General features: G+C 40.2%; 3 protein-coding genes across 5 annotated transcripts; 1 reads left to right on the forward strand and 2 right to left on the reverse strand.

Annotated features, from left to right (window-relative positions):
- The first annotated feature begins 813 nt into the window (after window positions 1-813).
- mafk (v-maf avian musculoaponeurotic fibrosarcoma oncogene homolog K) lies at window positions 814-15,665 on the forward strand. Of its 3 annotated transcripts, none has more exons than XM_058377635.1 (3): window positions 814-1,042; window positions 10,629-10,675; window positions 11,893-15,665. In XM_058377635.1, exons 2-3 carry the CDS (start codon window positions 10,640-10,642, stop codon window positions 12,325-12,327), a joined length of 471 nt encoding a protein of 156 aa, XP_058233618.1. In that variant the 5' UTR covers window positions 814-1,042; window positions 10,629-10,639; the 3' UTR covers window positions 12,328-15,665. The 3 variants fall into 3 exon arrangements, with proteins under 3 accessions (XP_058233618.1, XP_058233619.1, XP_058233617.1); XM_058377636.1 differs by lacking the exon at window positions 814-1,042 and adding an exon at window positions 1,067-1,198; XM_058377634.1 differs by lacking the exon at window positions 814-1,042 and adding an exon at window positions 1,250-3,073.
- Window positions 15,666-16,681: 1,016 nt separating this feature from the next.
- Window positions 16,682-41,840, reverse strand: tmem184a (transmembrane protein 184a). The gene is made up of 9 exons (XM_058377633.1): window positions 41,360-41,840; window positions 37,801-38,034; window positions 28,516-28,681; window positions 27,439-27,529; window positions 25,560-25,635; window positions 22,302-22,393; window positions 22,001-22,170; window positions 20,537-20,734; window positions 16,682-18,090 (listed from the first exon to the last, which is right to left on the reverse strand). Exons 2-9 carry the CDS (start codon window positions 38,032-38,034, stop codon window positions 17,858-17,860), a joined length of 1,260 nt encoding a protein of 419 aa, XP_058233616.1. The 5' UTR covers window positions 41,360-41,840; the 3' UTR covers window positions 16,682-17,857.
- A 1,000-nt stretch (window positions 41,841-42,840) lies between these two features.
- On the reverse strand, window positions 42,841-46,198 carry psmg3 (proteasome (prosome, macropain) assembly chaperone 3). The gene is made up of 3 exons (XM_058377313.1): window positions 46,071-46,198; window positions 43,224-43,441; window positions 42,841-43,141 (listed from the first exon to the last, which is right to left on the reverse strand). The coding sequence occupies exons 1-3, from the start codon at window positions 46,117-46,119 to the stop codon at window positions 42,989-42,991; spliced, it is 420 nt and encodes a 139-aa protein (XP_058233296.1). The 5' UTR covers window positions 46,120-46,198; the 3' UTR covers window positions 42,841-42,988.
- Window positions 46,199-72,089: the final 25,891 nt, after the last annotated feature.

Genomic DNA, 72,089 nt, shown 5'->3' on the forward strand with positions numbered 1-72,089 from the left:
GTTTGTTAGGAATATGGTATGCTGAGCTAAGAGTTAGTCCATCCTGCACCTGCGCTTGACTGTAGACAGGGGGCGCTGTTGATGCCTTTTAGTGTCTCAACAATATGTACTAACTACACATGCTCTGAAGCTAATTAGGTGAAGAGGTTAATTGGAAAGTATTGTGCTCTTGATGATTCACAGCAGGATGACTGCATCGAGAGGGAAATATTTCAAAAGAAAGAAAAGTGGTGTAGTCTAAAGGCAATAAATATTTGATTATAATAATTTTTTAAAAAAAAGACTGATTAGAAAATTAGTGCAGTTTAAAGGTAAAAGGTGGCCAAAATAATAATAATAATAATAATAATAATAATAATAATAATAATAATAATAATAATAAAGACTTTGATTAGAAAATTAGTGCAGTTTAAAGACAATAATAATAATAATAATAATAATAATAATAATAATAATTAGTAAGAAATTTGGTCTAGGGAATAAATAGCTAAAGTAATAATTCAAATATATTTAAAATGTTAAAGGCAATAAGTGAGCAATAATAATCATTTTAAAAATACTTTGAGCATAGTTTACAGTCAATAAATGACAATTTTTTTGTTTGTTTTTTACATACATCATTCCCTCTCTCTTTTTTTTTATCTCTCTGTCTCTTTTATTTGAATAAAGACAGATATTTTACTCACTGCTCAGATTAATTTAGCTAGCACCATGAAAGAATTTGCCAGCTGCGTCTATTTCTGGCCTCCCCTAGCTAGTTTCCCGCCTGGCTGACGTCAGCAGAAAGTTATTTTCATGAATGGAGGGGGCGGTCACGAGGAGCCGGTGACGCGCGTGCTTGCGGAAGCACAGAGTGGAATGTCGATACATTGTTGTTGTTTTCGTGGCTGGCTGACTTAGTTCACGGTTACCGCTTCGGCTCGACGGCGGGACGCGCATCCCAACAAGTGCGACGAGGAGCCCGCTGACTCTTCAAGGCTACTGTCAGGATATTCCTTCTAGGCTCGCGCGAAAATCCCGGCGGAAATTCCGCGTCCACAAGGTAAGCCGAGGTGGTGTTGAGGAAGGGAGGGGGGAGATGTTTTGAAATTCCCGACGATATCGCTCCTGTTCTCCTGATGACGGATCTGAGAGTGAACCAGAACCGAGTCAGCCTGCTTCGGAAATCGCTTCAAATGTGTTGAATATGATTTGCTTAGTAAGTGTTTGGAAGTTTGATTTTTTTTTTTTTTTTTTTTTTTTTTTAAAAAAAGGATAGTAAAAGAGAAAACAAGTTTGCAAAATATTTGGACACGTGTGAAAGGTTAGGTAGACTTGACAACGGGACTGTAAACAGCAGTTACAACAGCTCGTGCGCTTTTTCCGTCGCTACAAGCTGTAAACATTGAGCGCGCGCGCTCCCTCTTAATATAAAATTACAAGTTTTTCCAAAAAGTAAGTAAATAAAATCTCTGAAAAACTTTAGTTGCTTAACCGATAGTATTCCGATGGCATTCTTAGTGCAAGCAGGGAATGGAGGGCGGAAAAGTCTTATTAAATATACTAATAAAACGTTTGTGCGTGTTCTGGACTTTTTTTCTGTGATATTGCTTATGGCACGAGGAAACACGTGGTCTGAATCGCAGCACAAAGGGCGCAACAGTCCAGTGGCGCGAGACCCGTGAGGTGGGGTTGGGGGTCTTTCTAACGTAAATACCCCCGAGTCACTAAACCCCCCTACTCTGCATGTCTGCGCCACGCACATCTCATAGACCGTGATTAATCCGTGTGATTTCTCCGCGTAGTTCATGGGATGAGTGCGACGTTGCGTCACGTCGCATGTGTGAGTTCACGCGGTCGTGGGCATGGACATTCTCATCCTCTCAAGCACCACCACCCTGTTTTAAGATCATGGGATTTGTTAATACGTTTCCATCATTGGCTCTCTGGGGGTTAAAATGCAGAACTTCACACTTGTCTCATGTCTTGAAATTTAGTGTCCTCTTTTACCTAAAAAGGTGCACCTTGAAGGTGTACTCTAATTACTGTTTCATTTGAAACCTGGATCCACAATTTCAGATGAAAGATACATTTCAAAGTTACAACAGACGCCAGTGACAAGGAAAGCTTTTTACTTTTCGAACACTTTTCCAAAAGATGCCTGCTGCAGGCTGCTTATAATCGGACACATTAATTGAATCGGGTCTATATGAAAGCATTTGCAATGATCCCGAACTGTCCACTTTAAAGAAACATTTCTACAATAGGTCATTCTGTGACTGGTGGTAGCCTACAGCTACGCCCTCACAGGGAAAGTGAGTCATAAGTGGATAATGTGATTCATTTCCACAATGGCTGATAAAGGAGCTGCCATTAGCCCATTCAGAGGCACCAAGCCATTCAAGGCCCCCTCAAGGCAAGCGGTGCACGTGATTTCTGATGAACATGCACTGTGCATGTTTCGTTCGAAGCTTTACCATTTACGGGAAATAATTTAACAGGGCTTTCAGTTTGTGTGTGTGAGAGAGTGCTCTCCTTTATCTTTGTTAGTGTTGAGACTGGTCTTTTCTTTGCTTGAATGTCAGCAGAGGGATAATATACTCACATACGCACTGGTGGATATAAACTTGCTGTAGTTATATTTGCTGAACTGGCCATGATGGCCATGAACAAAGCATTTCTGCTCTGAGATGATTTAAGGTGTGCCCGAAAGCACGAAGAGGCAACCGATATTGCTGTTGATTGCATGGCTGAGGTTTGCTAGCGTGTCTCTCATTAATGACCTTTGCCTTCTGATGTGGAAAATCTTGGAGGAGTCCCACCTCAGCATGTCTCTTTATGTCACATTGTACGCAAGCAGCGTGACCTCATCCGTGGCTTACTCTGACTCACAGAGTCTTAGGTGTCTGTGGTGTTGACCTCCCACACCTATTGCGTCGTCTGCCTGCTTCTTTTAGAATCCCAGAGGAAGTGCACACTCGGCTCTATCATAAGATCGACACGTGGGCTGAGCATCAGTGTGGGACGGGCTGTTACCACTGGCCTACACGCATGATGCTCGGATCATCAGTGATGGCTGCACGTCTCGCTGGAGGTTAGTTAGTTGTGTTTGTGTGTGTTTGTGAGTATGTGTGCGTGGAGTTTTGATATTTCTCAGCAAAAACTTTAAATATGACTGTGTGTGTGGCTTCACAAAGAGCTTGTGGTAAGAACTGCATGCTTGAGTGAACAGAACAGGATGGTTACTGTACTCATTGTGGTTTTTCAAAGCAGACATTGAAAGTGAACAAAACTGAGGTGGCGGGTGATTTAATCACTAAGATTGCAACACGGGGAACTCCAAACTGCTCTAAACCTTTCTGTCTGAGTAGGAACTCGACCATGGTTGCAATATTACCCTTAGTCATCATGATCCAAGCCTTAGCTATTCTGACTAATATCATCTCCAAGGCCAAGGGGTCACATTTTTGATGTGGAATCCTAGCAGCTGGTAATGATCAAAAATGGGACGGAGAGCACATGCAGTTGGTTAGATTGTAATCCAGTAGGAATTATTAGTGCTGCTGGATTTTGATTTGTGTGTGTCAGGCTTGTCGTAGCTCTTTCTAGGCCCCAGTGTGAGAGAGCCCTGTGGGGGTGTTTAAGCCATAATGCGCCAACTTTACCCTGCCCTTTTCCTGCTACTCTCACCAATTCCTGGATCTGACAGGAGTGACCACACCACACTGTGGTTTTGGGCTGCGGGTGAGCCGTCTGGAACTGAAAACCCATTTGGGCGATTCGGTGTTTATGCTTGTCGGAAGCCTCCCTGTCTCATTAGCTGTTGTCTGTAGACGTACACGAGTGCTTGAGCAGGGTATGAGATGTCTGGATGGTCTATAGCTCTGACTTCTGAGCACCTGCCTCAGTGTAGAGCAGGTTGGGATTATTATCATGGCTTCAAATGATGTGCACATGTTCTTTCTGTGGAATCGGTGTTGGTTTCTCTGTTACCCATGGGCTTGTCTTTGTTTTGTGCATACTTTGCATTCCTTCGAATCCCTGCGTCCCAAGATGAGGAGGGGGGGAAAGTTGCCTTGCTTGGATATCCACCTCTCCTCCTTATCCGCAGAAAGTTCCGGCAGTCATGCCAGCCCTTTTCCCTGTACTTTTCCTTCCGCTCTGTGAAACGGCGGGATTTTCCAGGAAATGTCAGTTCGGGAGGGTGTGATTCCCTGCTGCTCGTCCTAGCTCTTACCAGTAAACAGCATGACTCACTGCTCGGCTATGTGCTCCGTTTCCTTTACATAAGATCCTGCCGATTGTGCCGCCGCTGCACTACACGCCTTTTTTTGCCTCCTTGTGAAAAAAACGGAGCAGGGAGGAGCTCTTTCCCTCCAACTCCAACAAAACTAAGAGCTGAGAAATGTGCTCAATGCTGACTCTGAGTAGTGGAGAGGTAGAGAGACTGGAAACCAAACAGCAAGGTCACACCAGTGTTGTTTTGGCTTTCTGTGCGAAATAGCCAATTCATCTTCCACTACAGCAGATCAGGCTGATGGTTCAATGCTTGAAACACTGCAGATTCACGCTCTTCCTACAAAATCTGGATTCAATAGCTGCTCTGAGACTTTGCTTGTCTGAGTTAAGTCCCAAATTCTCAGAACTCTGAAACGGCGGTCATCCGACCGTATCGCTGTCTGGCCCCAGAGACGACCTTTGCGACAGTGAAATGTGAACCGTGTAATGCTTAGTAAATATTATTGCTCTTGGCTGGAGGATTAAAGATTTCTGGAAAAAAAAAAAATGCAGATTGTTTTATTGGTATCAAAACGGACCACAAGAAAAAAAAAAAAAAAAAGTAACGAGAGCTTGCAGCACTGTACGTCATCATCTGAGGTTAATGGAAAGAGCTCAGTATTTGGCAGAGCACTTTTTCAAAGATGCACATTTTCCTTGTTGTGAAACCCAGGGCTACATATAAAAGTTAAACATGTCTTCACAATAATATTATTGTCTGTATCCACCTCATGGGCTTTGGTAGAGTGACTAACATCCTCATGATACCACCTACATGCTGGAACACAGGGTTGATGACCAACTTTCCCTTGTGATCTTCTTCAAAGTTTTGGTTCTGTTTTGGCAACTTCCGCATGAATATTTGCATAACTGAACCCTGGGCTTGTCATAGAGCAGTGATTCTCAGCTGCTACAGCATGCTAGGTGTTGAATTACGCAATCACAATTACCTGACTGCTTAAATTATCGGCGTGATCTAACGGCCAGGGATATTTTGCTGAAAATGCCACAGCCTGTTCAAAGGTATATGAAGTAAGTTGAAAGATTTTCCATAACAGCAAGTGTTCTATTCCTTTTAAAAATTAGTCATCATATGTTTTAACTATTTATAGCTACGTTTAATATAAGTTCCTGTTATCACTTGCTTTATAGCATCTGCAGACAGACTGTTTCTTTAGCATTCTTCCTGATTTGATGTTAATAATATATAAAAATGCCATTTGTAATGTTACTAAGAACCTGAAAAAACACTAAGTGAGCTTGACTCAAGACTCAAGACTGGCACAGGAACAGCTTTTACCTTTATTAAAAACCTCTGACACTGGAGACTCGAAACAAAAAAAAGTTTTGTTTGTTGAATTATGACACGTTTTTTACTCTAATACTAATAAACATAATATTAGTAGATTATCTGAAGCCATGCAAGTTCCCATGAATGAGAACGAATTAGAACGAGCGCACGGATATGAACTGCTCTGTCAGAGCCATGCATGCTGTTTTAGTAAATTAATCGACACCTTCTGACCAGTCAGAACAGAGAACATCACATTCATACGTACGTATACGAATAAACATCTACTGAAACTGTATGCTGACACCTACATCATGCTGCGTTTTTTTTTTTATAACAACAAACACAATCACATGGTATATTAGTAATTTCTGGCTCACTGATGAGTCTTCCTCAGAATGACTGTAGATTATATACATTCTGAAAGGAATGTGGACGGAAAACGAAGGCTGGGGGATTTTTTTTTTTTTTCTTTTCTTTTTCTTTTTGTCAGTCTGAGAAGCTGAACATTTCTGAAGCGTGACCAAATTTCACTAACACTCTCCAAAAACAGCACATTTCTAACCTGCTAAATATTTAAAATGACAGCAGGTTTGGATCGCTGAAGCCCAGGCAAAATGTACGCCAAGTCTATGAACACAAGCTTAACACACACACACACACACACACACGCACACACCATTATCAGTGTACACATAGCAACATGCACATGGAATCTGTGGTCTGTAAAGCTCTCAGACGCTCACAGAATTCATTAGAGGATGGTTAATTAACTACATCAAGATCTTAAGCCATGAGGAGTCCAGTTGTTCTCTGTCTGAAACTTTTTAAGATGATCTGATTTGGCCAGTCTTTGAACCAGTGCGATCATTTTAGAAAATATTGTTGCAAATCAAATCTTAAAAAATTGTCTAAAGGAAACTGAAGTTGCTGTGAAGAAAAAGATTCTGGACCGGACAACGGTTTTGCTTGGCATTCGTACAGCCTTGTATTCTCCTTAATATATGAAATATTAGTTTTTAGTTTTGACCAAGTTCGATTTTGCTCTCAACTGTGTAGCTTAATGCACCAGCTTTTCTGACAGTATAAATCTTTCCAAATGGAAAATAGGACCCTTTCATTACTACATGTACGCATACGGTGAGAAAAGTTACCCCGTTATTCCTGCCTTTGCGCATTTCTCTATGGCTTCCCTCCCAGGGCCCTTCCCCTGTGACATGTTTTTCTGTTTTCCTAGCCTGGCTCTTGATAGCCTGAATAAGAGCTCCAATGTTTCGGCGGCCCGTTGATCGCACGTCGCCAAAGGCAGCACTGAGTTGGGCGGAGGGAAAAATGCGTCCGTTGTTCTGAGGAGAGCGATGATGAAAACACGGCCTTGGAATGCCAGGGCTTTTCCTTTTTAGCAAGACTGAGCAAGTGAAGTGGGGCCCCTCTCTCATCAAGTCCCCGCACTTCCCTGTGCACTGGGAAAAAGTGGACGACCACACGGCAAAGGAATGTGAAGGAAGTGTGTGTGTGTGTGTGCTTGATTGAAAGGGAGAACTCAAAGGCTAGAGCCCTATATGTAGATCTGGGAGGTGGGGGGTCTTTAAAAACTTGATTTGATGGTCTTCCATCAAAAAACAAAAAGCAGGAGCCCCTTCTCTCATGAAAGCTTGCTGTCTAGGAAAGCTTCTTTAATTTCTGCTAGCCTTGCATCACTTGCCTAATATTTCTGGCTGGACTTAACCCTTAGGGACTGCACTGTTTTTTTCCATGTTGAGAGAAAGAGAGAGAGAGAGAGAGAGAGAGAGAGAGAGAGAGATCATTTCTGGATTGCAAGTGTGGAGCCAAAATACAAGGCATGTTGTCATCTCTCGTGCATACCGCTGTTGTCTTCCCAAACCTTTAGCTATATATGGTTTCGAGAGCTGTCTTTTTTAGTTATATTTTCAGTATACCATTCTTACCATAATTAGTTTTGTGTGACGCTATTTTGATCTGAATAAAATGCACTCTGGGGCCCATTTAGGGACCTACCGTACGCTAGAGTTCCAGATGGTATGAATCAGGGCTTGAGCGTATTCTTATGTGGAGTTTCGTTTCAACTTTGCGGTTCATTATCTATGCCGAACCTGACCGAGGATGCCCAGGCTCCGTGTTTGATCCCGTCATGGCCAAACCATTTGGAGTGCTGTTTAATGCGTGGCAGGTGTGCAGCTTTACACAAACTCAACCAAAAGAATGACTAAGAACTTACTATATACCATCTGTGCAGGAATAGAATATCACTGGATTTTCCTTTCCCATCCTAAATCCAATCTTAAACATTACTTCTTAAACCATTTCACACTTCAGTCCAATATAGTCAAAAGGATAATGTGAACAAGCCCAAGGAAAGCAAAGACCTAAGCAGATAACATGCATTCCCAGGCAGGAAGTCATATGACACCAGACTGGAATAGATGTTTTTCTTTGGAATGAAGAATTAATAACACTTAGGGGGTGAGCGGGATAATCGCTCTTCTTTGATAATCACTGGACGAGAACGTTGCTGCCTTTGGTCTGAGCCCTGTCCTCACTAATGAGGTATCACTTATCACATTTCCACTTAAATCGCATTGTTGGCAGAACTGTCCGGTCAGCACACTGAGCTAAATATAACCAGGAGAGTTAAATAAGGGCATGAAGCGAGCCAGGAAAGCCCAGCGTAACAGAATCCTGTCAGCCTGTCAGCCGTGGCCCTAAACCTGATAAAGCACATTGTGTAAAAACAAAAATATAACAGTGACTGTGTAAGGGAAACTATTCGTAATGACACAGTGCCTTCTGGAATGTTCAACATATCTCGTAGACAAGGAGACTGTAGTCTGTACGGCTTAGCGAAAGCAAATCCCAACATGCTCCAAAACAACAACAACAAAAAAATTTTTTACAGTTGCATGACCGTTGTCCGGTGACATGCGGTGTTCTCTTTTCAATCTGACGTAATGTATATGCATTAAAATAAGCTCATCAGGGACTTTCTGTTGTCATTTGACTTTTTCACTTCATGCTATCATGGAACTAAGTTGCTAAATTAGAGAGATAGTGAGGAGTCATGTGAGCTAATGTACTGTTATATTGTGCGGCTCTATCAGGTGTCATACAGCATGTTTTTTCAACATTTCAACTTCGGGGAAAAAATGCATTTTGCAATTTGAAAAATGTGAGGTCTCTTTGTTGAAGGGCTTTTAAATGAGTTACAGGGTTGAGAGAGGTTTTTTTTGGCATAGAGAGTTAGCAAATACTTTTCTTCTTCTCATGATCCTTAGAAAAAATTCAGATGACTTCTGACAGAAGAAAATGTTACATGGATTCAGGATTCAGGCACACACTTAACACAAGAAATAATATGATTATTGATATGATTTTCAATGATGCTCGTATTTCATGATAAAATGTAGTTATAGTGGAACTTTAACGCTCTTTTTTAAAATTGCTATAACGAGTTAATTCATGTTGGAAGTTATTTATCTGAAGCGTGTACAAAGGTTGTTGTGAAGGACACTTTAACAGTGTATCTTTTTTACTTTACCTAGACATTTGGCAATAGACGATCCTTGGAACACAAACACCCCAATCATCTATACTCAATGGCCTTTTCATTACTGACCTGTAGATGTTATTTGTTGCTGTGCACATTTAGTTGGCCCCCTTCTGCCTGGACCCTGTCTATTAGTGGAAAGTGTGTGTGTGTGTGTGTGTGTGTGTGTGCGTGTGGCTTAGCACCGCTGAGCTGTTCAAAAACCCCAAGCAATGTCACTCCTGGGTTAAGAATAGTTTGCCAAACAAATATATCCAGCCAACAATGACCTAGTGGTCAGAATCCGACCGCTGATTAAGAGCCATATGATGACTAATGCAATTGTGCGTGGGGGAAAAAGCTGATCTGTAACTGTCTACAAAGTTGAGCCTAAAAAGTGAAATAATGTTCATGGTTTGGTTTTTTGCTGAAGTGACTTGGCTAATGATGAGCTGCCTGTAGTTAGAGGTTGTGTTTTTGAGGTTGCTCAGCATTTTCTGGCATGGTTATGAATGAACATTGTTTATTATAGGCCTAGTCATGTGACACACACACACACACACACACACACACACACACACACACACAGATTAGAAGAGAGTCTCTACAGCAGCCAGAGTTCTGGTGAATTCGGATGCTGGCTCACACACACACACACACACACACACACACACAGAAATGGAGCCTGTCTGCTTTTCTACATGCTTTCTCTTATTTTGTCTCCAGCCACAATGTCTAGACGGTAGACTTGATGCTGTAAAATTCTTTTCAACACTTTGCAGACACGGATTGCTGAGCAGACAGATCAATCAAAGCTCAATGCTAAAGGGTTGACCTGCTGCTATTCCTGCACTTGTAATGGTCCAGTAAACTATCTTGTCATAGCGCTTCCTCAGCTTGTAAACAGCGTTGCCCTTGGTTGCTACTCGATTTGTTAAGCATTGCTGACCCCTGCTGGCCAAAGTGGGGAATTTATTATTGTTATTTTATGTCTCAGGGAGCACTACAGGCCCAGTTCCTGTGCTTGCTCAATGCGCTTGACTCATAAGTTAATGATTATATCCTTCAGGAAGGCAAATAAAAGAAAATGCAGGCTTTCAGGGCCATGAAGCTGTGCCGGTTAGTGCTTATGAAAGCCTTTTATTAACGTGAATTGTAGTATTTGTCCAAATTCTTATTAGACAAATTGATGGTGTACCTTAAAGCCACTTGACCACACGGCACAGCTGTTTATTCAAGGTCGGAATTTCACAGCAAATCTAACTTTGTACATAAAAGTAAATTGAAGTGTTTAATATTGAAGTGATACATTTAATTCCCCCCAAATGAAATGTTTAGAATATTACACATAATGTAGTGTTTCCGGTTTGGCCGATTATTTTGTTTATATGACGTCAGGTCACCTTATACTGAATACTCACTTTCTAAGCAATTACAAATAAAACACATGCCCTTTAATATTTTCTGTTCCACGCAGTATTATTCATTCCCCCCCCTTCTTTCACACAGTAATCATGTCTGGTCTTCTCTCCACAGACTTTCAGGGTATGACGACTCATTTTAAACCAAGCAAAGCAGTAAAGGTAAGACCTGTTAATCATCTCATTTCAAATATATCACAGGAAATCTTTATTTATTTAACATGCAGAACACGTTTAGCCCCACCCTCCGACATTCTTAACTCCGCCCCTTTCACGTTAAAGGCATTTCAGTTTGAGAAATACTTCTTAACTACGAACGTTCCATCAGGATTTGAATGCTCAGCAAAATATACAGGGCTATGTAAAAACAAAAGTATGATAAAAAAAATATGATTAAAAATACACTATATTGCCAAAAGTTTTAGGACACGCCCCCACATCATTGAATTCAGGTGTTGTTTTTCAGAGGCTGCGCATCCATAAAGACATGGATCAGCGAGTTCGGTGTGGAGGAACTTCACAGAGTCCTGACCTCGACCTGATAGAACACCTTTGGGATGAATTAGAGCAGAGACTGAGATCCAGGCCAAATCTGGGACATCTGCCTTTACATGCACATGAATGTAATATGGAGTTGTTCTGCCCTTTACAGCTATAACAGCTTCAACTCTTCTGGGAAGGCTTTCCACAAGGTTTAGGAGTGTGTTAATGGGGATTTTTGACCATTACTCTAGAAGCACATTTGTGAGATCAGGCACTGATGCTGGAGAGAGTCTGGCTCCCAGTCTCTACTCTAATTCATCCCAAAGGTGTTCTATCAGGTTGAGGTCAGAACTCTGTGCAGGCCAGTCAAGTTCCTCCACACCAAACTTGCTCATCCATGTCTTTATGGACCTTGCTTTGGTCACTGGTGTGCAGTCATGTTGGAACAGGAAGGGGACATCCCCAAACTGTTCCCACAAAGTTGGGAGCATGAAATTGTCCAAAATGTCTTGGTATGCTGAAGCATTAAGAGTTCCTTTCATTAGAACTAAGGGGTCGAGCCCAACCCCTGAAAAACAACACCTGAACTCAGTGATTTGGAGGAGTGTCCCAAAACAGTGAATGTGGGGCTTCTAACATACAATTTGTTACTATAGAAACGGTAATATATTAGAACGGTTGCATTCATATAATCGTGTGATTTGCCTGGAGCTGTGCTATTATAGAAAATTAAGCAACACTGACCACTCAGGTTCAGGTTCAGCAGCACTCTTTGTAGGTATTTATTTAACACTTCCAGACCAGAGCCCTAATGTTATGTCCTTATACTATGACACATCATGATTAGACTAAAAGTTTAGCCCGAGATTTGAATTGTTCTGCTGCCCCTGATGCAGGTGAAGAAGGAGGTGGGTGAGAATGCGCCAGCACTGAGTGATGATGAGCTGGTGGCCATGTCAGTGCGCGAGCTGAACCAGCACCTGCGCGGCCTCACCAAGGAGGATGTGGTGCGGCTGAAGCAGCGACGGCGCACGCTGAAGAACCGTGGCTATGCCGCGAGCTGCCGTATCAAGCGTGTCACGCAAAAGGAGGAGCTCGAGCGGCAGAAGTCGCAGCTGCAGCAGGAAGTGGAGAAGCTTGCCCGTGAGAATGCCAGCATGCGCCTGGAGCTGGACGCGCTGCGTGCCAAGTACGAGGCGCTGCAATGCTTTGCCCGTACCGTGGCATGCGGCCCGCTCACACCTGCCAAGGTGGCCACCACCTCCGTCATCACCATTGTCAAGTCCGCCAATCATGGCGCTTCGTCTCCGCCGTGCTCCGCTCCGTCATAGATGGAGGAAAGGAGTGAGGAATTTTTCCGTCTGGTCCAAACTGGTTCCAAACCTTCCCAGCCTAATTCTCCACTGAGAAGACATAGACTGAAGGGGTGGGATGGGGAGACTGCCATTTTTACCATAACTTCTCTTTGTCTTTTTTATTTTTATTTCTCTGTTTGTCCCATACACTCAAGCTTACACCCCCCCCACACACACACCCGTCCACGTTGTCTGTGCACTGTGCTCTAAAGCTCCGGCACCGGCAGCGCTCACTGACCTTCTCGCCTTCTTCTCTGACCCAGACTGAGACTTAGCAGAGATGCGACTTGCAGACTTGGAGCTTTAAGTACTTGAGATTGAACCTGCCATGGCAGTGTGTGAATGCGCTGATGCCTGTGGTATCTTCATTTACATCAGAGAATGAAAACGTATATATATCATCAATATGTAGAAACACCATTTGCAGTATATTCTTGTTACTGTGCTTTTTTTTTTTTTTTTATTATTTAATTTTATTTTTTTTAAATAGAAGTCAAAAAAACAAAAACAAAAGTTGCTTATACTTGCAACACGTTGACGTACAACACATTCTTGTTTTGTTTCGTTGGCCATTATGCTCATGCATAGAGGATTTCAGGGCTGAAATGAAGGGCCATGAGGTTAAACTCCTCATTAACTGCCTGCGAGAAACTTGTGGTAGACCAACGTAGTCCTTAAAGCCATGTTTTAGGATAGTTTTACACAAATACACATTCTTTTTCACATGAGACAATGAGGAAACAAATGGAACAAGCTGTAAAAGGAAAGAAAACAAAACAAAACAACAGCGCGTGACTCTTTACTCAGCAACTTATCAAGGATATTTCGAACAGCACTTATATTTGTTTACGGTCTGAATCTAATGTTATAAAAGCACTTGCTAATTAGAACGACACACAGGACTATTCAGGACGAAGAAATAATAGGATTTAAAGGCACTTGTCAGTTACATTGACTACTACTATAGTAATAATAATAATAATAATCCTGTCATAAGTATACCCCCTTTCACTAACCTCTTATCCCTTAATAATATCAGCTAAAATGGCACATTTTTGTCACTTATCTTTAAAAATAACATAGATATGCACCTGCTTTCCCATATGTTTTATATATATATATATACATACATATATGTATTTTCCTCGTCAGCGCTATAACGAATGGAAGGTAATCCATATTGGATATAGAGACGTGAGCTGTCTTGGCAGAAGTAACGCAAGTCCATTATTACCTGTATATTACAGATTCGCTATCGCCTCACGAATGAAAAAAAAAAAAAAAGAGAGAGTGATGTTGAAGATATCGACTTCAGTTTCACATGGAGAAAAAATAAAATTCCGTCCGTTTAGAAAGCATTCCTACTGTTAGATCACAGGAGGTGGCACTGCCGGTGTTGGGAACCCTGATTTAAGTGTTTCTGAAATCATCAATACTTTGAGACAGGCTCTTGGGTGAAGAGACAATCCTGGTGTTTTATTTAAGACGTGACTCAACGTGCAGCATATTTTTATTATTAGTTTTCAACGTGAAGCCTATGTGTGTAAATGCTTGTTCTGTTGATTGATTTCTTAGAGAAATGACCCCACGTGCAAAATCAGGATTCTCTCTCTCTCTCTCTCTCTCTCTCTCTCTCTCTCTCTCACCCAAGTGACCATGACTGTTCCTTCTTCCCTGGCGAGGCAATTAGGGGGAAAATAAACTGTGCTGCTGTGTAGGTCGCTGATAGCAGACCTACTGCTGTGCTTTTGGCATACTTATTATTTTGTATCTCTTCTAAATGTTTTATATGTCCTTTTTCATATCCGAATGGTATTTAGGTTTATTTTACTGTTGATCCAGATTCTGATTTTCTTTATATTTTATACAGTTTTTTATTTTTATTTTTTTTCCGGTCATGATCATGCATAGCTTGGGATGTTAAGTTCAGAGATTTTACACTTCTGCTCTGTGATCATTTCTATTTTTTTTTTTATTTTTATTTTTTGACAATAGCCATCATGCTTACAAACCCCTTCTTGCACACGTCTAATCAGTGCGCGTGTCAGTGTTTATGGTGATCCAGTGCGCGTGCTTCTTGGACGCTTTGGTGGATGTAGTCGGTCACGTTGTTTCTGTGTAAAGCGCGAAGGTGTAATTTCAGTGTTTTTTCTGCAAGGCATTGTTGTTGTGATGACATTTCAAACTGGCTCTAGACACGTGTGCTTACATCTGACTTACAGTGTAAAATAGATGACATTTTCAACCCACAACATCTTTGGATCATAAAAACTCATCATGGGGGGGGGAATAGAAAAAAAAAAATTACCAAAGCCTAGAAATTCCCCCCCTCCAGTCCCATACCTACGCCTTTTTTCACTTCCTATTCCATAGAAGGAGCTAATTTCCCCCCATTCACTCCCATCCTACTATCAGTTCCTCTTTATGAATTCCAGTTTAATTGGATCTTTTCCATTTTTCAAAAAAACAAAAAACAAAACAAAAACAAAAAATACCCCAACCCCTTTTCTGTGACATGTACTGACCTCTAGTGGTGAGCTCTCAAAATGCTGTGAACAAATGCTGAGGAATCCAAGATGCTGCATATCTTCTTGGATGAACGAGGCATTGTTTCTTTTTATGGACCAAGAAATGAAATGAACGTATTTTGTATTTTGTTCAAAACATTAACCACATCCATGAGATCTTCTTACAGGCAGATTATAAGGCTGAGGTTTTTCTATTGAGGCCATGTTACAGTCAGAAGAGGAGACAGGAGACTCTCTGACTCAGTTGCCAGTGTTTAGATGGCCAGTTTGGATAAAGAGTGTAATTTACGGTGGCCGAGAAGCGCAAAACAAAATAACAAATCCAGAAACAAAATAAATTTAAAAACAAAATAACATCCAAAAACACAATAACATTCACTCGTGTACAAGAAATGGTTAGATACACATTTTCATACAGCTTGTATATCTTCAGTGACAGATGACAGAATTCCATTCGCAAGCTATGTCTACCTTTTCTGGATTGTCTAAATTGTTGTGTTTTTGGATTTCGTTTTGGATTTATTATTGTGTTTTTTGTTATTTTGTCTTTAAATTTGTTTTATTTTTAATTTTGTTATTGGACTTATTTTGTGTTTAAATGTTATTTTTAAAATTTATTTATTTATTTATTTTTTCTGATTTATTTTGTTTTTGGATTTATTTTTTGTTCTTAAATTTGTTTTTGTTTTCTGATTTGTAATTTTGTTTTCTAATTTATTTTGTTTTTAAATGTTTTTTTCTGATTTATTTTGTTTTTGGATTTGTTTTGCACTTCTTGGCCACCATAGTAATTAGAAAAAGGACATTAATTAAAGGCGTAATTATCTGCTGGACAAAGCGAACTCGTCTGTACCAGGTTCTCCGTATAGTTCCCTTTTTCATTTCTCTCTTCTAGCATACTTGAGATGCTGTTCTCACTAAGTGGGTACTTTTTTTTCCCCCCTTTCTCATATTCTGTGTATGCTGTATGTGGCCTTTTTCTGGCTGAACAGGTTAAATTATTCTCTATTTTACATATATCTATTTTTTTGAAAGTATATATTCTATACACGCTCAGTCAGTCCTTAAAGCTATTTACCATGAACGCACATAACTTTTAACCAGTGCTCTTGAACACACTTGCCTATAAACTCAAACACACACAGAAAAACTCCTTAAGATTAACTCTGCTGCTCCAGACGATGACCCTATAGTTGTCCATGTTAAGGTTGAACTAAAAGGTAACAGGAAGAAACTGATATTGGCTAACAACAGTTAGCTATAGTGTATAAGGAGCTTGAGCTTGTTTATGTACTGTAGGAAAGGATGACGCGGCGGTCGGGGTAAACATCCGACTGCAGACAAAAGTTTTGGAAAGTTTCACGAACAGAGATTGTAAACGAGGACAAGAAAGGCAGCAAACCTAGGCTTAGATGAATCGTATCATGATTTACACCATTACAGTAATCTGTGTATATCTTACACTTGAAATGTTTATTTATTTTGTTTTTTTTGTTTTTTGTTTTCAACCTCTAAATTATTGTATTTCCATTCATTTATTTACTTTCTGTCAATGAACTACCCTCATGTACAAATAAACGTGCGCTTTTTTTCCACTCTGGCTGCATATAAGAAAGTAAATTATTCCTGTACATAGTATGCAGTGTCCATTTTGTACTTTTAAATAAAGCTTCTTCAATTAAATAGTCTCAGTGCCTTATCACGAAGTAAGAATCGACGACATGAAAGAAAAGAAAACCCAAAAACCACCATTCATTTTTTATGCGTCGTTTATCCTTCACTTTCATTTCAGATCGATGAGCTTTGAAAGAGCTTTCTTTATTCAGATCCAGAAGTGATCCACATGAACAGCAGCTTAACTTAACGAAAGGATGTTTAAGTGTACACCTATACATGTATATAAGCCCAGCTAAAACATGACTGGAAACATCGCAAATACTTTCTGAACAGTGAGTATGAGAACAGATCGCTTTTAGAACTGCAGAAGCTTCATAATCTGCATGGAGCTCATTAAAAAAAAGAACCGTATTGATCGCTTGTCCTGTTTAACCTGTGAATAATAAACTATGTGCCATATTTAACATTCATAAATCAGTTCAAAGTTTGACACTCGATATAGATTATATATATACTGCTCATTTAAAAAAAAAAAAAAACAGATCATCTTTTTAAAAGGATTGTAAAAAGTGAATGTGAAGCAAAACCAGTGAATAGCATCAAGTACAACACATTAACTAAATATTTCTTTACACTAACATTATATTAACCTTTCATTTCCCATCACCTGTGCAACTAAATAATTATATACAAATTATTTACAATTAAAAACATAGCTTCCTTCAATGTGTATAGTGTAAATCTGCTGAGCTGTTCAGAAAGGATTAGACGTGCTCGAGATGAAAAATTCAGACAGGAGAAGTTCCTAAGCCGTTGCTTGCGTCCTTGATGCAGGAGATGGGAAGTGTTTCAAAGAGCCGAGGTGAACGGTTTGAAGTGCAGCGCTCCGCAACCACGGTGTCTTTGAGAGACATTTCTGAGAGACCGAAACCGAGGGCCGTTGAGAAAAAGAGTTCAAAAGAGGCGCTCTGTGAAGTGTCTGCTCGGCCCGGATGAGCTTTCTGAACACCTCCTTTACCGTTAGGTCATGCTGTAACACAGCCAGGAGTCACGCGGGATCCCGGCAGCAGCGGCATCGTTCTGTCAGCAGGACAAAGCAGGAGCAAGGTGATGAAGCAACGACGACGTGCGAGAACTGAAGAAAAATACCCCACTGTTTTCCCTTGACAGAAGAAAGAACACCGTGCTTGTTAATTTCCTCGAATCCTTTTCTAGACGTTCGTTATTTATGATCAATCTGGGATTATGTAGCCTTCAACAAAGCGCACGCTACATGGTCTGGAATTTGGAATCTGGATGATGTTCTGTGTTTCCGTGGATCCCCTTTTCCCTATACACACACACACACACACACGCGCTCTTTAGAACTCATCGTCCGTGTCGATCAGCGTGATTTTGTCAGACTTCTTGGGGTTCTTGCCGGCGGCGGGGCCCGGCTTGCCGTTCTGGCTCGGCTGCACCACCTCCTGCGTGGACTGCTGTGTGTACTGCTGGTAGGCTGGAGAGAAGTTGTGGATGGCATCCTGCACCATGTCCCCAGGGTTGATGGTCTCTTTCAGTCCGCTGGAGATGCTGTGCATGGGGGCCACGTTATCTACAAAGAAAAATGATCATTAAATACAATTAGGCATCACTGATTCTGAGCTAATTCATCACTAACACTGAGCTCTGAGCATGTTCAAAATGTCTGAGCTCATCTTAGAATTTTACTTTATCAAAACAAAAGGGTGCCTATGCCGTCCCTAGGCACAGGTACACTATATTGCCAAAGGTTTTGGGACACCCCTCCAAATCACTGAATTCAGGTGTTGTTTTTCAGGCATTGGGATCGGCCCCTTAGTTCCAGTGAAAGGAACTCTTAATGCCAAGACATTTTGGACAATTTCATGCTTCCAACTTTGTGGGAACAATTTGGGGATGGCTCCTTCCTGTTCCAAAGCAAGGTCCATAAAGACATGGATGAGTGAGTTTGGTGTGGAGGAACTTGAGTGGCCTGGACTGAGTCCTGACCTCAACCTGATAGAACACTTTTGGGATGAATTAGAGAAATACGATGCTATGAATCGGCCCCGCTGGGATTTTTTGATTTTGCAATCGCAAAAATAAACTCCAAGAAACTCCAAGATATTCTGAGAAGTTTGTAATGTTCCAGAATAATCATAGATTTTCCTCTGATATGGTGACGTGTCGGCGTGTCATATGACATCACCACAACAGCCAAATCCCCCTCGAATGCAAGTGTGTGGAACATGAGTACAGCTCTCATAAAAGTCACTACATGTGTGTCTTCACTGGAAGAAGTTTAAAATTCTGAAGAATCCTGTACTTGCAGTTTTGCCAAATTTGCAATGCAAATTCCGAACCAGCAGCTGGAAAAAAATCAAGCATTTTTGACTGCAACAACCACAAAAAAACTTCACAAAACCCTGTAGGGACTGATAAACTTGAATATATTTTCAACTATTAAACCTACAACAGACTTGATTTATGTCTGTGTTTAATACGACCTTTCCAAAACATACAATCTGTCCTCACGGTCACATGAGATTCTGCCACGCCTGAGTTACAAAGCATTATTTTCACTTTTGTGAGCAAGTTCTGCCAGGAGCACTGCCACACACACACACACACACACACACAAACACACTGACCGGGCTGCTCTCAAAACAGAAGCTTAAATATAAAAATAAGAAAATAAAAATTGAACCATGTCCCAGTGCTCCCTGATGTGGATTCTCCTGCTTCACTTCTCTAGTGCTAGAGATGTTCAGTGAGGAGAGAAAAGGAAAATAAAAACACCTTGCTGCTTCTGTGGCTTTATAAAAGGATGTTACTCGGATCTTAAATGAAGAGCACCGTCTAAGCACATTTTACTCTTGCTACTGTCATCATAAGAGATCAGACGAGGGGCAAAAAAAAAAACCCAAGGTGATCCCTGCTTTCTCCTCTTCTGCCCTCTAGTGACCACAAGGAGTCCCTACAGTCCTGAGATTAGAGTACAGGAATGCTCATTTTAGTGAAGTGTGTGTTTGAGGGAAAGGAAAAGGGGTGTGATGTGCCGTGGAGGGTCGTTAAGTCTGGGTCAGCACACTCGCTGTATGCTTCAGGAGAACAAGGACACACACACACACACCTCCGTTGAGACGTGCCTTCTTCTGCCCTTTTCCCCAGCAGCAAAAGGTCATTAGATCAGACGAAGCATTACCTCAAGCACGCGGATTTTATCCGGATTTTTAGTATCGAGTAAGTATGTGACATTACACAGGGTGCTAATTGAGGATCTTAAAAGCTTCAAAGTGAAGCTCCATCGACATGATCCTCCATTCCTTACTTTGTGTACTATATTTGTATAATACAGTACACAAAGTGACAAGGTTTCAATATTGGCATTCAAACCCACGCAGGCAGACCAGTGAGGTGAAGAATTTGAGTTTCCTGCAGAATGCACTGAATCATAATACAGGTCTAATGAAGTGCTTAACATTCAGGGGCCACAATGTCATTAGCGCTGAGATAGAAGAATATTAAACAGAAATTTTTTCGCACAACCTGAAACCCTCGCTCACTGCCAAACAAGACTGAGGGCTCAAACAAAGGTGCTTTTAAAACCTTTGGCAGAATGAAGGGGGAAAAAAAAAAAAAAAGACGACATGAAAAGACCCCGCTTTCTGAAAGCATTCAGCAATTTCTTCTTTGTCAGTTTCCTCACCCACACACTAAGACTGAATCTGAAGCTAACGGGGGGGAAAATCCCCACAACTCAGCATCTAAAACTCTATCTATTTATCTTCAGCTGAAATGTTTTATGCCACGTGCTGTGCCACAGATGTCTGGGGTTTTTTTTGTTGAGCACTCTCACTGCCTCAGAGGAGAGCTGAACTTTAGCGCGTTCGTCTGAACCCTGCTGACTCCAGCTGCCCCACAGAGGAACATTACTGTGTGCCCATCTCCGCTGAAGTAGCCTGGCAAGCCTTCTTTACAACAGCAAACGTCTCGACTCGAGGTAGTAAGGTAGTCAGATTGCTAGGCAGCATGCCAACCTGGAGCTTGGCTCGTCTTCTCCTGATATACGTCGTACGTGAAGGCGTAGCGGAGCGCGATAGCGGCGAAGAACATTTCGATGCAGGTGATGAAATTCTGCCAGCCGGCTGCTACCGTCCCTGCGCCCACCTCGTGCCCGTCTATGATTAATGCTTCTGGGATCACGCCACAGCGCTCCAGGATGGCCAGGATCATGCCTGGAAAAATGAGTGAGAAGCAGTGTGTTAGTATTTCTTCATCCTCCTCCTCCTCATCATGTCATATATCTGCTAAATACAAGGCTGCAGAAAGTTGAACACAAACATATGCATACATTAATGCATTCCTTCACTCCATTGTACAAATATTTTCCCTTGACCCCATAAAGAACCCCCCGAGGCATCGTAACACTTATAAATCATGTCTGTCTTCACGTACATGCTGGATAATCATTCTTACAATCTTAACATATCAGGTCTTTACAAAAAAAGAAGCAGAATTTCAGTAGTATCCATCCAATCGGGCATTTTAGCCGACTCTGGAGCTCCGTTTCTGCTACAGACCTCTTTATACTTCTTATAGTACTTCGAATATTCAGTGTGTTTAGTTTTATGACGACAAAAATGCACACTGTTTAGGATTCAGGAAAAAAAAAAAAGTCTGGAAAAAAAAATTTGTTTATTCAAATTGTGTCCAAAATATTTGGAGAATCGAATCAAAACAATCCGTGTATCTGCTAACTACAAATTTAAACACGGCTTACGAGAGCCTCACACAAAGGGTCTAATTATTTGTGGAAAAGCATTTAAACGCAATACAATTAAAGCATCTTTCATCTTTTGGCAGCAGACGATTTAATAAGTAACATCAAAAGAGAATATCATGATGCTACGGCTATTTCTAAGTGTATGTCTTTTGTTAACAGCGACACAAAATCTTCTGACGGAGTTCTTTTCAAAGGCAATGTAAACAAAAATCGGTCCACAGTTATGAATGCACGCTTTGTACTGAATGTTAAATTCTCGGAGATAAAGCCTGGATGGACTCCGCCGACAGCGTCACACAGCGAGCGATTATCCGAGATTGATTAGTCTTTTCAGCCACCGTGTTAAATGGCTTACAAATGAAGACTGCTGTGACTAATTACTTAACCAGCTGTTAACGCTACTAGCATCTCACCACATAAAGACACTCAAGAGCGAGCTCTAGGTGGAGTCAGTCTGCTTGTTCAGGTGCACGTGTTCAGATAATTAATATACAGGCTTTTGGAGAGAATATTTATTAAAAAAAGAAATGTTTTCCAGGTATATTATTCAGCACAAAACCTACTCTTCATAACTCTGACCGTGTTAACGTCGCCTTTCAGGAACAATCTGAAAAAGTGTCGCTTTTAACGAAAAGAGAAACTCTTCAGTCAAATCCGATTCGCATAGAAATCTATAACAAAACTTTTTTTTTCACCTGTGTTTTAAACTCTTACCCACCTTGCCAGAAGGAGAGGAAGATGACTGATTTGATGGTCAAGAATTTGAGCACAGGCTCAAAGGGCCTCAGGAGGTCACTGGTGGCAGAGTAGAAGAGGAACAGGGCGTAGAGGGCCAGACTCACAGAGACGTTGTAGATGATTGTGATGTAGAGGTAGCCTCCGTTCACGCTGTAGGAGGAGACGTGGATTAGAGGAATTTCTATATCTATAATATACCCAATATTATATTTTTGTTCACAATGTAATGCGAATCAGTAGCATCATACTGGATTATAATGTAAATAAAATGTAAAACTCACTTGAAATCTCCATCGTGATATTTGCCGAAAGCTTGTAAGAAAATGGTGATGATGGCCATGATGGGTTTCACCACACAGAACTGAAGTGTTGCCTAGACGACAATCAAAACCGAATGTTATCAATGCAAACAGTTTAAAGAATGTTTAAAACCTAATCCTAGCAATACACTGATATTTAGTCTCTCCAGGATTTTGAGTGGTTTTCTGGATTGTTGCAGCCGAAAACGTTTAATTTCGTGACTTGTTCTTGTGGAAAACGTGCCTGAAATTTCAAGTGCAGGATTCTGCTTTTAAACTCCTAGCAGTGAAATCACATATACTGATCAGGCATAACATTATGACCACCTGCCTAATTTTGGGCTTCTCCCCCTGAAGGTGTGCTGTGGTATCTGGCACCAAGATGTTAGCAGCAGATCCTTTAAGTCCAGTAAGTTGCAATAGATACTGACCACTGCAGACCAGGAACACCCCATAAGAGCTGCAGTTTTGGAGATGCTCTGATCCAGTGGTCTAGCCATCACAATTTGGCCCTTCGTCAAACTCGCTCAAATCCTTACGCTTGTCCATTTTTCCTGCTTCTAACACATCATCTTTGAGGACAAAATGTTCACTTGCTGCCTAATATATCCCACCCACTAACAGGTACCATGATGAGGAGATCATCAGTCTTATTCACTTCACCTCTCACAGCTCACAATGTTATACCTGATCGGTGTATGTAATGACTCTCTATGAGAGCTGTACTCATGTTCCACACACGTGAATGGAGTTTGGTAGAAGCAAAAATGAATAGCATTTATGTGTCACATATACATAACAGCAGTGTTATATCCCAACTTTGGAATTTGGGGTCAGATCTCAGTCAGCCATGATACAGCTCCCCTGGTCCACTGAGGGTTAAGAGCCTTAAATGCTTGATATTGCAATAATTTCTATAAAATCCTGGAGAGACTGATTAGGGGTGTAACTTGGCATCGTGACATGATGCATCATAACGCTAAAAACGTTGACGTGTGATCCAGATTGTGGAAATCTGCATTCATTCAGCATTCATTACTCATGTAATGCGGTTACACTGTCTGAACACCAGAGAGGTCCCAATCTCTGAACCCTATAAAGTTAAACACTGTATGGAGAGCGCATGCTGGTCACATGATTATGCTCTTTCGTGGAAAGCCTGTGAGAGCCGTGCTTGTGAAATCCGACAGCCTCCGATTGCAACCACAAACACACACGTAATACATTCTACAAATACCCAACCACGTCATTAGAGTTGAAAAAAGCTCGTCAGTAGCTTTCAAACACTAAAGGCTGTGGAAATTTAGCCGACTTTGGAGCTCTATTTTATTTCAGAGATTATTAGGCTTCAGTCGATCTTTGTTCATTCAAACAAAAGAAAATTTCATTTTAAGGTAAAAGGTGAACCATTTCGACCTTTTTAACATTTTGCAAATTTTGACAATATTAAATCACTGTATAAAACTAAATAAATCCAAAATTTCACGGAGAAAATTGTACACTGTTTATAATAAAGAAATAAAAAGTCTTTTTTATTCATTATTTTTCTTCATTCAAATTTTGTTCAGAGGTATACTAAGAATCAAATCGAATCAAAAAGCCAGAGTTATGAATCAAATCATGACAGGAGCATATCATTATTATTACTGTTGTTGTTATTATTATTATTAATATTATTCCTATAACTGATAGTACTAAAATGATCCAGGGTTTGTGGGTCTTTCTGGCACGATTTGAAAAACTGCACCGAGGGAAATAATTAGGCAGCTTTAACAGCTCAGGTCTCAGACATTCAGGCAGGTGTGCAATATCAAGTTAATTAAAAAGAACTCCTTAATCAAAGCAGTCTACTTGGTGAGAAACAGAAATAAAAATAAACCTCCTCACTCAGTGTGCTTGAACAGAGCTCTTGTCTGAACACACTGCAGGCAGCTGCTTTGAAAAACGGCCACGTAGACGGCCAGTCATAGAGAACCACGTGTTTAGCGGTTTCCATTTTTCTATCTAAAAAACTTCATTTCACATACTATTCACTGTTTTGAAGACGGGGCTCTCAAATCCAATTTCCATCAGCTTTATGCTCCGAGTGCTGGGAGTGTCTCCGCTCCCTTCTCAGACGGCTTCAGTCTGACAACTCCTATTATTTCTCTGTGTTTATTACCAAGTTGATCACACCAAGTCCTCATTGTTTTTCTTCTTGAGCTTTTTTTTTTTTTTTTTTGGCTGTATGTTATTTGAAGGAAAGCGGACCACCAAAAAATAAAATAAATAATAATAATAAAAAAAAAAAAAAGTTTAAAAAAAAAAAAGCTCCTTTATGATTTGGAAGAAAACAGGTTATGTGATGGTGTAGGTGACAGAACATCCTAAAGAAAACATTTCTGTACCGTGTTCTTTTTTCTTTCTGAGGAAAAACAAAATGAATGTCGCTGAATTCTAGCATTATATATATACACGCACACCGAACAGGCATAACATTATGACCACCTGCCTAATATTGTGTTGGTCCTCCATTTGCCACCAAAACAGCCCTGACCCGTCATGCACTGTGTATTCTGATCCCTTTCTATCAGAACCAGCATTAACTTCTTCAGCAGTTTGATCAACAGTAGCTCATCTGTTGGATCGGATCACATGGGCCAGCCTTCACTCCCCACGTGTATCAAGGAGCCTCGGCTGCCCATGACCCTGTCGCCGGTTCACCACTGTTCCTTCCTTGGACCACTTTTGATAGATACTGACCACTGCAGACCGGGAACACCCCCACAAGAGCTGCAGTTATGGAGATGCTCTGGTCCAGTGGTCTAGACATCATCAAATCCTTACACTTGTCCATTTTTCCTGCTTCTAACACATCAACTTTGAGGACAAAATGTTCACTTGCTGCCTAATATATCCCACCTACTAACAGGTGCCATGATGAGGAGACCATCAGTCTTACTCACTTCACCTGGCACTGCACATAATGTTATGCCTGATCGGCGTATACATATACATCGATTGCAACCACCGCTGAAGCTTACATATTAGCATTTACACTCAGCTATTGAACAATGCGCAAAAGTTCATTCAGCTCTTAGTGAATCATAGTACACACGCCACAAGCTGCTTAACCTCCGTCAGCTGTGACGTTATTATTACCAGCAAAGAGATTCAGCAAATGAAATGTCTAATCTTCGCAGTAGGATGCGCAGTATAATACCGCGTGCTGATGGCTGCTCGTCAATGAGAGAAACAAACCTGTTTGCAGAATCTTAAAAAGCCGATGGAGTAACTCATTCCAGCCAGACAGCAGGTGCCATACATGCAGCTCGACCTGCGGGGACACAAAGTGACACGCGCCGAAATAAGGGACATGTATACACTCGGCTACATCTTTGCGTTGTTTGTGGATGTGTTAACCTGCTTCATTTCAGGCACTGATTTTAGTCTTTCACAGCGAGTAAAGAAAAGAAAATCAATTTTACTTTACCTTCATGTGGGCGGACGAAAAAAAACAAAACAACAACATTAAAGTTACCTTACTTCCTCACTTTATATAACACAACAACATTCAAACTAAATGAAAAAGCAAAACGCATTATGATGCTGAACTTAAAAAGAAAAGAATTTAGCCTAGGCACAAATAAGCCGGGATGTCGGTCTGGGACATTTAGCACATCCCTTAACTGTAAATGAGCACGGATGTAGCCAATTTCCTTCCAAACAAAATGCTAATTAGTCCCCATCTGTGTGTAACTGTAGTGATTCTGATTAGAGCCGAATAAATCCAGCTGTTCCTTTAGCACTCCTTTGCTGGGTAGTGCTTCTTAAAGTAAAGAGGGCTACAGGGAGCTTTTAGAAGCCCTCAGTGTAATATTATTAGAAAGGCAAAAAACATAAGGGGGGAGAGGAAAAAAAAACATTAAAAGGCTTAAAGTAGGTTTCCCTAGAAATCTACCACCCTCCAGAGTACGAGGTTTAATCAGCGTCTTTGAGCAGCACCTGGATATTACAGCCAGGTGTGTTCGATTAGGCAGGTCGGTTTCACGACGGGACGAGGAGATTACGCTCGATATGATTCCGAGCTGCGCCTCAGGGCAAGGCGGTACCGCGTCGGTATTTAAAACCCACAAGGTCCGGTTTTAATCGTATCAAATGATGCGAAAGAGACTGTTGACACTATGGAGGGTAGAAGTAAAAATATGGTAAAATGCTATGCTTACACAATCAGTGATGAGGTAAATAAGCTAGTAGCCGGTGAAATTTCCAGAAGTTCAAGACTTTTTAATGAAAACACCGCTAATGTGAGTGCTTTATCGAAACAAACCGGCATTACATTAATCTTAAACTTATCTCTAAGCCACTTAAATCTTAAAAACCACATGTAGGCCGAGATAAAACGGTATGCTTACACAAACAGCCATGAAGATGATGAGGTAATAAGCTCGTAGCAGTCTCGAAATGTAAAATGTAAACACCACTAATGTGTGCGCTTTCTCTAAACAAAATGTCATTACATTCATCTAAAACTTATCTTAATAGCCGTACATTTGGCTGGTTGCTTCTCATTAGTGTGAAGTAGGAAACTTTTGAAAACTGCTAGGACGTGCAATCCACAGGCGGATTCCTGAAGAATCGTAGCGTAACCTGGCCGGAATCTGACCTCGAGCTCGGTGCTCAAACAGATAAAGGATTGAGAGAACATGCTGGAAACGGCACGGGACGATCCCAGACCTCTGATGGACAACCTGAGGTGCTGCCTGAAGTGCAACGTCCACCCGAGGCTCTTTCTCAGTCGGATTGAGTTTGATTAATCTGCTACGGGTGAAACACTCTGACGACATGAACCTACAGAATCAGAGTCAGAATTCAGCTCAAATCGAGATAACTAATCTAATCGAGATAACTAATCTAACCAAAATAACTAAACTGACTCTTATTTAGTGTTGATGTAATGTTTGATTGCTGCCAATCACTGTAATTGCAACATTCCTCACTTTTCAGGTCATGTCATCAAAAGTACAGCTATGTGATTAAACCTCACTAGGACGTGGCTCTGTTACTCCGGAGGAAAAAAATAACTTTACAAAATAATAATAATAATAACAAAAACCTGGTACACATTTAATAGACTTACGGAATCGGTTTTCCTCGGATTTCGGCCATGATGGCGCTCTCTCCTCCGAGATACTCAAAAGACAGGCTCAGGAAGTTGTAGATTACAAAAGCTGCAGAGAACAAAATATTTACATCATCATCAGTTTCATGGTTTTATTCAGAGAAAAAGGCAAAGAACTTTCTTCCTAAGGATGTGATCAGATGACATTAAAGAACAGGATTGTATATACATATATTTATTATAAACACTCTCTCTCCTTCTGTCTCTCTTCTTCTGTCTCCCTTTCTTCTCTCTCTCTCCTTCTGTGTCTCTCTCTCTCCTTCTTCTCTCTCACTTTCTTCTATCTCTCCTTTTGTCTCTCTTTCCCCTTGTGTCTCTCACTCTCCTTCTGTCTCCCCTTCTTCTCTCTCCTTTTGTCCCTCTTCTCTCTCTCTCCTTCTGTGTCTCTTCTCACTCTCTCCTTCAGTCTCACTTTCTTCTCTCTCTCTCTCTCTCTCTCTCTCTCTCTCTCACAGAGAATTAAGTGTATCTAAATAATCACTTTATATGAAATTACAATTAAAAGAGTAAATAATGCATTGAGAGCAAGTCATTAGCATGAACTCTTTCCACATCTGTGCACAGTGCTTTTATGTACCACAAACAACTACTAAGAAATTCAGATTACATGAATATTTAATTCTGTGGCAAAAAGAATAATAAAAATGTCTGTTTGATTTTACAAACTGCAGCACCCTTAAAAGACTGAACTCATTTACACACTACTGGTTTATTAAAAAAAAACAAAAAACAAAAATAAAACTAAAAGAGCAGCTACTAATTCCACTGATGGGTGTGTGTTTAGCTGGGAAAGCACTCGCTCTCGGTTCTGCTGTCTAACCCTGGAGAGGAAGGTGAAAAACAAACTGATGACGACAGACATGATGACACGGTGCTGAGGCTGGGTCTTTGTGCTATGAAGAGAATGAGAGGAACGAGTTTGGGCAGTTATACCTATGACCTAGTTTAGCTCAGTACAGGAGGCTCTATATCTAAAGCTCTGTCTATTAGCAGTCAGAGGAACATAAAATAAATCAATCAAATAAAGGTACTGACCTTCATAACAGTCACGGATGGAGTCGAAGTAGACGTAGTACTGGTCATTGCTGATGAAGAGGAGGCTGAGCCAGGAGTCGAAGGCGTAAATGGGCACGATGAAGAGGATGCGGATGATGTAGCGCTGCTCGTTTGGCACTGTGTATGACCTCAGGTGCGAGTAGATCTAACACACACAAACACACAAACATAAAAACAGTTAAACAAACAAACAAACAAACAAACAAGGGCACACACACACACACATATGTATATATATATATGTATATATATATATATATATATATATATATATATATATATATATATATATATATATATCCTCCTGAGACCCAGCCTATTCATTTATGTCATCTGTGATGGACATTAGTTTTTGATCTATATCTTTTGACTCATTTGAGCTACCCTACTAAGGCCTGATGTGCTCAATAGAGGACATCCTGGCCTTTCCAATGCTATCTCATATGTTTGGGTGGGATGAGGGGAAGTTTGTTTTCATGCTGAGACAAAATGGAGACTGCAGAAAAACGTGCCTGTCAGGAAAAATTAAAAGGTAAGTCATATATTGTTAAGATATAATTTTTCACCTATTATAATCATATATTTTCTTGTTTATGCACATGTCAGGAATTATAATATGGGGTCAGAGTTCAGTTAAACTTTTTGTCAGGAAAAATTAGCCCTTTTATAGATGTCAACTGTAATGGACATAAGAACAATTTAATGGGGTTAGCTAATAGCTAGCTAGCTTGCTAGTTTTCTGTTTACATTCAGTTTTCTGCCCCAAAACATGCATTTTCTATGTAAAGTAATTCATGTAATAAATAAATAGTTGTTTATAACTATGTTTCATTCAACCTCTTAAATTTTACACTATTATAGAAGGCAGAACCAAGGCAGAGAGAATTTTGTATTGAATGGTTGAGGGAGATTCAGATCTGGAACTGTCAGATGAGGAAAATGCTGAGGATGAGGTTGCTCCTGATGAAGAAGAGAGAGAAAGCTCAGAAGATGAGGCAGGAGGCTCATCAGATGAGCTGACAGACACAGATGAATAGGAAAACCGTCGTCCTCTGTGGGCCGAGGGAGGGAGGGAGGGACGGACGGACGGATGGATGGAATAAGATAAGAAGATAAGAAAAGACACTGTGTTCATTACCTCAATGATTGTTTGTGGGTTTTTTCCTCCCCATCATAGATTTAAACCTATGCTGCCCAGGCCTCCTGACTGTCAAGAGGACCCCACCATTCATAGAAACTGGAGTCCTATTCAGTACTTTTCACAGTACATTGACAAAGTCTTTGAAGACTTGGCAGCATTTACAAATCAGAGAGAGCTACAGACAAAGGGTATCTCCTTCAACACCACCGCTGAAGAAATGAGGATCTTCTTTGGCATTTCAATCCACATGGCCTGCCTTGGCTTTCCCAGAATCAAAATGTTTTGGGCCAGCAAAACCAAAGTGCCAATAATAAGCCAGAAAATGACAAGGAATAGGTTCTTCAAGTTAAGAAACTCACTGAAAATTGTCAATGACCTGGATGTAACAGAGGAAACAAAGAAGAAAGACATTCTTTGGAGAGTCAGGCCACTTCTGGACAGAGTAAGGCGAGGCTTACTTCACATCAGTTAACCTCATGGATAAATTGCTGGCCAAGGGCCTTCCAGCAACTGGAACCATAACAAAAACACGTCTCCCAAAGACGTGCCGGTTGCCTGATGACAAACAACTGAAAAGAGAAGGGAGGGGAGCGTCAGTGATGGTAGTCAGGAGAAGTCCTGAGTTGGCCATCACAAAATGGTATGACAACAAGCCTGTGCTGATGGCTTCTACTGCACATGGAAAAGATCCTGAAGATGTCTGCACCAGATGGTCGAATAAAGACAAAGTCCAGGTCCAAGTGAGAAGACCCTCAGTCATTAGAGAGTACAATGTCAACATGGGTGGTGTGGACCTCTGTGACCGCATGCTGAGCTTCTATCGCATGGCAAGCAGAACCAAGAAATGGACTATGCGTGTGATTGCTCATTTCTTTGATGTTGCCATCCCAAATTCCTGGATCCAGTACAAGTCTGACAGCATAGCGCTTAAACGATCAGCAAAAAACACTGAACAGTTCTTGGACTTCAAACTGCATTTGGCAAATGAGCTGATGAACTACCTAGAACCTGAGGACACTGACAAAAGGGTAGACGACAGTGAGGAGAGCGAAGAAGAGTACGAGCCACCCTTTAAAAAGAGGATTCCACAACCAGAAGCATCGTTAAGAAAATGTGGGGCCAGACACATGCCAGAGATGGTAGACTGCAACCATGCAAAGAGGTGCCGAAACCAAGGTTGCATGGGCAAAACATATATGAGATGCATCAGTTGCAAGATGTTCCTCTGCATAACAAAGAAGAGAAACTGTTTCCTGGAGTACCATCGCTAAGAATTAAAGAAGAACAAGGAAGAGTAGGAGGAAAACAATGAAGAGGAGGAGGAGCTAACAGATTCAAACTTGAGCTACCCAGGCCCTCCTGACTGTTGAGAGTTTAATTTATGTTCAGTTTAATTTAAAAAGTTTTATTACAAAATGGATTGGCTTTCTTCTTTTCTTTCAGCCCATTTTGATTCTGAAGTGTCGCTGTTATTGTCGCTGTTATGTTATACAGTAAAATCGTTCTGTTGTATACTACAGTGGACATGCTGTAAAATCAGATATAAAAATATTTTTAAAAAATTCTAAATTGTGTGTTGTTCTTTTAGCTCCAAAGAGGCAGGAAATCACAAAAAAAGTTGAATTGAAAGATACTTTTTTTCCTTGGTTCTCAGGAGGATATATATATATATATATATATATATATATATATATATATATATATATATATATATATATATATATATATATATATATATACACATATACACACACACACACACATATACACACAAACAAGCACACTTACACACACAAGCTAACACACACAGAAACACAAACACGCATACACATACACACACAATCAAACAAGAACACACACACACGCAAGCACACATACATACACCAAATCTCACACACAAATATATTCACGAGCTTCACTTAACAAGACCCCTCTGTGTAAAAGCCTCTTCTTTGTAAAACCCACCCACTATAAAGAACTGCCACAAATCCAAGCAAGCTTTAAAAACATGATAGGAACTGAATAAAACCAGCCGATGAATACAAAAGCATTTCTCTCTGATTTATTCTCCCTCAGGCAAAATACAGTCCTCCTGAGGTAGGGATGATGAAGCTCTGTGATAAAAAGGAGAATGAAAATTATTAACATGGAGCAGAGACTGAGGAGTGGCGGAAAATGTGCTCGAAAATCTCAAACAGGTCATTTATCAATGTGGAAGAAGGAGGACTGTCAGAAGAAAAGGAAGAGGGATGGATAAAAGAATAATAATAATAAAAAAAACACATCTACAAGAAATATCCAGCTGTTCTCGTTCCAGGAAAACATCCTGACAGGAACCTTATCTCTGACCTGTGGTTTTATCACACGCAAGACGGAGATGGGAGTTAATCATTACACACCAGTACTACACCAAAGTAGGAAGGCATTTCGATTTGTTTGGCGTGTGTGTTTGAGAAATGTAAATCATTTGGCCTTGACAAATATTATAAAAAGTAATACTTATTATATTTTACTTCGAGATTTCCAGACCAGCGTCTGGTCTCTATACACACAGACTGTGACTCACATGAAAGACATATTTTTTGGCCTCACGTGGGCAGAGGACTAATGTACAAAAGTGCTCTAGAGGACCAAGGTGAGTCAAGCTCTAGATTGATCTGGTCCATTTCTCCTGTAGCGCAGGAAGAGAAACAGACTCCAGCAGGCAGAGCTGAAAGTAAAGAGAGGGTAATTATTCCCTCCACTGACTCTGCAGCATGTAGTTTTCGTCCTCTTCTTCTCAATTATTCTTCAACATTATATGATTTTATTGCCTTCATCTTACAGTTTGGTTCTCAAGGACGTCTGGCCACGGATAGCACGTGACGAGATTTCTTCCGAAGTGCAGGAAAGGGTTTGGAAGCGAGCACCAGGTTTATGATAAGGGCATAGTTTATCCTGCCTAAAGAGTGCACCAGAGTGGCATGACTGAACAGAGGCTGCGAGCTGGACGGGAGCCAAGAGAGAGCGAAATTGCCTGTGCTCTCGGGAGAAAACGCAGAAGAGGAGTAAAAAAAATTAACAACCAAGAAGTATCACTCTGAATCGATTAAGAGTCATCTAAACCATCATTAACGCTAATATATCACACCACAGCTACCTCGGTGAGAGAGGGAGGACCAGCGTACTTCCTGAATCACGAGTGGCAGTCAAAAAATAAATAAATAAAGTCAGTTGTCTTGTTCTGTACAAGTGAGCCATCACAAGATGCTAGTGGCTCTGCTAGTGAGGAACCCATGTTTATTAGGGTTATTCATGTATATTAACCATAGATAAGTCAGAACTATTAGGGTTCTAGCTTTATCCATTTCAAATACATACACAACGGCTGTGTCTCAAACAGCTCTCAAGCTCCCTAGGTCATGAATCAGTATATTGTGTACACCACTGGTAAGCACCTCCACTCACTACACATTAGGACACTGGTGATATGGCCACCTATAAAACCCGAATACATCAAATAATCAGGCTTTATATGTCATAAATGTGTTAGATGTTTCTGTCATGGTACTTCATGCTGGATCGTAAGTTGGCTAGGGGATTTATTTTATTAAATCTTTAAACAATTAAGTCGTTAGACTCAAACAAACTGCATATAAAACGTCAAACAAAGTTATAAATAAATCACTTCAACGTACAAGTTGTAATCATTTGAGAGCCACAGCAACAACAAGCTATTTACAAGTGCAGGCTAAGAGTTTGGTGCATTCAGTTTTGGTTTTCCAAGCAAGATAGTGAGCTCTCTGGTTTTCGCAGTGCATTGTGGGACATTTTTTTAGGAAGCAAACATTCCAGTGCAGAGAGCGAGAGAGAGAGAGAGAGAGAGAGAGAGAGAGAACAAATGGCCGACTCCCTGATCAGCTGAACTAGGGAGCTGATTGAGACACACTCCATGTTCGCACCACTACCGAACCCAATGAAAGCATTAAACTTTACTTTTTTCCCCCCAACGGCTCACAGCTTCCAGCGTCAGCAATTCCAGAAAACTCATGAAGGAAATGGCTGCTGTTTAGACAAAGCAATATGGCTACCAAATCTACGACACTTCCTTTCCAAATGACTCCAATCACACTGGTTTAAAGCGCGAAAATCCAAACATGATGTTGGAATGCCTGTGAAAATGTTGGGAACATTTTTCATTATTATTATTTTTTAGAAATGCCTGCATGAGCAGGTTTAGTTGAATGGCGCACCTGTGATGTCTGATATACTGGCCGAGTAATTCCTTCCCATTTCTTTTAGGTGATTGAACCCTGGATTTTTATCTCCCTCCACACACCTCCTGGGCATTCAAGATCAGGTAAAGAGCAGAGAAATGGGTTTTTGGGTTAATGTTTGCACGCGAGTGTTTGAAACTGAGAGCATATGAGCTTATCAGCCCGAGCTCTGTTAGAATACTTAGTGGGAATGTGGGTTTGTAGAGATTGGGTGTGTCTCAATCAGCTCTCTAGATCCCTAGGTAGTGAATCAGCGGACATTTCTACACACTCGCAGTGTAAAACATCACCGCCGACATTTATCAACACCACACAGGACTGATGTCTGTCAGTTAGGGAAAAAAAGTTACTTAAAGCACATTTTGAGTAAACATACTTTGAATGTTCTGTTATATCCTCACAATATTTCTAGCTGGTGGATCTTTCCAAATCACTAAACGCTTCAAAGTTGTTAGACTCAAACAAACCATATCAAATAAACTTGAAAATCGCTACTGTAATTAATCCGTTGAGAAGAGGTTAGACGAAGCTGGTCAAGAGTTTGCTTCATACGTTAATCTTTGGAGCTGAGAAGCCTCAAAAACTGACATCTTTCCAGTAAGGGAACACAGAGAACAGCGAGAGTGAGCTCCCTGGTCTTTTTTTTTAGTCTGCTGGAAGGATATTGTGATTAAGGGGGGAGAGAGAGAGAGAGAGACCTCATAATATGGCCGACTTCCTGATCAGGACCCTGGCTGCTGAACCAGACAGCTGATTGAGACGTGTGTTCCTGAGTCTGCATTCTGATTTGAGCTTTTTTTTACACTGCAAACAGTAAGGGAATATTGTTTCAAGAAAATTATTTCAAGTCCGTTTTATTTCTTATTTAATCTTATTTACGACAGACGGAATATGAATGTAAATGCTAGTGATGTGGGAGATTTGTGAAAAGATCGGATAAACACGGCGGAGACGGCATTCTTGAAGGGCAGGCCAGCTTATTGCTAATACTGGGCACTTACGAGAACGCTGTTGAGGCGAATCAAAACAAAGCAATCTCAACCTAAAACTTTTGGTATGCATGGAGAACTGACATCACTGAGGGGAAATAAAGCGCTTTAAGCTCTTCAGGATTTACATACATTTTCCTTGCAAAACCTTTCCACCACTCCTGTCCAGGCTGCTGTTCGCACCGCCTCAGATGAGCTGGCGCTGGACAAATTGCTCGCCTTCTGGTCTATAGGGCGAAATGAAGCTGCACTGACATTCTTTTTTTTTTTTTTTTTTGTGATGGGAGAGTGCTTCATGGAGCTTCATTTTTCGGCTTAACGCCAACGTGTCATTGTACAAGCTGCCTGAAAACCTCCTGCTTCTCAGAGGCATTATACTTTTTGGGAGGAAGGACAAAAGACTTGGGAGGCAATCAAACACGTCCGCCAGGTACCCTCCAGGCAGTGCAGAAAAGAAATTCATTCCCTGACCCCTTTTCCTATCACCGGTGTTCTAACAGAGGACATCATTTAAAAGCAGATTTTTATTATTACATTTTCATGGGTCATATAGTGAACAAGAGAAGAGCACATGGGATGCGTCAGCAAAACTAAAGAAATTCACTCTAACAAAAAATCTGATGGAAAAAAAAAAAATATATATATATATATATATATATATATATATATATATATATATATATATATATATATATATATATATATATATATATATATATATATATATATATATACACTGTCCACTTTAATAGGAACACATGCACATTCATGCAATTATCTCATCAGCCAATCATGCAGCAGTAGAAGATGCAGAAAATCACGCACTTGCAGGTCAAGAAGACGAAGAAATAAAATGTACGAAGAAGTAAACATGAACGAAGAAATAAAAAGTCTGATCTCTTTGACTTTAACTGTGGTATGGTTGTTTGGTAACAGATGGGCTAGTTTGAGTGTTTCAGAATCTCCTGAGATTTTCCAGTCTCTAGAGCTTATACAGAATGGAGCGATCCGGTGAGCTGAGGGTCTGCAGGCTGAAACAGAGGCTGAGAGAGATCAGATGAGAATGACCAGGCTGGTCTGAGCTGACAGGAAGGATATAGTAACTCAAATCACTGTTTTGTGAGCCTTTTCTTTTCACCATAGTTGTAAAAAGTGAATATTTTAGTAACTATAGAGCTGAAACCAGTCTGCTCATTCTCCTCTGATCTCTCATCCACCCACAGAACTGTCGCTCACTCTAGAGTTTTGTCTAGAGACTGTTGTGTGTGAAAATCCCAGGAGATCAACAGTTTCTGAGACACTCAAACCACTCATCTGGGACCAACATCCCTGCCACGTTTAAAGTCAGAGATCAGACTTTTTCTTCGTTCTGATGTTTGATATGAACATTAATTAAAGCTCATGACCTTCATCTGCATGATTTTGTACACTGTTAGTGTGTATTATTGAGTGTGTTAGTGTGTGTGTGTGGTGTTGGTATGTATTATTGAGTGTGTTAGTGTGTGTATATATGGTTGGTGTGTATTATTGAGTGTGTTAGTGTGTGTATATATGGTTGGTGTGTATTATTGAGTGTGTTAGTGTGTGGGTGAATGTACACACATGAATGCACATGAATGTGCAGGTGCACAGCAAGAGTGTGTGCATGTGTGTGTGTGTGTGTGTGTGTGTGTGTGTGTGTAGGCTGATTTTGAAAATGCTAATATTAAATCATACTGGAAAAGTTCCCATTTCTGTTTTATTATAGCACAATAGTACACACTACTGATAGCATATCAGTTACCTTCTGCATAACGTGCTGTTTGTTCGCAAGTGTAATATTGCTGTACAAAATGCTTACATGGCACAAGGTAGAAATATACAAATTAACAATACAGCAAATAAACTGTGTTGCCAATATCTTGCCCCATCAAGTTTGAATCACAACACAAGCCTCACAATGTAGTGCAACCGGATGAATATACAATAACGGTAGTAGTATATATTGTTTTTGAGACTAACTTATAATGCAATCTGCAATACGCACTTGTAAAAAGCTCTTTGACTTCATTTCAAAATGTTTCCAGGAACAGACTAAGCCTAGCTCTAACCTAAAAAAAAAATGAGATGCAGAAGATACAGTGATGGTGCAAAAGACTCTAACATTAAGTTATTAGATCCTGAATGTCCAGTACACCAAATGTCTAATACACAGAGCACTGAAACCAGCTCAAGACCCGTCAAGGACACTGAAGCACATTCTTAATACTAAATTAGAGAAGTTTGCTACATGGCCCAAAAGTATGTGGACATCTGATCATCACACCCCCATATGTAGATCCTCCTCAAACTGTTACCACAAAGTTAGAAGCACACACTTGTACATAATGTCAAGTACAAATACAACATCAGTGTCTGATCTCACTAACGCTCTTGTAGCTGAATGATCACTAATCCCCACAATCACACTCCAACATCTAGTGGCTTATAACAGCAAAGGTGGACTAAACCACCTTTATTATGGTCAGGTGTCCACATACTTCTGACCATACAGTGTAACAATAACTGCCTGTCTGCTCCAAGCAGGTGTGTTTTCATCTCTGCAATTCATTACTGGTCGCCTCTGGGAAAAGACGGCCCAGATGGGTGTGCTCGAATTTCACTAGCTGCGATGTGAATAGTCAATCACCTCAAGGCAAGGGTGGACACAAAGAGTGTGTCCTCCACCTAGACTATTTGTTTTTTATTTCCCTGACCTCACTTTCAGCTTCCTCTTTCCTGACTTGCAGGTCACACATCCATTCAAAGTCTTCTTCAGGCTTCAGCATATTTCAGGGTTGTTTTTAAGCTGTACTTACATTACAATCTGAGGGAAAACACAAAACGCAACACAACCCACCTGATGACACGTGATTAGCAGTGCACACCAAACAAAGATCCCAGACAGGACCTGAGCAGTAACTGTGTTCAGAAAGATCTCGTCCTCCACCAGTGTCCCGTTCTCCGATATGACCACCGTCATGTTGGACCTGGTGGAAATGTTGGACAACAGCAGTGAAGAAGAAGGGGAGGCTGAATCGCTCATGCTACTTTCTGAATCCATTCTCCAGCTACTGTTCAACAGATCGTCCATCTGAGGGGGAAAAAAACAAAACAAAACAAAGACACTGAAATGTAGACAAACTTGTATCGTTGCAGTGAGAAGAACATTATGTACTGTTTTCCTCAAAGCTACAAATTATTGTGTTGCCTACATGCAGTTTGTATCTCTGAGACCTACAACAAAAAAACAGCAGCATTATCAGGCATCACTGTGAGAACTTCTGTACATGAACTATATGGAATGTATGTAAGGGGGTGTGTGTGTGTGTATGGCAGGTCTTCTGGCAGAACTTGCTCACAAAAACACACAGACAGACGGACACACAGACAGACGCACAGACACGACACAGCACACAGACAGGCAGACACGACACAACATGTCATGACACAGGCAGACAGACACAGAGGGAGACACACAGACAGACGTCAATGTACTGAGGAAAAGGGGGAAAAAAAGGTGTAATGATCTATAAGGTGTAATAACACACAAATTCGTCTCTGAATGTCTTGGTGATGTGGTAAATTTTTGATCCAGCAAAAGTAAACATCATCTGAGTGTATGGCTTAGGATTCCAGTTTTGACTGAATAAAAATGTTCAACGAAAAACAAACAAAACAAAAGCTGTGCTTTAGAATATAACAAGATTTTAACACAGCGCTTATCTGAAGCACAAGAATTTCCTTATTCTGTTGTTAGCTAAACATGCTCTCGGAGTCGCGCAGCTCTCTGTAGCACTTGAGACGATTTTGAATCCTGTGATGTTCACCATCTAATATGAACTTCCTCTGATTTCTTTACTCTGGAATAAATCAGAGGTGTAAAACCTGCCTGAATGCAGCAGTTAGTTTGCTGTGAAAGCTCTAATACATCTTGTCCAACACCCAGTTTATTTCAACTGCAGACATATCGAAACAAAATGGTACTTTATTTTATTAAATTCCTAAAACACACAACTAACGTTGTAATTCACCCATGCTAACCACCTGGGGCAGCCTGGATAACATGCCACGACGTGCCAACTGGCCCTCACAGGATGCTAAATATTAAAGATCTGTAGCGATGGTCAGTTAGCAGCAGTGTGATTCTAAATATTGTGCATGAGTAGGAGATGCTCCATGTTGAGTGGCATGTCATGGTAGGGTTCAGCAGGCCATGGTCATGTTGTCCATCACCCAGTGTGTCAGCGTCTGTTCAGAAAATAGAGCTCCTCATGACTTTCCTCCATGACAGATGACATGAAACACCTAGCGGGTTTTCTATCGCTTTCTCACAACCTTGCAAGGTCAGATCGAGTAGATTTTGCCAAAAAAAATAAAATAAAAATAGTTACATGACTTTGTGCATAAACCCCAGGTTCAAAAAACACATGGCCACTCTGGCACAAAATGTCCAGCCTTTATGGAAGCCCGTTTCAGATGATATCATAAGGGACTGAAGCATCACACTGAGTTCTAGCCAGTAAGGGAGGCGTCTGTGGTGACTCTCTCTCTTCAGTGAGATCCAGACAGACCCCCTAGAGCTTGTGCTCCTCTCACCTAGTCTTTGTGGCATTTGGGTTCAGACTCCGGGTGATAACCCTCTACTGAAAGTTCCTTAACACCACGGGTATTATCACTAGTGATCCGTGAATCCTCAGCAAGAGCCTTGCTGCGACTTGCTTGAATTCAACTGGCGAGCGTGATAACGTCTGCCAAATGTGGGAGTGACACGCCGTGTAGCATTCTCAATGAATCTCACGTCACGTCAGTTAGCCTGCTTTGGTTCTCTTCCCAAATTCAGCATGTCACGAGTGCCATAATGTGTGTCAGGAGGACGAGCATGTCCCAGATGGCCTTCTCCTCGGGTGAGGGAGCCGGTCGTTCTGGCCATCAGAGGTGACAGGGCTAACTGCATACATCTCGTGAACACCCGCGCCACTAGAGAGAGGCCAAATGGTGGGGACTGGAAGGCATATCCTTAGAAGACAAACCTGTGTTTCTGCGTAAAAGACACTTGACATGTTTTGCACACACCAAAAGTGTAGGCTGTGAGTGAACATCACAAAGCTTTTATCAACTGCATTTGAAACATTTCGGGAAATGAAAATCCTGCTGATTTTCTAACTGCCATGTTGCTCTCATCCTCCGTCTTCCCCCTGTTATTTCTAAAAAGCACACAGTGATCCATATTACTATATCATAGCATTAGTGAGAGCCGACACTGATGTTGTAAGAGTGAGGAGGTCTGGGGTGCAGTCGGCGTTCCAGTTTATCCCAAAGGTGTTCAGAGGGGTTGAGGTCAGGGCTTGGAACAGGACACTCAAGTTCTTCCTCTCCAACCTTCCCAACATGGAACAGGTTTGAGTCTCTTGGATCCAGTGAAGGGAAATTATAATGCTTCAGCACACAAAGACAACTGTTTGTGTGTGGTATCGGGTTCTGGAAGGTCCACAAAGTGTAAAAGTGCAGAAAAATGCATATAAACTTATATATTATAGTTTCATTTTTAAACAGAGCTGAAGTGGGACACCAGCACCAGCTGGTAGGAGAATATGAGGTTATCAGGCCACTAGGTTTCATATATAGACTTCCCCTGAACTGAGAGAGCGCCGCACAAGAAACTTTCATGTTTGCCATGAGTCCATTACAATAAGAGATTACTCAGTCTCAGTACAAGGTACAAAGTCTGTGGTCAGAAGAATAGTCTTCCTCTCCACCCAAGTGGCCGACAAAGATGGTGAGATTTAGTTGCTCGAAACAAAAACAAACCAAAATAAAAAAAACACCACCACATGGATCTCTCTCATTAGTGATGACTTGAATCTCAATCACCAGTAGACAGGTAGAAGAAACATCAATGTCTGTCACGTGCCAATTAATTCTGTTTGCACTGGAGTCGAATTCTTTCCTCTGGGACTGGCAACCTTCTGGATTGGATTTATCCATCAAATTTATCAGTGGAGTTTCTTCAGGAAAGTAAAGTCTATATGAAGCTTTCTCATAGCTCACAGCAGGCTTTGAGAAAATGAGCAGGACAACACAGTTTAGCAGGTTTATACAAACCGGCTTTACGAGCTAGTTTAATCAGGTTATTGGGGAAATGCGATTTAAATACTAAAACAAACAAACAAACAAACAAACAAAAAGTTTCCTATACAATACAACAGAACTAAACCGGGTTACACCGTGACGAGGAAAATGTTTTGTCTGCTTTTTAATATTATTACTCATAAATTATCACGCGTTATTATTTGTAGCGAATGAGTGAGGATGTGTGTCATGTTTGGAGCACAAAATATATGTTAACAAGTAAATAAATAAATAAAACAGTTTGTAAACAGGGCGTTGTGGAAAAGGCGACTGTTTGCGACACTTACCCTGACCAGAAGACTGACAGCCGCCTGGTTCACTTCACTCACTTCTGCTGATGTGTTCAACCCGTTTTCCTTTTACCTCCAATCTCACTTTAAAACCCCGAATAATCACCAGTTTTACGGAATTAAACGCATACAGACTTTTTGGAAGAAAAGCGAGGCGTTAAAAGTTGCCATTGGCGGAAATGCTCTCTCCTGACAGTCGCACTTCCTCGTTAGAGTCGACAGGTGAGTCCAACACAATGAAGTCCGCGTCAAGCCACCCACTCTCTCACACACACACACACACACACACACACACACACACACACACACACACACACACGACTAAAATTATTAACACCTACTGTATCATAAAACATAGACTACAGTAAATAAAATGGTTTTTTTTTTCCCTTCTTAAAAACCTCCCTAAACTTTGTCACGAGCCACACAAACCAGGTATAAACCCGTCACACCAGCACACGTTACCGGATCACGTGAGTCGACGGGCGGCTGTGAGCCACGTGACGTCGGTGTGCTTACAATATAGGATTACAGGCACCTGCTGGTCCTAAATACTTTTGTCCTAATATTTGGTTTGCACAATATACTCATTATCACAGCTGAAGAATGAAAATGAATATATTGTGTAAAAAATGTTAGGACAAAAGTATACACACACACACACACACTCTAACAACCCTGTTCCAGCATGACCATGCCCCTTTACACACAAATCACAGAGCTCCTTGAACACATGGTTGGAGCAGAAGAGTGTCCTGCACTGAGCCCTGACTCTGACTCAACCCCCTGATGAACACCTTTGGGATGAACTGGAACACCGACTGATCCCCAGGCCTCCTCACTCTTACAACATCAGTGTCTGATCTCACTAATGCTCTTGTAGCTGAATGATCACTAATCCCCACAGTCACGCTCTAGTGGAAAACCTTCATAGAAGAGAAGAGTGGAGATGATTACAGCAGAAAGATGTTCAACCAACGGTCAGGTGATGCTCCACAAACCATATTTTTGACTGTATAGTGTACGTTGGACATTTGGGGATGATGTCTGCCATACTCAAAGTCTATAATATTTGTGGCTGAACCGTAAGGGTAAACTTTCACCCATAAGGTCTTAACCCTGTTCCCATAGTGCCCTAAACATTTCAGTGTTTTCCCTTCTCTCAATGTAATGCAATAATGTAACTAACACCCATCCTGAGTTAAAGTGTGTGTTTGAGCTGGGGAAACACTAAAACCTTCAAGATCAGGGTTGGGAACCTGTGATTTATTCTACAGCAAAGAAAGAATCAATCAAAGGAACATTTGTTTTAAAGCACAACCGGCTAAATCTATTAGGTTAAGGTTTGTTTCAACAGCAGCTCTCTGTACTCTTTCTTTAGTTTTCTTATGATAAGATTTCTGATAGTGACTTTAATTCACTTATTGTACATTATCATTATGATACAGGCACGAGAGAGCATCCAGGAAATGGAGTGGTTAATAAAAAAGAATGAATTTATTTAAGCAATAATGAAAAAGATATGATCAACAAGGATGTCAGAAATCTACACATAAATACACAAGGTAATAAAAAATGGTGATAAATTCATGACGAGGCATCACTTTGTGACACAAATTCTCTCGGTCACCAAACTTGGCAGCTTTTGATCATTTCTTTGAGCGTTTTCAGATTTTCAGCGCTGCAGTCTTTAAGAGCGAGTCCCAAAAGGACCGGGCGATTTCCTGCTTCCTGGCAAACAAATGCTGCAAGGTTTTTTGCATAGACATGTGTAAGAGCCTGCGAAAAAGAGAAAAAAAATAGAGTAAAGTGGAAATCTGAATCACAATCCTGAGCCGTATCCTAACAGATGTATATGTACCTCGTCTTTTCCGAGCAGCACTTTGGTAGTGAGGACGGTCGTGCTGATGTCGCTGGATCTCGAGTCGGGCGACAGGGAGACCAGCGTCCCGATCTTCCCGTACTGCGTAAGCACGATGAAGATGTAGTTACTGAACTCTGTGCAAACCACTTGAGTCGAGATCCCACTGATTGATTTCTCTGTCTGTCGTGTTCTGATGAGCGGCGCCATGATGAACCCTGTCCAGGGAAAACATTAGGACAGCAAACGTTATTTATTTATTTTCATTTTATCAGCAGCTCAGTAGACACAAATTTGCTCCAAATTCGTTATGATTTAGAAATGAACTCGTGTGTGTCTCGTACTTCAAATTTTGTTTGTTTTGAAACAAACGAAATTCATGTTAAGCAGCAAACTAATGTTTACTAAACCAACAACTCCGACTCATTTCCTCACTCTGTTGCTGCTCGTAATACAAGATTCCCACTAGGAAGATGCACATGAATGAACCAAATTGTAATTACGACCGGGAGATCATCTTGATACCAGAGTTTGCGAGATGGGATGAGTCCTAAACTTTCAACATGTCAAAAGAGAACAGTTTTTGGACTGACTGAATTTATCTAAACACAGCTAAGAGTTCTCACATGTCGTTTTTGGTCATATTCATTTATGTATATCAGTAAATATTCTATATGTGTTGTACATTTAAACACCATGAAAATAGCTAGTATTTGGCCAATATAAGCAAGCTAATTATGTATTAAAGAAACTTATAATTTTGGTTCAAATTCACTGAATAGCAAGCTGAATATGGCAATCTGCAACATATATCTTCATGGAAAATCACGGACGTGTATTCAGACTTAAATGATCAGACGATCGCCAAGTGTGTAGAAAAGCAGTCTAACGTAAATACAATGCACTAGAAACACCTTAATCTATGGAAAGTCTGGAAATGAGAGTTTATCACTTTAGAAACATGTAAAGTAAATGAGTACATATTCCCCTCGATAATCTGATCTGAATCGAGTTTTAGTCATGTTTTAACTGTGTATTATTATTATTATTATTAATATTATTAGTGTGTGTGTGAGAGTGCGAAATGCTTCAGCTAGAGACTTCAGCTGCTGTTGTGTGTTTAGTACCTCTAATTTAGTTCAAACTGTTCAAGTACTACAGTTTTAGCTTATTATTATTATTATTATTATTATTATCATTATCATCATCCTGTAATTGGTTGGAATTAAGCTTTTCCTATTACGGTTCCAAGTTCCAAAATTCTGGAACTGTTTTGGAACTGTATGGACTGTTATCACTTCTAAGCCTTTCAAGCAACATCCACCAGACAGAACACAGCGCTTCAGTATCTTCTGACTTATCAAAGCCTATTTTTCTTAACTGATCAGAATTACTTTTTTCCCCATAGTGGATGCCCAAATATCCCCTGAGTTCAGAGCCTGGCTCAGAATGTTTACCATTCAAACTGTCAAATCTCTCTCACACACACACACAGTGTGCGTACACCCTCTTCTCTCACTCCATCAGTGATAGACTCTCAGTTCACCTATCTCTCTCTCTCCAGCCATCTCTCTATCAATCTACCAGTAGCACACACACTCACTCTCTACATATTTTTCTATCAATCTTCCTGCATCACTCGGTCACTCTATCTGTCTTTCTATTAATAACACCCTCTCCATCCATCTCACCATTTATCAATGTACCAGTAATTCACTCTCCATATTTCTTTCCATCAATCTACCTGCATCACTCTCACTCCTTCTGTCTTTCTACTAATAACACTCTCTCACTCCATTTCTGCTTGTATCACTTTCATCTAGACCGATCAGCCATAACATTATGAGCAGTGAGCGGTGAAGTGAATAAGACTGATGATCTCCTCATCATGGCACCTGTTAGTGGGTGGGATATATTAGGCAGCAAGTAAACATTTTGTCCTCAAAGTTGATGTGTTAGAAGCAGGAAAAATGGACAAGCGTAAGGATTTGAGCGAGTTTGATAGAGGGCCAAATTGTGATGGCTAGACCACTGGATCAGAGCATCTCCAAAACTGCAGCTCTTGTGGGGTGTTCCCGGTCTGCAGTGGTCAGTATCTATCAAAAGTGGTCCAAGAAAGGAACAGTGGTGAACCGGTGACAGGGTCATGGACGACAAAGGCTCATTGATGCACGTGGGGAGTGAAGGCTGGCCCGTGTGATCCGATCCAACAGACGAGCTACTGTTGCTCAAATTGCTGAAGAAGTTAATGCTGGTTCTGATAGAAAGTGGTCAGAATACACAGTGCATCATCGGTCAGGGCTGACCAACACAATATTAGGCAGGTGGTCATAATGTTATGCCTGATCGGTGCATCAGTATCTGTCTGTCTATCTCAAATTATGAATGTTTCAAACTAGTTTTTATTTTCTGTCATGCCAACCTCACCAACATGACTAACTTTACCTATCTAGTTACAGAATGGATCCTACTCATGACTCAGGTACTTTGTTGTTTATGTTATAGTTTGTCTTGAACATGATGATGCGACAAAACAGTTGTTGAGGCACAACCTCAGATTTCTAACACAAACATCAGCTGACTGAAGTTTATTATAAAAAGTAAGCAATCTTCTTGGTTCCCATTTCCTCCATGCTGCACTACTGACTCTGCTAACCGGGACAGGCCTCGTGTCCTCACCGGGGAGGAGCTGCTGAAGCCCGGTGTACAGGGCGCAGGAAAACCCGAGGCTGCACGCTATCTACCAGAATAACCACTTCGACTTAAAGCAGACATGACAGATGACTGAATACACAAAATATACAAAAACACGCCACAGTACGTCCCCATTCCGCCATTTCATCTTACCGTTCTCCCGGTTTCTCTCGAACACGTGACGAGAAAAACAAACGCTCATTGGTTCATGCGACTAACACATATCTGAGCTAAATATCATGTTCTTCAACAATGTCCGGGAAATGTAATCTGTAGATTTGCGGCAGACGTCACGTGGGCTGCACAAACACGCCCCAAAAAGCTGCGCACGCGCGCCTTTCGGTCGAAAGCTGAGCGAAATATTGTTGGATTTATTTGGAACACTTAAAAAAAATAATATCCTTACAAAAAAATATAACTGAAATAAACCTTAAGTCAGTGTTATAAGGTTTTAAATCAATAAAAAAATTCTTTGGATTTAGTCCTTTAAGATTTCCTTTCCTTATTGTTTGGTGTCCCAGATCCCAAAGATGCATGTGTACAATATAATTTAAAAAAATAATAAAAAATAATAAATCTTTCTCTATGTATTTTTTAAACTCAATAAATAGAAATAAAATCTCTCAGTAAAATAGAATGACAGATAAACTGTACAGAAGTGTTAAAATACACAACGAAGAGGTTATATAAGACCTCACAGAGTCAGTTATTCCACATTTACCTCAGAATCTTGCCAACAGTTACAATGTGAATTAATTAGTTCACGATTCAACGCACATTTTAATGGTTTATAGTTAAGATGTCCAAGAGACAAGTTAGCTTCTGCTCTCACTTACCGTCGATAAACACTTACTTAATAAAGTTGTTCCCTCAACAGCATCTCTCTCTCTCTCTCTCTCTCTCTGGGAAACTTTACAAATCACCATCATTACCCTGACACCTGAGATTTCTTCTGTAAACGATAAATAAATGCCTCCACCACATTTGTTTTTAATTTTTAGTCTCATATTATGTAGTGTGTCTGAGTACAAGTCCCTGTGTATGAGCTGTTACTTGTTGTAGAAACAATAACATATTAAAATGAATGCATTAAATATTAACATTCATATGTTTCATGTTACAGACCAAGCTGAGTGGTTATACACAAATGATCCATAAACTTCTGTCCAATCAGACTGGAGAATTCAGTCACATATTCTGTAGTATAAATAATTTTATTCCACATTCCACTCAATTATCAAACACATATATTTCATACAAAAACATGGCCACCTCAGAAGTCATGGCACATTTTTAAAAAATGTAATTACTTTATTTTATATTTTATTCATCATATAGTTAGTTTATATATACACTGTTTTGCCCAAAGTTTTGGGACACCCCTCCAAATCATTGAATTCAGGTGTTGTTTTTCTGGGGTTGGGCTCGGCCCCTTAGTTCCATGAACTCTTAATGCTTCAGTATACCAAGACATTTTGGACAATTTCATGCTCCCAACTTTGTGGGAACAGTTTGGGGATGACCCCTTCCTGTTCCAACATGACTGTACACCAGTGCACAAAGCAAGGTCCATAAAGACATGGATGAGTGAGTTTGGTGTGGAGGAACTTGCACCTCAACCTGATAGAACACCTTTGGGATGAATTAGAGCGGAGACTGTGAGCCAGACCTTCTCGTCCAACATCAGTGCCTGACCTCACAATGTGATTCTAGAGGAATGGTCAAAAATTCCCATAAACACACTCCTTGTGGAAAGCCTTCCCAGAAGAGCTGAAGCTTTTATAGCTGCAAAGGGTGGGCCAAACTCCATATTACATTCATGTGCATGTAAAGGCAATATGGTGGCAATATAGTGTTTTTATTTTACTATATATTTACTATATTTTTCAAACCAGTGTCCAGTCTAATCAGATTAATGTCAAAGACCCAAAGTGAAGGCAATAAACCAATCTCATCACACAGTTTAGTTTTTTAAAAAAGTCATCTACATGCTGTTCAAGCTGTTTAATGTAGCCTACTATATTTCATGAATTGCAGATATCTAATAAATTCATAAGACAAGGTAATTAACTCATTCTGTGAGGCGTGTGTTGGCCACAGCAACTCAACAGAACGGATCTTTTGTTTTTGGCATCAGTAATCTGTAATATATGTCCATTTTCATTTAAAACATTGCAGTAATGTCAGTAAAACAAATTCATGTTATGTTATAAAACCTATAATTAGTTCACCAGCATCTCTTTATATCACTCATGAATCTATCAGAACAATCCAATACATTTAATATTTGGCACATATATCGGATTGTCTCATTACATTCATGGGATGAATCAAGTATGTAAATTTCATAATTAGAATGAATAGATAATAGGAGTTTGAGAAGCTATATGCTGTTTTTAATACAGTTTCTGAGTCTGTTCTATTAATTTAGAGAAACACGACATATCACAAAATCCTTAAAATAGTTCTTTGCATCATGTTGATGATTGTTGACTGAGTGACTGCAATAACTGACTATTAACCTGTCCTGGCTTGTAGCAACCCTCTGTGCCTGACCTGTGCTGTTCCACCCTAACACACCCTTTCACTCGCTCGGGCTCGTGCAGCTTTTGTTCTCTACACTCAGTTCCACACCCAGATTAAGAAACAATGCTTCCACTGATTTAATTTATTGAATGAGCAAGGATTGCAAATTCTTTAAAAGACTTTCACAAAAAAAAAAAAAAACTTTTGTGAGGTACATCCAAGCAAACAACACCCTCTTCTAAACACTGGAAGACATCTAAGTGTTACGTTTTTGTCTCTTAATTTAAGCTGTGTGTGTTGCAGTGTCATTTTGGAGGGTAACAATTTTTTGGGAGGATAACAAATTACACCAGAGCCCAGCCACAAAATATCTAGTTGTCAAGCCGAAACAAAGCAAGCTTGACAACAGTTTTCAAGCCCTTCCACTTTTCTCCAGCGTTAAAAAACCTCACTAATGTTCACTTGTCTTCCTAATTCCTTTTTGGATACTTTATTACCCACTGTGCTGTTATTCCCTTTAGGCTGTAGTCATGTAAGCTGTTCATGAAACCAGAATATTTGGCTAAACATAAGCCTTGTCTGTTAAGATAAATCAATGCCTTCAAGGTAATCCTGGGTTTATCTCTTACTCCTTCAGACTAGGATGTAAAGCTTCCTGGTGCCTTTGTGTTGCTGCACATGCAAACAGAACTGACAGGCTGGAAGGACAGGTTTACAGAGAAGTTTCATGATATATATACTGTATATACAGCTCTGGAAAAAAAATAAGAGCCCACTGCCCAATCTCCAGGTTTGAACCCTATTGAAAACCTCTGGAATGTCATCAAGAGGAAGATGGATGATCACAAACCATCAAGGTAAGCTGAGCTGTTTGCTTTTTTGCAAAAAGAGTGGTATAAAGTTCCCCAACAACAATGTGAGAAACTGGTGGAGATCATGGAGCCAAAACAGATCGGGGTTATTCCACCAAATACTGATCTCTTAATGTTATTTAGCCAAAGCATTAACACAATTTGTTTACAAATTATTATTTGCATTTTGTTTTATTTGAGTTATTAAAGCTCTGCAAATATACTGCATGATCTTGGGTTATTTTGATGTGTTGTCATTTCCTTTAAATATACACTCTAAATAACAATAGTGATATTCTGAATTTAGGAGAAATATTGTCAGCAGTTCAGAAAAAAATGAAACAAAACTCTTCATCTCACCAATACATGAACCTGGAAGAAAAAAACATAAAGAAACTGATCATTTCGCAGGTCTCTTATTTTTTTCCAGAGCTGTATATATATCTGGAGTCAGTTCCTGAGGCAGGAATACACCCTCCGTTAGAGGCACCAGTCACACTCATTCAAACCTAGTGTAACTGGGAGGTAGAAGGAAACCAGAAAACCCAGAGGAAGCCCTATCACATGGAGAGAACATGCACAAAGCAGTGCAGAAAGTCATGTGCAGTGAAAATTCTACCTGCTGAGCCGCTGAGCCACCCACATCGCTGGACTCTGTTGACATTTTTAGTTACTGATTGCATCAAAGCCCTCAGGAAGTAGAGACATTTTTTTTCTTTCTCCGAGTCAGAGCATTTATTTCAGCTATCAGGATGTAAAGACAGAGAGTTTACCAGAAGTCAGAAGACAAAAAAAAATCAATTACAGCAAACTTAAAAGGGCATTCTGGTATAAACCTGTTTAATGTGTAATTGTTGTCTATTTATTTTTTATATTTATTATTAGAGACTGAGAATTGGATAGAAATTAGGAGAGTTTTTGGTTTTCTCCAAGAATGATAATTATTTATTTATTTATTAATTACTTTATTTATGTATTTATTTATTTATTTATTTAAATATTTCTGGGACATCATATGTGGTTTGGTACAAACCTCATTAGCTTCCTGCTAAATTTTTTATTACATGCATTTTTGCTCATTTTGGCATCGGTCGCATCAGCCACATAAGGATCGTGAATTGTCCCTATTGTTAAAAGTGTTTTAGGGCAACGCTATAGAGATTAGAGTTTTCCCTACGCTGGAGCATGGCCACGAGGGCCTTGAAAATTAGCTGATGAATTAAATCAAGTGTGTTAAATGAGGTACAACACTAAACTCTGCTCGAGGGAGTAGGCTAGTGCGTCATAGCTAGGACGAGTGGGGATGTTTACAATAGAGCGCAGAGGTGAGGAGTAACTCAGTACAATTCTTACTGTGAAGTATCTGTACTTTTTTCCTCCACTGAAGTCTTAATTTCTAAATTTTACTTTAACAGATTTCAAATTAAAAATCTCTCTTTTCTAGTTTTCAAACACTCTACATTTTACTCACTTTTTTGTGTCAGATGCTTCACAAAGTGAATTTAACAACATTAAACTTTACCAGATGTGACAGCAAGAAGACATTTTAAACATACCTATCAAAATAATTTAAATGTTAAAATTCTATTTATGAAGGCACTTTGTATTGCGACAGCTAGTTATTAGCATTCAGCTAGTTAGTACGGTCAGTGTCATTATCATGTTAGCAAACATGTGAGAGATTGTGATTAAAGCTGGGTTAGACATTCCAAGTCAACCTGTGGTATTCTGGAAGATATTTTTAGTGCAAAACAACTCAACATGCCAAAGATACCTCAATATTAGCAGAGTGAAGCATGGTGGTGGCGGCATCGTGTGATGGAACTGGGGCTCTGGTCAATAGGGAATAGGCGACAGCTCCAAATGTCGAGTTATTTTGGCAGAAAGCATTTTGCAGGCCTCTGTTAGACAGCTGAATATGAAGAAAAATTTCACCTTCCAGCACGATAACGACCCGAAGCACAAATCCAACTCAAAAATGAACAGCTTCAGATGAAGATCGATGTTTTGTTATGGCCCAGATCTAAATCCTGCTGAAAACCTGTGGAATGACTTGAAGTGGGCTGTGCACAGAAGAGTCCCCTTACAATCTGACAGCTTTGGAGCATTTTTACAAGGAAGAGTGGAACAAAATTGCTCCCCAAAAGACTAAGTGCTGTAGTTCAAGCAAAAACTGCTTTAACAGAGTATTATTTAAGGTGTGTGTGCACTTATGCAACCTACTTATGCTTCTTTCCTCTGAAAACTTTCTATTTGTTTTGTTTTTCACTTCCTCACCAACAAAATCATATTAAAGGTGGAAAGGAAAGCAGACTGAATGATTTACCTTGCTTTTATGTTTTATACATAAAAAAAAACTCCAGGGTGTGTAGACTTATTCACTCTGGATACTTTTTCCAACATTTCTGGGTTCCTTGCTGGAAGACCTAAATTACCATCTGTAACTAAAATCATCATCATCGTCATCATCATCAAAATCATCATCTTTTAAACCTTAACTATATTTAAATGTTTATAATTTTTCACTTGAGTGAAATCTTCAGGCTGTTCTTTATCTTTCAACAGCGTATTTTCTGAAATCCTACTTTTCCAAGAGTAAGAGATTATTAATGATGAGAAAAATATCTTGGGCTAAGAATGGTACATATGCATTAATACAATCAGATTTTAGGTTAAAGCTGAAGATTTCTTTTTAGAACTTATTTAATATGACAGTTCTGTAAGTGACACAATATAGAGGCCCACATTTCTAGCACTTCCTGTACACCTTGTATACATTTTAGTGTCTGCCTGACACATGGGTGTGATCTAATTAGTACCCCATCATATCAGAAGTCTGCGAAAGCCGCCACGCCAAACTCCTACGTCGAACTAGGTCACACCTCCGGCGTCACCTCTTTATGTGTGTCAGAAACAAAAAAGCAAAACATTTTTTAATCAATTATGAATTCCTACACCCTGAATTCAGACTCTGAGTAGAGATCCACGGTCATAGACTACACACTCAGCATGATTTATGCCATATGTGTGGTTTGTCTGCAGCACCAGCGCACACATTTCTGCCTCAGTGAGCAAAATCTTTGCAATTCGCAAATCCAACTATACTAAAGAACATTTTGAGGGATTGACTCCAAACTCAAATTCATTACATGCAGTAAATGCAGTCTTGGTACATTTTACTGTAATATTTCAACGATACAAACCTCTGTCATCGGATGACTCAGTCACATATTTTCCAGTTGAACTTTTAGTGAATGCTGAACAACAGGAGTGATGACATTTTTGAGCTGCTTACCAATGTAGCCCTTTCAGCCTGTAGATATTTCTAGAATCGAGAGGTTTATTTTAAGCTCGAGACGCTTCGGTTGGAGAGCTCAGCGCAGCTGAAATGGCTGTGATTTTCAAAGGGATAACGCTTTATTGACTTTAAAACACATACATTAATAAATGGTCATTAGCAGTGATGGCTGCAGTGTCAACCCTGCCTGAGAAAGCCGTGCCTCTGAGGCTTGTTAAAGTAGCTTTGTTAGTGAACTTTCAATCTTTGAGTGACAGCATCGACCATTCCCAAGGCTGCAGGGTGTCCATAAAAATGTTAATATTTAATAAGATTGTAATTGAAGCATATTTAAGTAGATGAAACCGTTAGCCTCTTAGCTACAAGTTGTTCAAAACCCTTTCTATGATGTTCAATGCATAATATTTTTCGCTTCTGTTTTTGTTGACTTTTTTGTGTTTGAATCTTAAAGATGTGACTTAAATGAAATGGAGACCAACAGAACAGAACAGATATATATATATATATATATATAGATAGATAGATAGATAGATAGATAGATAGATAGATAGATAGATAGATAGATACACCAACCAGGCATAACATTATGACCACCTACCTAATATTGTACTGTGACACCAGCATTAACTTTAAGTTAAAAAAAAGGTTCAGTAATTTGAGCAACAGTAGCTCGTCTGTTGGATCGGATCACACGGGCCAGCCTTTGCTCCCCACGTGCATCAATGAGTCTTGGCCGTCCATGACCCTGTTGCCAGATCACCACTGTTCCTTCGTTGGACTACTTTTGATAGATACTGACCACTGCAGACCGGGAACACCCCACAAGAGCTGCAGTTTTGGAGATGCTCTGATCCAGTGGTCTAGCCATCACAATTTGGCCCTTCATCAAACTCACTCAAATCCTTGCCCATTTTTCCTGCTTCTAACGCATCAACTCTGAGGACAAAATGTTCACTTGCTGTGTAATATATCCCACTAACAGGTGCCATGATGAGGAGATCATCAGTGTTATTTACTTCACATGGCAGTGGTCATAATGTTACGCCTGATCGGTATATAGTGTACCAGAAGGGATGGATATCCATCCAACCTACACTATGTGTATTTATGTGTATTTATGTACAGTACATTAAAAGGTGAAGTGAATAACATTGAACATTGATAATCTTGTCACAAGGGCATATGTCAGTATGGAGAATAAATTAGGCAGCACATGGAGTCAGTTCTCAAAATTGATGTGTTGGAAGCAGGAAAAATGGGCAAGCTTAAGCATCCTCTAGACGACTGTGTCAGAGCATCTACAACACAACAGGTCTTGTAGGGTGTTGTGTGGTGGGGTATGCAGTGGTAGCAAAATATCTTGAAAGAAGAACAAACAGTGACCCAGTGACAGGGTTATGCAGATCTATCATGTGGAGAAAAGGCTAGCCTGCCCGGTCCTATTCCACAGAAGAGTTACTGTAGCACAAATGTGAAATTTGGCTGTTGTAAGAGTAAAAAGTCAGATCACACTTAGATCTGTAGAGCTGCAGAGCGGTCAGAGTGACATGCTGACCCCTGTAAACCACTGAAAGCACATACAAAGAGAATTAGATCTGGACCATGGAACAGTGGAAGAAGAAGGAGGTCTGGTCTGATGAATCACGTTTTCTTTTACATCATGTTGTGCAGGTTCTGGCATTCATGTGGATGCTACTTTGACATGTAGCTCAATGGTATGTATATATGGATGAATTAATGAAGGGAAATAAGAAAGCAAATTTGTATGTTTAAATCTCTTACATGGACAACATACATAGTTTCTGAATGAAAAAATTCCAGACAACATGCAACAAAAACACCAGAAAATTAGTTTAAAAATAAAACAGATTCCAAGTATTGCCATGACAATAGATAGAAAAGACCTACGCAGGAGCCTAATTAGCTGCTGTTGCTAACTACTTTCTTACGTCAGCGCTTCCATCACATTAGCGGGAGAAAAAAAAATCACTCATGATCCAATGGAAGTCCATAGAGAGCTGCTGATTTAATGGCTGGATCTCACTTCATGTTCAACTAATTTTCACAAAATTAACTTTTTTTGTTTCACTGCGTCTCAGCATGCTTCTTATTTCCTAAATTTCTTTTCCTTGGTTCCTGTACTTGCGTCCTGTACATGCTTCTGAGCTCGTCTCTCAGCGAGGAAGCTGAGAAAGGATGCAAGAAAAGGAAATGAGCATGAGAGGAATCGAAACTGTTATATTTATCAGCTAAGACATCCTTGCTCACTGAATAGTCACCTTAATAGTAATTACAACAATAACTACAATAATAATAATAATTTAATAACAATTTAATAATTATAAATAGAGACTACGAAGAGAGTTAAATGTTGAGATGTTGATGCTGAGTGTTTATATTTCAGAGATTTTGGGGAAGTGAATTCCAAAGATCTGGAGTGACAAGGGCAAATGATCTACTACCCATGATGGAGAAGCAGAAACATTGTATGGTGAATCAGCCTGAGAGTCTGTCTTGGGAAGTAGGCATGGAGGTGGTCAGTTAGATAAGGAGAACCAAGCCTGTGAAGGGCTTAAAGGTCAGAGGATGAGTTCTATGTGCTCTAGGAAACCAGTGCAGATGATGTAAGATAGGTGTAATGCGAGTGGACTTGTGAGAGGAATGAGTGAGGACTCTAGCCGCTCAGTACTTTTTGAAAATATCGGACTTGGAAGGTAGCCTAAAAAAAGGGCAAGATGGGATGTGATAAATGCTCAAAGTTCTGTGTCTTTAAGACTAAGGATGTGATGGAGGCAAGAGGATGTTGTGAAGCTGATTAAAGGCAGGAGCTGGGGTATGCTTCAAATGAGAGGAAGGGATCCAAAATAATAAGGGACAGAGATAGTGAAAAGAAGGACAGAAACACTGTAGTGAGAGACAGAGACACTGAAACCAGGGACAGAGACAGTGAAGATAGGGGTAGAGACACTGAAACCAGTGACAGGGACACAAAGGCAAAGGACAGAGACACTGAAGCAAGAGACAGAGGCACTGAAATGAGGTTCAGAGGCACTGAAACCAGGGACAGAGGCACTGAAGTGAGGGACAGAGACAGTGAACCAAAGAACAGAGACACTGAAGCAAGGGACAGAGACACTGAGGCAAGAGACAGAGACAGTGAAGCGAGGGACAGAAAGAGTGAAGTGAGGGACAGAAAGAGTGAAGTGAGGGACAGATACACTGAGGCAAGAGACAGAGACAGTGAAGTGAGGGACAGAAACAGTGTAGCAAGGGACAGAGACAGTGAAGAAGTTCTTTGCATGTTAGATGTAGCAGCTGAGGTGGAGGTAGAAGACACAGAGGAGCATGAGGTACTGACAGATGTTACACTTACCAGGAAGGACAAGATTAAATGGCATCATGGGCCATTTACTGCAGTCATCATTGAAGTGAAATATCCCATGAGCCCACATGAGCATTTCAAACAATATGTGCCAGATGACATCTACACCACACTAGTATTTATGACCTGGCTGTGGGTGCGATTAAATTAAGCTGAAGGGATACTGACAATTTTAAGGACACTGTGTCTTGTGACAGATTCTTACAGCTTAGGTCAGACTTGAGTTTTGTCAACAATTTGGAGAAATCAGCAGAAAACATTGAAGTCTGCTCACTCTACAATACTATTCTCAAAAAAAGAAAAAAAAAAGAAAATGTTTGGAGCTTCCTGTGGAGGAAAACATATGTGTTGATGAACAGATGGTGCCATTTCATGGAGCTCTGTCTGTCAAGCAATACATTCAACTCCTTTCAAGCAAGAACTTTCTGTTTGTACCTAATGTTTATATAATTAGGATTATTTGTGGTTCTTAATATCAGAAATTCAATAGTAATTTGGTGTGGGTTTTTGTTTTTTTGGGTGGGGGTGGGGGGTAGTGGTGGTGTTGAAGGAGAGCATTTATACATCAGGATTATGTCAAATACTACAAGAAAAAATACACCCACCTGTAAAGTACCTGCTTGGTACATCTATAAAAATGGTGTACTTCAATCGATTTCTGGGTCATAGACTGAAGGAGTTCGGATCTAATCGAGCTCTGGGAAGCATCCTAACTACAGAAAACTGGAGCTAAGGTGAAGAAACATTCGGATGGAAACAATCATTAAAAAAGTTCCAGTCTTGGGTGAGATGATAGCTATGATAAGTAGTATATTGATACTAAGTCAGTGTCACTCAATCATACCTCCGACTTCTTTCTAGTAAGCACTTCTATCCGATTTCTTACTAGTACAAATTACTCTATAGTATGTTGAATATGATAAAAAAAAATAATTGTTTAAGCTTCAATTGGCATCAGCACAAGTCTATTAAATTGCTGAGAAAACCAATTTTTAAAACTGTGGGCCATGACGGACTGCGTGTCTGTGTTTATATGAGCCTCTCGTACAGTTCCTGCAGGATTGTGCAATTCTGCGATCGTAGAAATGAACACAAAAGCAAGAGCTTGAAATCGTTCTAAATTATTATGCAGATTTGGGTCGAGATGTGGCGTGTGATGTCATCACATATTCAGCCAAACCTACATGAGTACAGCTCTCAGAGAAAGTCATTACATGTGTCTTCACTGGTAGAAGTTTAAAGGAATATACTACAATTCAAGTAGTTTCACCAATTCATGTAGAAATATGCAGTATTTTAATAAAGGTTTATTAATCTCTTTTCATGATCTGAAACAGCAACAAATGGCCTCATAAGCTCAATTCATTTTGTTCTCCAGGGTTTCAAACCATTTGCACTCCACTGTGCCTCACAGCTATGCTAATCACCACGTTTTTGAGCAGTGAATTTTAGGTGTGAGGGTTGAGTGGGGGGTTTGTGGGTAGGCGTGAGGAACCGGAAGCTGTATGCGTGTTGTGCTGCTTCACAGTTTGACACCTCGCTCTACTGTGTTTCTCATTGCACTTGCCCTGTGAGGTTATACAGGAAACCGCTGAGCTGCTGCTCGCTCTACGCATTGTACTTTATACACAAATGATCTTCTGCGCAGTGGTCAGAGTGGGCATGTGTGAAATGACTTCAAGTCAGCGAGCGAGAAACATTTGTTACGAATCAAAGAGCTGGTCAATTTAAATGAAGGGAATTTCAGGCGTAATCCCCACATAGGATCACGGAAAATGAGATGATGCTTTATCTTTTCTTGTTTTATTTTTGTCTTTTGCTTGTTCTGAACAACATGACGTAAATTATGATTCACGCTTCGTTTCGAAAAATAAAAGGTGCAAGGTTTTGTAATGAGCGCGGTGTTCACTGTAAACCCTGGAGCTGGGTTTTGTCTCAATAGTAGAGGCTTTTTAGGGACCCGTTTGTAGCTGATTTTCCATTGTGTCAGTTAGTTAATACATCTCTCCATGTATCTGATGCATTTTAGAGTTAGAATCTCATCACTCATTATTGTCACTCATTTTCAGTTCCATGTTTTTATCCGCTTTTACTCCGTCCATCAATGGGATGTTGAGGTGAGGACCATGGGACTGTTGAGGTGAGATATTATTTGGGTGGTGTATCATTCTCAGTTCAGTAATGACACTTACATGGTAGTGTGAGTGTGTGTGTGTGTGTGTGTGTGTGTGCCACTGGAATATGTGGAATAGCAGCAGTGGCTAGGTTCTGTCCATTTTATTAGACAACATATATACTATCAGCGCAATCTCAAGATCTCAGTATCACTGCACCTGATATCAATGAGAGTTTGAGTTCTAGAGTTTGATCACTACTTTGGGAAAAAAAACTTAAAAATTTACTAAAATTTCATGACATTTTCATGACCTTTTCATTTCATTTCATTCTTTCTTTCTTTCTTTCTTTCTTTCTTTCTTTCTTTCTTTCTTTCTTTCTTTCTTTCTTTCTTTCTTTCTTTCTTTCTTTCTTTCTTTCTTCTTCTTCTTTAATCAGCACAAAGACATTCAATTGTAGTGACCTTTGGAGCAATTTAATTTAATTTAATTTAATTTAATTTAATTTAATTTAATTTAATTTAATTTAATTTAATTTAATTTAATTTAATTTAATTTAATTTTTTGGTTATTTATTAATTTATTTATTTTCTTGAATCATATTATGTAACAAACATTAATGTACATGCAAATGATCTGAAATTACCTACATGATCTTTGTTTAGGTATCAAAAATGCTTAATGTTTGGAATAAAAAAAAATACAGGCATTGACAATCTACATATTTTTATACTTTGGAACTCCATGGTAAGTTACCAGGGCAATTTTTTTTAAAACCAATTCCTTACAACATTAACAATTAACTAGCTTCCTAGCTGAACAAATCACTTCATAAAGCTTTTGCTAGTGGCAGAAAATGTCACATTAGAAGAAATAAGCAAGCATTCTTTTAGCAGTTAACAAGCTAACCTTATCTGTGGCAAATAAATGAGATCTGGAAAAAAAAAAAGGAAATGTCCTCATTCAACTAACTCCACATTCACATACTACTCATTAACACAGCAATAAGCTCTAGTCCAGCGATAAGGTAGTTACCTCTCTTCAGTCCTCGACTACAACGTCGCATTATGAACGCAAGTCTGAATGCGAGTTGAGGTTTCCATGGTGATAAGTGAAAGGAGGAGGAGCACAGTAAGGTGGGCAAGGCCTGTTGTTCCAATAAATGATGACATTGTGAATAGAAAAGCCAATTTTCAGATGTCTACTGTATCAGACAAAAATTATATATAATAAACAGTGTCTTGTCAGCAGTGGTTTAATCATGGTCCTCTAACAGTCAGCAATTTAATCCATGCAAAGTGCAAATACACTCACTGGCCACTTTATTAGGCATACATCAGCCATTCATGCGGCAGCACAGAGCATATCATTTTGTAGATACAGCTTAACTTCTTGAATAAACTTCTTGATTTTAGACAAGCTGGTTTAAGAAGGAGTTTCATACCCAACAATCTTGACACAGAATGGTGGAGAAAACAGAAAACCTCCTGAGCAATTCTTTTGCTGATAAGGGCATTCAGAGGAACACAGCCAGACTGGTTCGAGCTGACAGGAAGACTACGGTAAGTCACACAACCTCTGTCTGGATGTTGAGTCATGTCAACTAGATCTAGTTAGATCGAAACATTTCACTATTCATCCGAGCAGCTTTGTCAGTCTGAGGGAAGTTGGCAGAATTCCTCAAATTTGTATTTTCCGCTGTCAAGGATTCTCCACTCCCTGGATAGCCTCCTTAAGGAAAACAAATGGAAGGTGGGAGTGGGAGGAGGCGTTAAGAGTAAGGGGAGTCGTTAGGATGTAACGGCCCCAGAGAAGGAGCATAGGGAGGGAGGTTAAATTCTTCTCCCAACAGAGGCACAACTTGTCTCCCATTTTTCATGCTGCTCTTTCATCCATCCCCAAGAAGATCAAGACCTCTTCACAGGTCCACCAGGAAAGTCACACCTAAGGATTGTTACCCCTAATACTTCAGTACACTCTCTCTTTACTCTCCTTCTCTGCGGTAAGACTCACACAACCACTGTTTACAACCACGCTGAGCAGAAAAGCAAGCATCTCCGAACGCGTAACACATGGAACCAGGAAAGCCGATGGTCCATAACAGCAGAATTCCACATCAGCTGCTGCTCCTGTCAGTGAAGAACAGGAATCCGAGGCTACACTGGGTGCAGACTCACCTGAGCTGAACAGCTAAAGATTGAATAAAGACAAGGTGACATTTTTCCAATCATGAAATGTCCAGTTTCAGTGAGCCTGCTTGTCTTGTCCTGTCAGGTAGTGTTCTGTGGATGGCAAACTTTCACAGAGCCTGGTTCATTTGACAGATTGTGTCATACTCACAGAAGCTTTTCTTTTTCTTATCTAGCAGTGAGTGCTACTGCTTCACTGACTTATTCGAGAAGATCTGAGCCTTACATCTTCCTAAAAAATAGTTGCCACGTCTGCACTTTCATCGTAGGCCCTGCTCCTCTTTTCGTTTGCGTTATGAAGGACGGGCTCTCCGCTGTGTTCTTTCTCTCGCTCTCTTTTCTTTTTCTACCTTTCTCACTCCCTGCCTGTCAATCTCCACCTCCCACTCGTGCAGTGTGCGAGTAATGTGAATGTGACAGCAGGGTTTAGCCGTGCAGCCTTTTCACCGTTTGATGAAATTGCATGTATAATTAACGGTACTTTTTCACAATGTTGCTTTCATGTTTTTCCTTTACCTTCTTGGAATAACCAAAGCTCTGATAGAGTTCTTTTATTACATTATACAATGCTGTTTGTTACACTTGTAGAACACATTAGGTTTTCGCCTAGCTCTACATTTATTATTATTGTTTCTTGTTCTTTTATGACTCTTTCTGTATGTAAATAGGTTCATTCCTGTGGATGGAGTTCTGTAGTCATTTGCCTTGATTATAAGCCATTGATTGTGATTCCTTTTAGCCTACAGCTGTGCCCCTAAGTGATTCCTTTAGGAGGTCCATGATGCACATATAAAGCTCGCCTTTATATAAATACATGATGTTTCTTCATTGAGCAACATTCTCAATGCCGTCTAAGTCCTCTGGTCATCAACATGCACTTGTTCGGGTCTTCTATATAATAGCAGTGACCTGCTGACCCCCATCCAGTGATGTTGATTTGTGTGTGTGTGTGTGTGTGTGACTGACTGTTCCGGTATCCTCTTTTATAATACAGATGAATCAGTATGTCATCGTTGCTGAGTAGCTCAGGGTTCCATTTGGTAAAATGATTATCTTGTGGGAGAGAGGATTTTTCAACAAGCAAACGGCCTTTTAGAGATGAGCCAAGCCAAATGTCAAAGATAGGAACGGCGTCCAATCTATCAGCAAATTAAAGCCTGACAAAGTAAGGGGTGAAGAAAGGGTCACATAGACCAAAATGAAAACAAGTTCGAGCCATGTCTAAAAAATCTGCTTATGTAATTGATCATCTGTCATCATCCATCAGGAAACGCCATCATGATTAGTGATATCAATTAAAGTGAGTGAATAATTGTCTAATCTTTATCGTGGGTAGAGCTAATTCCGGCAAGCCAAATCAGGTAGTGCGATCTTCCTTATGAATATAATTAAAGATCCATTTCTAATCTCCACTTTTGTTTTTTTTGTTTTTTGCCTTTCAATTAACAACCTACCTTGTCACAACAATCTCCATTATCCTTTCTGTTCGTCTGATGTCTATCCTTTATATTAAGGAGAAAGACAGCTGATGTAAGTTAGTAATGATCTCCTACACTCTGCTGTCTCTGGTGCAATTAATATTTTTATTCTGAAGGACCTCAGTTCTGTACAGAGTGTTAAAAAGTCTCTTGTCTTCTATTGATATTTCTGGCAGATTACTTGCTTTAGTGTCTGCCAAGTTTCACTCTGTGTTAAATGCTAATTGTTCCTTTTGTTTTCTGCCCTTTGCTCATGATAAGGATCAATTTCTCTTTTCTTCATCATATTGTTTAGATTTTTGAATCTGGATAAATAGTTTCCTCTAGGTTCTTCAGTTTCCTCACCCACTCCAAAGACATGTGATTCATATCTCTAAGTTGTTCATAGTGTGTGTGTGTGTGGTTGTGCCCTGTGATGGGCTGGCATCCCGTCCAGTGTCCCCCCCACCTTGTGCCCTGCGGTCCTTGGAATAGTCTCCAGGCTCCTCGTGACCGTGTGTAGGATTGCTCCAGAAAATGAATGGATGAATGAATTCTGCCTTCCACCACTGACACTTACATACATGTCCAACCTGTGTAGAAGAACTGGATAGTCCTGCACTGAGCCCGGACTCTGACTCATCCCCACTGAACACCTTTGGGATGAACTGGAACACCAACTGAATCGCAGACCTCTTCACTCTTACAACATCAGTGTCTGATCTCACTAATGCGCCAACATCTAGTGGAAAACCTTCACAGAACAGAACAGTGGATATTATTATAAGAGCAAAAGGGAAATAAATCTAGAATGTGACGTTCAACAAGGACATTTTGAGTTACTTGGGGCACTTCAGCGACAGTGAGCTGTTTACCCACCTAATAAAAAGCAAAGAACAAACATATTCATGAGCATGTTTATGAGCGTGACTTGAGAAAGAGGGCTATCGTTTTTTAATATCTGTTTTATGGCAGAAAGGTAGAAAGGTATGAGCCGTTTGGAGACGTTTTCTGCTTTCACAACAGGGAGATAAGGCCAACTGGCAGACAGGATTTAATTAAAAATACATTTCATCCTCAGTGTTGGTGCCGTGCTCCGCCACCTACCTCCCTGCTTTGTTCCAGTTCATCTTAAAGGCAAGTGGCTTAGCTCGCTCGTTTTTCTAATGAGGAGAGGGTTATAAAGGTGCAAGGGATGTGGCGAAATTCACTCCTTTATGGTCAGCAACTGGCAAATGAAAGCATTTTGTCTCATTATTCACATTAAAGAGACTAGAGTGTGTAAAATGAACGGGAACCCTTTCGCTACCGCCGTGTACAGTGCGGTTTTTATCACCTAGCATAACAATTATTCTGTATTAAGGCTCCACATGTCGCCGAAGCTATATGAGCTATAGAAAGCGTGTCGTCACGTTTGCTTTAAATTCTGTGTGAGCTCAGGGCAAGCCTTGGAGCCAAAAGCAGGGAGACTAAACTAAAAGAGGTCCTTAATCGAAGAGTGTTCGCCTCGTAGACTGTGAGGAACCAAACATGCCACATCACAACACATCACACTCGAAAAGGGAGGGTTTTCTCTCTCTCTCTCTCTCTCTCTCTCTCTCTCTCTCTAGACATGCATTTCTCAAAAAAGTAATTTCAACAATTCTAAAAAGTTCCTTCCTTCCTCCATTTCTCTACCCTCATAAAGGTCTCTGATGCCTGTTTATGCCATAAGAAATAGATCATCAGTGTCTTTGATACAATTTGAATGCACTTTTATATCTATTACGTCTCTCAAATAAATTGTGTCTCAGTCCCATAAGATCAAGCTTATTGATTTGTAAGACTAGATTCCTGACTTAAGTGGAGCTCAACAATACAAGTAATGAAAATTGCTCGTCTGCCATCTGGATGCTACTGTCAGGCTTTCATTCAAGATATAAGCGTAGCTGCCTGCCTATAAAAGCACATGCCTACGCAAAACCAGAACACACACACACACACACACACACGGAAACGTTGGATTTTTCTTTTTCTTTTTTTAAATAAAAGCTGCAGTTTTGTTTGAAAGCACTTTTCCTTTTCGATGGGGATCACTCAATAGTCCCCAGAAGGAAAAAACTGTCAAATATTCCTATCCTGATTTGCCCACCCACACCTACACCTACACACACACACACACACACACACCCCACACACACACATTCCTCTAGTGACCACTAGAGTGCTGTGCAGTATTGCAGATAGGACCCTCATGTATCTGTTCATTAACACGTTTTTTCTTTCTTTCTTTCTTTCTTTTTTTTCCCCTCCATCAGAAGTGATTACTTCAACAACAGGTCCAGGTGCTTCACCATGCACGAAAAAACCTCTTCAGCTCATCCCTGGAAATAAAGGTTGTATTTCTAGCAGAGCTACAAGCTACTCGAGCAGGAATTTCTTTGAAATGATTATTTATTGTAAAGCATTCTGCTTTAGTTTGTAGATTAGTATATACAGCAGTTGTACAAGCAATATAAAAGCTTACATAGACAGTAGATATATTACAATACTATAATCATTTAAAAAAACAGTAATGGATTTGAAATGGTGTGTGAAATTATTGTATTTATGTCAAAAGCCTGTTCTAAGGCTGTTGTTGTTGCTGTTGGAATAGGCAAAGCTTCATTTTTTATTCAAGATAGCTATAGGGCGAGTCAGCTTGGGCGAGTCAGGGAGTAGATTACACGAACTCTTGCAAATCATTCTGTCTATATGGATACGGATGCCGTTGCTTGGCCCCGGGATCGTGATGAATAAAGTTGGAAAGGTGCCCAAGTGTGAAGCGGAGAATGCAAATCAGACTAATTATATAAATATATATCTGAAAATTGAAATAAATAAAATCCTACCATTCAATATTGCATGAGCGTCTGGGGTTGCTCATGGAAAAAATATACAATTAAGCGTGATGTTCAGAGCGCACAGTTCCTGAAGTATTGCATGATGCAATGTCAGTGTGACTGTTCTAACCTTGCTAACACAAAGGCAGTGCCTGGTTCAGTGAGTTAGTCGGAGCTCTGTCAGTCTGATGGAGAGCAGGGCGAATGGAGGTGGCTGTAAACCCACTGAGAGGTGTGCATGATGAAGAGCCTCTGCAAAGGTGGGGAGGGTGTAAGGGGGGGGGTTCGGGGGGTGGGCGAGAACGAGAAAGCCGGAGCAACAGAGTGCACAACAGGCTGCTCCTACAGCCCTCTCTTCATGCTACAGGCTGACCTTGCAAAATCCAGCTCCAGGATGCTGGGGCTTGGCGCTCGTCCTGTAGAATGAACATGCTGGCTGAAGAAGCCGTGCCAAAAACGTGGCTTCCTGTCCTCTTAAAAATGAAACGCCTCCACCGTTCCGTTCGATGCACAAACGCAGCGTTTAGTGTCATATGGTCAACAAATGCTTCTCACCAAAGGGAGCACGCAGGGATCTGAGTAGACCAAAGCTCTTAGGAGAACATCAGCTTTATTATTTTTTTCCACGACTGAAAATAAACAACCGGATTGATTTTGCGCAGTGCTGCTGTTTTTTTTTTTTTTTTTTTAGCGAGGATGGGGTTGGGAGAATGTGACAGCTCGGCTGATTAGTTTTGTGGGTCAGTCTGTGTACGAGTGGGAACCAGTGGAGCTGCATAATCAAAGCCTGTTCCCCTGCGTGCTCTCTGTCAGCACACCCCCTCATTACTGGCAAACAGCACCACCAGTGGTGTCACTATTCCCTCATTCTCTCCGCCTGCTTCTTTTGAGTGCTTGCGAGCAAAAGAGGACCGAAACACCCATGAAGTGATGAGCGCTGCTTATTGCACACCTTCTAGAAATTCTTCTAGATTGGAAGAATTTCCCCATGCTGCCTCTCTGTACGCTCTCGGTCTCTCTTATTGTGCTAATTGCATGGTTACACACAGCTATTATTAGACCTGTTCTTTGTTTACTTTGTCTCTGTCTCCGCTGGCCTTCGTACATTGCCACAATGACAGGGCCATAGGTCTCCTTGACAGTAATAGCGAGAGCACTTCCCTTGTGGTCCGGAGAGAAAATTGATTAAAAGAAATAAAACATGCTGCTTAGTCTCCAAAGATACACAATGATGATCCTCTAAATTACACTCGAGCTGATTTACATTTGACACTTGATTTAATCCCAATATATAAAGATTCCTTTCCAACATACAGTGTCATTAGTCCCAAGATAGGATTCGCACAGTCATATTTTATTATTGATTGATAATAGTGAATTAATCAGGGACGTTAATTATTTACATGCTGAATGGACAGATACATCATCAGAGATGGTTGAAAAGAGAGAGAGAGAGAGAGAGATTAAGTAAGTGCAGCAGTTGCATTATTATTATTATTGTGGCTGCAAACCAGAGCTAATTAAAAGTGCCCGAGAGAGAGTTATCAATCTTTATTGACTTGGCGATGTATGAGATGTGTGACTTCAACGTGAATGGATCCTGTTAAGCTTAAAGGTGGCTGCTGATGTAGATTACTCGAGCCACAGTGGCACATCACCGGGACATCGATTTAAATGGATCACGCGTGACATAAAGTACTAGGCACTTCCTTGTGAGCTCAATAACCTGTTATCGCATGCAAACTAGACTCATGCGCTGGATTCTGGCCGTCATCTGAGCCTTCACACACACACACACACACACACACACACACAGAGTAATGCACACACAGCATTAGTGATGAGGAATGAGGGGCAGATGAATCTGAAATTTGTTGATGGAAAGCTTGCAGAAAAGGTAAAAGGGAGCATCCTTTTTTAGAGGATGAAAAATTTCATAGACATTTTTTTCAGTTCAATATTAAAGGAAGTCCCGTGGATGCATGCATTGGCAACGGGTATATAAACAACTAATTAGATGTTTTATTCATTTATAAGTTCCTGTGATCCATTTTAGGTTGGTCTATAAATGTGTCACGCTTTGAACCACCTACAGTGTCGATCGAATCTGTGTAAATTCTTACTCTAATTACAAATAAACCTTCAGAATGATTTCTTTTCTATTGATCTCAGTTTAACATGGAACTGCAGTCCAAAATCTATAAAAAGTAAAGAAAAAATATAATTCTGGGTCTGTAAATTAAAACTATAGAGTTATTTATTTATTTATCTATCTATCTATCTATCTATCTATCTATCTATCTATCTATCTATCTATCTATCTATCTATCTATCTATCTATCTATCTATCTATCTATCTATCATGGTTACATCTTGGCACATTTCAGTTCACTCCCTCCAGCATTTCGTGATTTTACAATCACAGAAATTAACACAAAATCAAGCAGACACCATGATATATTCGGAAGAGCTTGCAATTTTCCAAAATTACCACAGATTTTCCCAAGATTTAGATCTAGGTGTGTTCACAACACACATTAAGCCCATGCCCTTTTCTGTGCATATGTGTGGAACATGAGTACAGCTAGGGAAGTGGTGGCTCAAGCAGTTAAGGCTCTGGGTCACTGATTGGCAGGTTGGTGGTACAAGCCCCAGTACTGCCAAGCTACTTCTGTTGGGTCCTCGAGCGAGGCCCTTAACCCTCCTTGTCCGTATCACAGCTGACCCTGTGCTCTGACCCCAGCTTCCTAATAAGCTGGGATAGGCGAAAACCTGAGGGGACAGTGGCAGCTCAAGTGGTTAAGGCTCTGTCTCGTTTACCGGAAGATTGCTAGATGAAAACCCCGCACTGCCACTGTTGGGCCTTTTCCCAACGTCCCCCTGTTCCAGGGGCGCTGCATCATGGCTGAACCTGTGTTCTGACACCCCAACCAACAAGGATGGCATATGCAAAGAAAGAATTTCACTGTGCAGTAATGTATATGTGACAAATAATTTAACTTAAGCTATCATAGACAGTAATTATAACTGTGTCTTTACTGGTAGAGGTTTATGAGAAGATTGTGAAGACAAAACTCACAAGACTTTCAAATATGTTCATATACTGATGCAGATTACATGTGACTTTTACATCTTTAATGAACTAATACTGTATATTGGCTGAAATCAGGGGTTGAATTAGAAGGGAGCTCCCTCAACTTGTGGTTTATGTAAATGACAAGTGGAGCTGAGCTTCAGTACTATAATTTAATGCAAATGGAAATCACAGAAAGGCATAATGGTGATGATAATGATAATGATGATGTAAGACACTGTCACACGGCTTCCCCCCACCACCACCTCATAAATTCCCTTTTAACTCCCGACTTTAAGTACTTGACAAGTCAATTCGATTATCAAACAAGCACCCTTGGCGCAAAGGTAAACAAATATATTTTATGCAATCAAGCATGCATGTATGTATTAGAGGTTCAGATTTTTTCCTGAAATCACTCCGCTGTTACTTCCGTTCTACGGGTGCGTTTTCTGCAAGCGTGAAGTAACAAGTACATCTTAACTTATACATGTTTGTTCCTTATTTTAGATTTTAGATGGTAGTGCCACAGAAAGTGAAGAACATTTGGCAGGAAGCATGTGTGAATCCATGAACACATGAGCTGTTTATCATTTACAAAGATCTTTAGAGTGTTTAACAGATAGTTGTGAGCTCAAATTAAAACAGTGGAAGATGTTGGAAGACAAACACGATGAAGTCAAGATGCTTTCACACTTGAATTGTGCTATATGTTACTAACTAATGATTTTTTTTTAGACTAAGGCAGAAGAGAGTCAACAAGACTTGAATGATTTTGAACACCATCTACTCTATGCACACTAGTGTTTCTTATTTGTAAAGAAATTTCATTTATTACCTATTATACTCAAATCTACACATGTTTTGCCCTTGGGGTCAATTTAAACCTCCAGAATATAATTTTTACGCAGGTTTCTTTGTCAGGTAATTTATGTTACTTTGTTGACTACCGAAATAGCTTTTTAAATAAAACATATCCCCAACCTACCCCATTCTCCTAAACACCCTGAATTTCTATTGTGTGACTATAGAAACATTTACAAATCACCATAAAAACATCTCACTGATTGACCTCAAATTGGACAAAAAGATTTATTTCTAAGAACAGATTTCTATTATTTATAACACTTGGAAAGTAGTACAATTTCTGTTATCAAGTCTTCTCTGAAAAATGATGTTTTTCCCTTCCCCATGTGGATCTTGAAATAGTACAGGTATGTTTATGTTAGGTTAGGGCCCTAAAACAGAGGGATGTTCTTGAGGATTATAAAATTTATTGTTATAGTGACCGCAAAATATCCAAAACAACCAGAGCAGATGTATTTTTATGTGCAGCTAAAACAGATCAAATTGATGCCAAGGAATACTGATGACATAAAATGTGTACAGGACACTGAAGACATTATGATCACTTTATGTTTTCCTGGTTGTCCCCATTAAATTAGAAAAAAGTCATTAAACATGAAGCAAAAAAAAAAAAAAGAGTCAAACATACATTTAGAGACGTTAAACATTGAATGGGGGTCAAACTGACCTCAGGGATAATAGGAGGGTTAAATGTAAATTTATAATAAAATGGAGGCCTGTGGATGGGGATGTGGTAGCTCAGTGGTTCAGGTAATAGACAATTGATGAGAAGGTTGTGAGTTCAAATCCCAATACCATCAAGCTGCCACTGCTGGGCCCTTGATCAAGGTTCTTAACCCTCAACTGCTCAGTTGTGAAAATGTGATAAATGTAAGGTGCTCTAGATGATGGTGTCTGTCATCCAGGGCAAATGCTGAAAACATGATGCTTTTTCCTTGTTAATAACTGCACTCCAACCAGTTTTGCACTTAAGCCTCCATCAGCTGATAACTTCGTGTTAAAACTAGAAGAATTTTATGGTTACACAATTGCACTTTTTGAACATATACACAATTGTAGAAGGAAAAATGATCTATAATCACACTCCCTGGTGTCACCCACATGAGGATGGCTTCTCTTTTGATTCTGGTTCATCTCAATATTTCTTCCTCACCTCTGGTTACTCATTAGAGATGACTTTAAAAATCTAAAATGTACATCCTGAATTTATATATTTCCGTAAAGTAGCTGTGTGAAAGTGTCCATTGCTATATAAATCAAATTAAATTGAATTGTCACCCAGAAGAGGTAATTAGTATTTTAATGGAATTGAAAGGCTATTAGTTTATAAATGAACTTCATGTACATTATGAAGATTTGTAGCATGGCTGAAATACAGTATCCTCCACCTGCCCCTATGGACCAGCAGCCTCTGATCCTGACTACAGGCAAAATCCTAAACCCCCATCTGCTCAAAAGCCCAAAAGACTCACACGTGTCATCGCTTACCCTTCAGTGGCATCTGTGAGCGGTCAGCTTTTTATCTGAATATTTTTGGCTGTCATGTAGCATGAGCGGCAGAAAATATGATGCGGCAGGCTTCACGTATCTTGAAGAACACGAACAGACAAATGCTTTAGCTCAGATGTGCATGTGTTGCCACATGATTGGCCAAATGTACAGATTTTAGCTGCTACTGCTGCTGTGAATGACGCTACAGCACTATGTATTGGCTAATGTGTGTTGATAGCCCCATTCCTAAGGGCTCTCTGTTCCTGCTACCCATCAGACCTGACCTGCAGTCCCAGATAAACAGATCAGTGTTGCACAGCAGACCACACACCTTGAAATTATGCATCTGGCCTGTGGGAGCAACCCCAACATCCCAACACACTGACATGTTTGCAGAGGGTCAGAGTGTGTGTGCTCTGTGTATGCCTGGATGCAGGCAAGTGGAAAGTTTTCTCACTATGCCACAAAACACTGGGCATAAATGCCTTATTTTGAAGCATGAATGATATTCTGGAATGTTCTTCAGAGTTGACTAGAAACTGTTCGTTCAAGGTCTGACCACATCACGATGTGGCCTAAAGGTGCAGTCTCACTAAACTTTCAGCATTTCTTAGGAGAATGCTGCGATTGTGAGCGGCAAGCAGATATGACATCATGTACCAATTTTCCAATTTATTTTATCCTACGTAGCAACAAGTTCCCCAGCTAACTTAGCGAATTAACCAACTCGTGCGTTCATGGATCTACAGTAAACGCCACTATAAACTCATGCAGCCACGCCAGACAGATCCTCATTTGATGGTGATTTTATATTCTTTTAAAGCATTGTACAGGATGGTGTGACGCTGCTATAATCAGTGCTTCCTCCATCTTGGCTTTTCTGAAGCGGTCATGCCATGACATGTCAGTCTTCTACTGGTCCCATGTCTTCATATGATATGAATTGGCAGGTCAGGAACTTTGCAGTGAAATGCGATGTGTGATGAAAGGAAGTCAGTGGAAGCCTTAACCCAGTAAATGTTTTGAGTTTATAGTCCACAGTTGTAGAAAGAGCATGATTTATAATCACACACCAAATGAGGATGGCTTCCTCTCGATGTTTCTTCCTCTTCACCTCTGGTTACTCTAAAATGTACATCCTGAATTCATATATTTCTAGAAGTGTCATAGAAATAAAATTAAATTGAAATGTCTCCCAGAAGCTACTGACGATGTTGTATATTAATAAACATATCCACTTATCTCAACCTGGAGATGAAAATTCCCAAGCCAGACTCTTAAGTGGACTAGCTGTCTGTATGCTTTGGAGAACACAATAAAGTGGTTTCGACCAATGAGTAAAGGAAGTGATTGCAGAACCATATTTTTAACAGAGGTCAAGAGTTGCTTTGTTACATGCCATTTTGAGAATGTTACAGACTCCTGTGATGCCGTGGGCATTTGTGAAGCAGTGACATGGAGCTCATTTCCAAACTTATGCAGATTTTACAGAATCTCTGATACTCTGTGATTCTCATACTCAATAGAGAGCATTAATAGCATGGTGAGTGATTCTTGTCCTCAGTTTACGAATATTAAAAACTGAACCAACAGGACCTTGAGTGAAGGTTGTTATGAATGGAGAAAAATGTCATTTTGAGCAAATTTTATCTTCATTTGACAGAAATATGAATCGAATCCTCAATAAAGGACTGTATCAGCTCTTGATTTATTCTCATCCTCAATAAAGTATGGATATTGGCACGATTCAAGAGTGCTGTCTGATAGAGCGGGGACCGTTTATAGGCTACCCCTTAGGGGTAACGGTCACAAGGTAATGACTTTGCTATTTGTACTTGGCCGGAAAATGAGCAAATGGGAATACTCCACTAGTTCTGAAGCTCTCAACCCTTCTCTCTATCCATTATCTTGCTTCACATCAGCACTTTTTTAAGGAGCTTTATGCTCATTATGTTGCAGCATTGGAGAGATGCCAGACTGGCAGTCAGGCAAAAGAATGATATTGGCAATAATACTCTAAAACCCTTAATGAAACCTGCAGAAGAAAGGTCATGTGTGTCATC

This window comes from Hemibagrus wyckioides, linkage group LG24 (genome assembly GCF_019097595.1).
Source record: "Hemibagrus wyckioides isolate EC202008001 linkage group LG24, SWU_Hwy_1.0, whole genome shotgun sequence".
In the NCBI taxonomy this organism is placed as follows: Eukaryota; Metazoa; Chordata; class Actinopteri; order Siluriformes; family Bagridae; genus Hemibagrus; species Hemibagrus wyckioides.

Coding starts and splice junctions, on each gene's coding strand:
- mafk (XM_058377634.1), top strand. CDS start 3,031: ATGATGCTCGGATCATCAGTGATGGCTGCACGTCTCGCTGGAG. Junction 3,074..10,628: donor GGCTGCACGTCTCGCTGGAG/GTTAGTTAGTTG, acceptor TTCTCTCCACAG/ACTTTCAGGGTATGACGACT. Junction 10,676..11,892: donor AACCAAGCAAAGCAGTAAAG/GTAAGACCTGTT, acceptor CCCCTGATGCAG/GTGAAGAAGGAGGTGGGTGA.
- tmem184a (XM_058377633.1), bottom strand. CDS start 38,034: ATGGACGATCTGTTGAACAGTAGCTGGAGAATGGATTCAGAAAGTAGC. Junction 28,682..37,800: donor TGCTAATCACGTGTCATCAG/GTGGGTTGTGTT, acceptor TGTGTGTGTTAG/ATCTACTCGCACCTGAGGTC. Junction 22,394..25,559: donor TTTTAAGATTCTGCAAACAG/GTTTGTTTCTCT, acceptor ATTGTCGTCTAG/GCAACACTTCAGTTCTGTGT.
- psmg3 (XM_058377313.1), bottom strand. CDS start 46,119: ATGAGCGTTTGTTTTTCTCGTCACGTGTTCGAGAGAAACCGGGAGAAC. Junction 43,442..46,070: donor CGAGAGAAACCGGGAGAACG/GTAAGATGAAAT, acceptor TTCCCTGGACAG/GGTTCATCATGGCGCCGCTC. Junction 43,142..43,223: donor TGCTGCTCGGAAAAGACGAG/GTACATATACAT, acceptor TCTTTTTCGCAG/GCTCTTACACATGTCTATGC.